At 36.5% G+C, this 72,089-nt stretch overlaps 3 protein-coding genes and 1 long non-coding RNA gene across 5 annotated transcripts; 1 reads left to right on the forward strand and 3 right to left on the reverse strand.

Moving 5' to 3' along the window:
* The first annotated feature begins 29,390 nt into the window (after positions 1–29,390).
* On the forward strand, positions 29,391–42,304 carry LOC130738556 (uncharacterized). Its single transcript, XR_009019448.1, has 3 exons — positions 29,391–29,534; positions 30,115–30,231; positions 42,040–42,304. It is a non-coding gene; the product is annotated as an uncharacterized LOC130738556 (long non-coding RNA).
* Positions 34,234–37,409, reverse strand: LOC130738553 (F-box/FBD/LRR-repeat protein At4g00160-like). Of its 2 annotated transcripts, XM_057590576.1 has the most exons (4): positions 36,432–37,409; positions 36,174–36,347; positions 35,964–36,093; positions 34,234–34,557 (listed from the first exon to the last, which is right to left on the reverse strand). In XM_057590576.1, the coding sequence occupies exons 1-4, from the start codon at positions 37,131–37,133 to the stop codon at positions 34,547–34,549; spliced, it is 1,017 nt and encodes a 338-aa protein (XP_057446559.1). In that variant the 5' UTR covers positions 37,134–37,409; the 3' UTR covers positions 34,234–34,546. The 2 variants fall into 2 exon arrangements, with proteins under 2 accessions (XP_057446559.1, XP_057446558.1); XM_057590575.1 differs by lacking the exon at positions 34,234–34,557 and having other exon boundaries at positions 35,652–36,093; positions 36,432–37,407.
* Positions 42,305–44,395: 2,091 nt separating the features above from the next.
* Positions 44,396–46,341, reverse strand: LOC130738554 (putative F-box/FBD/LRR-repeat protein At5g62970). Its single transcript, XM_057590577.1, has 3 exons — positions 45,408–46,341; positions 45,147–45,317; positions 44,396–45,057 (listed from the first exon to the last, which is right to left on the reverse strand). The coding sequence occupies exons 1-3, from the start codon at positions 45,708–45,710 to the stop codon at positions 44,779–44,781; spliced, it is 753 nt and encodes a 250-aa protein (XP_057446560.1). The 5' UTR covers positions 45,711–46,341; the 3' UTR covers positions 44,396–44,778.
* Positions 46,342–50,752: 4,411 nt separating this feature from the next.
* On the reverse strand, positions 50,753–52,515 carry LOC130735499 (putative F-box/FBD/LRR-repeat protein At5g56810). Its single transcript, XM_057587458.1, has 3 exons — positions 51,569–52,515; positions 51,317–51,490; positions 50,753–51,232 (listed from the first exon to the last, which is right to left on the reverse strand). Exons 1-3 carry the CDS (start codon positions 52,355–52,357, stop codon positions 50,948–50,950), a joined length of 1,248 nt encoding a protein of 415 aa, XP_057443441.1. The 5' UTR covers positions 52,358–52,515; the 3' UTR covers positions 50,753–50,947.
* Positions 52,516–72,089: the final 19,574 nt, after the last annotated feature.

The raw sequence follows: 72,089 nt of genomic DNA on the forward strand, positions 1-72,089 counted from the left end.
CTTTTTCCTTTTTGGCCGAGAGCTTGTAGTGATGGGGGGGAGTTTTCGTTTTTGAAAACTTGTCTTTTCGCATTCGATTGATGTATTCTGAAGCTTTAATGCTTTGTCTATCGTTTATGTGTTGTATTGCGATCGAACTAATCAATTTTGTTTGGATTCTGCTTTGTTTTCTCCGAGGTTCAGTTGACGGAACTTTGGGATCTTCAGAGCATTTGATTGAAGGAACCTTTGATTACGAGGCTGGAGCAGCTCGAGGTTAGGGCAACTTACTATTAGCTATGACTGCATGATAGGCGTCGATAAATTCGACTTATGCTTTGTTTGATGTTGCTTATGATGATGAGTTGATGTTATGATGTTTTTCCATAACTTGTGATATTGTGATATTGTTGGATTGTGCGTTTTGACGCGACTTCGGAGTGGGGATTCATTGATCTGGTGATCTTTGATATTTCGGGTTGGATGAACAACCCTAGGCAAGTCCAAATGTGGGGTTTGGGCTTAGCCATTTGTTCGTATCCTTAGACTTTCCCCGGGAAATTTCTTTTGGTGGGTTTTTGGAAAACTTATAATGAATAGAATTTCGAAAACTAGAGACTTTGGGAGACTTAGACTTTGAGAAATAAACTCATAACTTGACTAGTTCAATTCGAAATGTTTTTACTAAACGAATAAATATAGGGAACCTAAAGGAGAAAATAATTGCGAAAGACGGGGAAAAGTCGACTCTTGTTGTGGGTTTTGGAATTGGGGAAAGCCACTGAGGTGAGCTACGGTGATGATTGAAAGTCACCGAGTACTTTAAGTACTCTTTTTGTTGGGGTTGTATTGTATTGACCGACACTAAACCCTTGGGTTCTATTGTTGTTGGAGTTGTGTTGTATTGACCGACACTAACTCCGAGTCGTGTTGTATTGACCGACACTGACTCTGGCTTTGATTTTGGGTTTTGTTATTGGAGTCGTGTTGTATTGACCGACACTAAACTCCGAGTTGTGTTGTATTGACCGACACTAACTCTTGGGTTTGTTTTGAGATTGGGTTGAGCTAAACGCTTGTGTGGTGAGGACGATTCGATGTTTGGCTAACCATATTGCATCAATCGGGTGAATAACGGGAATGGTTCACCTGTGCATCTTTTGGTGAATAACGGGAATGGTTCACCAATGCATTAATGATGAATAACGGGAATGGTTCTTCATACGGTGAATAACGGGAATGGTTCACCAAGGATGAATAACGGGAATGGTTCATCCATAGTGAAGAACGGAAATGCTTCACTTGTGGCGAACGGGAACGCGTCACAAATATCCAGATCATACTGATTGCATTTCACGCATACATTCATTCTGACTGGAATTGTGTGCTGTTTGATTTATTGAAGCATTGTTAGAGCCAATAACATGCTAGGACTATTCATATATATATAATGACATATATATATATCCCCTTATCACATGTTGGTTGTATATCTACTCTATTCCGTGAGTTGACCCTAGCGCCTTGGCTTTGGTTTCATGTTTGTGTTTGGGCGGTCGGCCTGCTGCCAGATGTCGACGGTGGATTGGGTTTCGACGGTATCTCCCTCGGGGGGGATCAGGTTTGAGTTGGTGGATCGACATGCCCCCACCGCTTGGGTGATCGATGTTGTGGGTCATCGAGCGACGTACCGGGGAAGGGTCATGGAGGACCGGACTGACGAGCGTGGACATCTGACGAAAGGAGTTCTACGATGCATGGAGCTGAGCTTCAACTTGCCAACTTCAGTTCGCTGTGGACTTGGTACTGGGAGGGTAGGTTTAGGCAGGCGTCATGTTTTGGGTAGAGCTCTGATTCGTTTTTCTTTTGGGACAGGGTAGGTTCCCGACGCATGACTTTTTGTGTGGTTCTCTTACTGAGGGATCACAGTGAGTCAGTCGGACTGTAGGGGTCTTTGCTTAGGCCATTTTGAGGCCGACTTTCTCCTAATGAATTGTAATTATAACTTTCTCACTCACACTTCGGGATCTGTATATATTTGCCTACGGGCACACTACTTTGGAGTCACTGCGAGTGCGCGTGACGTGGAAGTGCAGCTGAGGCTGTACATGTCTATATTCGATGTACAATGGTTAGTTTAGTGGTTGGGTTATGTCTTTATTTTCTATTGCTTTATTTAAAAGGAATCAATAGAAAAAAAAATTACCTGTTTTCCGCGTAAAGTTTATTTTTGGTTACTAAAGTGACACCCGGAAATCGGGGTGTTACATTACTAGTGGTCTAGTTAGTCTCTTAATACTAGTTCTGATTATAAAAGTAGGCAGATTCACACAAATACTCAAAACTCACCATGGACATCTACAAGTCTTAAGCATCAGGTGGCTACGAAGAGACTAAGAGTGTGTTGTTATTCTAACTTTTATGTTACTGTAATGTCATTTCTTTTGTCATTGTGATCTCATTTTGATTTTCGTTCTAATTTTTCCTTTCAATCTCCTACCTTTCTACTTTTGTTCATACTGTTCTTCATAAAAATCCAGAATTGACACTAAAAACGTTTTCACTAACGAACCCGAAGAGAACTCTGAATCCAGTCTTTAAACTTCTTTTGGATTTTGTTTGTTTACCAAAAATCAGAGTAAACACTCTCCCCACTGCCAAAAATATGCATATCACATAAAAATGGAATCTCACCAACTTGGGTAAGGTTTTGAAAAACATGCATATCTGCCAGAAACATCGTCTCTTATCAAGCCAGGTAAGGTTTTGAACACTTTGTTATTGACATAATTGCCAAAACATAAATCACTTGCTTTCACATCCAGAAAGAAGGTCGGAAAATTATTCAGGTGCTAAGAAAGACAAATGTTGTAGATGAAGGACTTTAAGGAATGGGAGATCCGCAATAACGGGAAACAATTCCAAAGTGATAAACTGACAAGGATTGGGGTTGTGCAAGTGAAAATGGAAAACAAGTTCGTTGGTTGTGTGAGACGCGAAAGAAAACAAAGGGAGAGATCGAGGTGTTGAACTTTGCGTTGCGCTAAAACATTTACCCAAACAGCAACATTGACGGAATCGTAATAACAAGAGACACACTTGAGGCAAAATTTCTGGAAAGGTTGGTAGAGATCGCGGGAGAGGATGACTGCATACACGGATTGAACAAAGCGATGATAGGAATCTTTGTTTCCCATATAGTTGACACCTTCGAAGTCGAGAGTGGGGATTGAACGCCATATTGGCTTCCATGTTTTTGAGATAACCCTTGTGGCAACTGCTTCCTTTGTTGCAAAAAAAATAGTATGTGACAGAGAGTAGAACTACTTCTGATAAGATGCTAATTCTGTCCTTCATGCAAATTCACAAATCATGAAACCCTAAACACAAAATAGCTGCTTCATCTTCTGCAAAACATATACATTATCTCTCTTATTATTTATATTTTTTCAATTTTTCTGCCACTATTAAGTTAAGGTATACTATTGATAAAACATTAATAACGTTCTCTTAAAATTATAAAGGCGACAAATAAATAGGAAAAAAAACTCAAAATGAGGATAGTTATATAAAAATGGATGAAGTATTATTTTAATTTAGAAAGAATATTAAATACTTTATTTTGTCAATGTAAAATTGCAATTTTTAACATTTGGAAAACTAAAGTTAAACCACACATTCAAGTAATGACTAAATAAGAGAAACTAGTGTTTTTTACCCGCGCGTTGCACGGGGAATACATCTATTATATTTGATAGGTCAATTAATACATTGATCATTAAAAATATAATAAACAACGAATGAAATAGAAGAGTGTGAAATGATGAGCAAAGTGGATAAAAAGTCTTAAATTAAAACCCTTGTTGCATAGATTGAACTTCGTACAATTGAATAACTAATAAAAAAATTGGTTAACCAAATCTCAAATTATGCAAAACATATCAGGGGATGTGGTTTAATGATGGCTAATAAACAATAGCTGATTTAATCTACAATGAAAAAAAGAGAAAAGATTCTTTATGTACGTGATTATGCGAATTCAATTTTTACACAATAAAATAAACTAAGTTTGACCCATATCAACATGAAGTCGTTTACATTCTTCATGAGCCTAAAGACAATAACACAAATTATGCATATGAAGAATCACCAATAAAGCATTCAGAACACATTTTAATCTTAGAAAAAAAAAGAATGTACCGCGAAATTTGTTATTGTATTTGATAAATTAATTAATACTTAATGAAGGTACTTTCTTGTTAAAATATATTTCTTCCCGTAGGAGAATTTAACTCCTATAATAATTTGTACAAAAAAATTAAAGTGGACTATATTATTATGTAGTAAAAAATTAACATCAAATTATATTATATTATGTTTTTCTTGTAACAAAAAAAAATTCCGATGAAATCTTATCAACATTTATTTTTATGTAGAAGTATTTTCATGTAAAATATTCTTCCTATATATAAAAGCTTTTAGGCTCTTTCTAATACATTTAGATCCAGCTTCTCCTTACTCTCAGGATGCCTGAAAGTCTTTTCTCAAGTCTATCTGGTGGGTAATATCGATGAAGATGATGACACCCACCATACCTTGCTTGCTTCAAGGTCGATCTCTTGTATCCTCCTCCTGCCGAAGACTTTAAGAGTAAACCTTGCCATTCCAACTTTCATCGATCGAGTTTCAGTTGCTTTTTCTGTTGATCCAGGTGAGAAAGCTTACTAAGGCAACCTCTGCTTTTGTCTATCTCCCAATATAAGAAGCATGTTGCTTTGCTCTTATAGTAGTACTAATGGGCGTACTTTAGAACAAATTTCTAGCGAAGGTCTTGACAGTTTGGAACTGAAAGGTTTGGTTCATTAATAATATCTAGTAGTTTCATCATGCTATTCTGCTTTTGAACTTGTTGTACTTACCGGAGCATTTCTGCGATAAAAAAAATTCAGAATAGTAAAGCAGTCGTAGTATGCTTCCTTTACTTGCTCTAGTGCTCAAGTGATAGCTGAGTGCATATTGTTTACATCTGAATTATATATAAAAGATTCTTAAAAACAACTACTTAATTCTCCATTACAAAGAATATACATTACATCATAACCTAATTATTATTTTTCACTGACATAAGTGTCGAAAATAATAGTATTAATAATGGAAATTTCGAATGGTGTGGATAAGCATTAAAAGTCCAATCTCATAAGAAAGAAAAATCTCCATTTACATCAAAATCTCTCTCAGATTTCTCTACCTCACTATCACCACCGCTTTTCTTATAAATTATCCACAAACACACTCACAAATTCCACACAGTACCTAACATCATATGCAAATTTGGTTTTCACTGCAATTAGAGTATGTTCTTTGGCATAAAAAAGCACTTCATAAAGTAAGAAGGTATCACATTTTGAATTTAAATCATTAAAATATTTATTTCTAATTAAAAAATTAAATGAAACTTGCTTCCAAATCAGCAGCAATCCTAGGTGCTATTCCTGATTGTTGTCCAACTTTAACATGAATTAATATGAACTCATGCTAATTCAAATGAAACTTGCTTCCAAATCAGCAGCTTCCAGCCGTATCTGCATTCTAAGTGACATAAAATCAATAACTCATGAAGTGAGATAGATAGACATGTTAGAGTAGGATAGACTAAAGACCACCAAACATAATAGCAATATGAGCAACATCAATCTAGCTATGATAATGCAAAGATAGCAATCAAATTTGCAGACAGATATGAAAGCCAAAGAATGAATTGAAGCCACTTTTTGGCTATGGCCTTCTAGTGGTTTTCATAACCAATCAGATCTATTTGTAAGGGGAAACTAATCACATGCTACTAAAGAAGATGAATGGAAGAAAACTCCCCTAGAAATTTTAGACTCATTATGTTTGTTGAACGGCTAAAACAACTCTTTGCTTTATGTAGAACTGTTGTTGAAAGTACAATAACCAAATCAAAAACATATGCTGATACTAAATCGTAATGTGATAATTACACACATGCAAGCAAGACTTTCAATCACACAAAAGTTTGATTAATTGAACCATAGTAGAACAATGATTAATTATAAAATCTAATATTGCCTTCGAAAAGTGACTTTTAATATATGTAATGATGATAGATAGATGTAGAATTGATGAACTAAGTCAGTAAAACTATATATGCATCACAGTAGTGCAACACCAAACACACATCTTTATCTCTTATCTGGTGAATATATACATATGCATCAAAGTAGTGCAACACCAAACACACATCTCTATCTCTTATCTGGTGAATATATATATATATATATATATATAATGGACTGAGAAAAACCTCCATGAGTACTGGTCTCACATGTTTCGTGGCTTACTTGAAATGAGAGCAAGATAAGATCTTGAGTCATCAATCATGTTTCATCGTCAGCTAGCTGAGAATCAGAGAGTATAGTCAGAAAGAGGTATGCACCTCATTGCCGTTCTGTACCTACGGATAAATTCATGTCAAATGTTTCCAGGGAAGCCAAGGAAATCAATTTATTGTTAGAACATTGGTTTAGGCGTTTCGCATATTAGAAAGGATAGCACCAGTTTTAAAAGCCTAACCTCAATAGTATAGCTTGAGCGAACAAAGATAAGCAGTAAAATCTCATCCATGATATGTAGTTCTGTAGTTGTAACGGCAAGCACCAACAATAATAATTAATTTCCTCGGTGCAAGAAGCAGGCAAAAAGAAAAAATTACCAAATAAAAAAGTTGCAAGGAAAAAAATCTACCACTTCTCCTTTATCTCCTCTCAATTCTTTCACTCCCTCAATCCACTTCACTGACAATGATTAGGTTAATCAAAACATACACAGATCAATGTTTCACCTCCTATAACATAGGACACAAATTTTAGATGCAAATTAAGAAAAACGAATAAAATAGAATCACATACAAAGGAGAATCAGAAAAAATAAAAAACAAATTAAAATATTGCAAAATTTCATATAGAATATAAAATGGACTCACCATCCATGGCTTCCAAAGAATCTCTTTTGGTGGAATATCTATAAAAAAAACCTGAAGAAAAGAATTTGAAATTAGCATGGCAAGTGATGAACGAAATTGACCTTGAAGTCAAACATGAGTGAATGAAAGTTAAAGGTAAAGTAAAATAAAATTGAAAAAAACTATAACATATTATGCAAGCAAAGGAAGAAAATAATTTGAAACCTCCACCTGCAACCTTCCCAATCAGTCCAAGGCAGCAAATCGGAGGGATGCGATTGCAAGTCGATGGCAAAGTGGTTCCGTGGAGAGATGAGACGATTTTGTGGGGGTGGTTCCGTTCAGTGGAGAGATGGGATGAGAATTGCATGGAGGAGATGAATTCCATGGAGGAGATGGTGGAGGTAGGCAGGGTTTTTGGTGATGGGATGTATTATTGATTTAAATCACTTATCACAGATTTTATATTAAGATAAAATCATGAAATAAAAAATATAAATCCTAATCAAATCTAAAATTTAAAAATGTACTAAATAAATATAGATAAAAACTATCAAAATCTAGCAAATCACAATAAAAACTCATAAAATTCGGAATTAATTAAAAATCTGAAAATTCAATAAAAATACCATAAAAATTAATTAATACTCTAAAAATAAATAATAATATAAATTAAGATAAAATCCAGAAATAAACAACATAAATCCTAATCAAATCTAAAATTTAAAAATGTACTAAATAAATATAGATAAAAACTATCAAAATCTAGCAAATCACAATAAAAACTCATAAGATCCGAAATTAATTAAAAATCCGAAAATTCAATAAAAATACCATAAAAATTAATTATTACTCTAAAAATAAATCAAAAATAAATTAAGATAAAATCAAGAAATAAAAAACCTAAATCCTAATCAAATCTAAAATTTAAAAATGTATTATTTTTATTAAGGAGAAATAAGGTAAGGAAAAATCAGTGCACATGTGGCAAGTGGGGCCAAGGAGAAAGAGCTTACATGTAAAATATTAGGTGAGAATTAATCTGGGAGCGACACGTCACTAAGTTGGCCTGTGAGAGCGACACGTCATGTTAGAAGTTGTTCTTTTCTAATATATATTGATTGATATTGATTTGGAAGGAGGAAAGTTTCAAACACATCGGAGTGTTCGTTGTCTGTCGACATAGCATTCGCAGTTATATTGCAGTTTCTAGTAATATGAGATAAAAAAAAATAGACGCTCCAATTCAACATACTTTTGACTTATGAGAATCACATCCATCACACTCGCATAAGGATATGAGAAAAAGTTTGATGCACCGACGGTGTAAAGTTTTTTTACACCGTCAACCAATCAGATTTCAAGGATGTGAGAAAATCTCTTTTTTCATTTAATTTCTTTAATTGACATGTCACATCCTTGAAATCTGATTGGTTGACGGTGAAAAAAAACTTTACACCGTCGGTGCATCAAAATTAAACTCTAGAGATATTGGCAATCTCGAAACAATAGTTCTCAGTTAAATTTTTTTTAAGTTGTAATCCCAAACATGTTGTAAGCTAACCTTCACCGCGAGTTTTTTTTTTTATAAGCCAAATTATCATTGAAATGCACAAGGGGTGCCACCCAACCTTCACCGCGAGTAACTCGGCATGGAAAACATCTCTATTATTAGAACTGCAAGAGGTACTTGATACCCATCTCTCATCTGATCACGCATAACAGCTTCACACCCCATTCAACTTCAGTTAGAAATCCAAGTGCCATCTGTCATTACTAAAATTGCTCATTGTTTTCTTTCAAAAACAAGAGAATTTATTCATGAAAAGGAAGGTTCACAATCTACAAAAGAGCCCCCAATATTTACTCGGATTTAAACACCCAAGTCCAAACATATTGAGACCCCACGAGTCTTCATTTCTTTCTGCAGACCACATCAAATGATATATGAATTTTCTATTATCTCTTCATTTCTTCCTCCTTCTAATTTCAACTGGATTGTATATTGGAAAAAAAAATGTTGTTTTTGCTGACCTTGATCATTCACTTGCTCCTCTTATTGATTGGCTTTGAATTTCTCATTCCAAAAGTTACTCTTTAAGGAATGTGTAGTTATCGCATTAGCTTGAGGATATGAAAATTGGGTCAAGCTTGCCAATTATTAAGACTTCACCTAGTTTTTGTTGGATATGTTGATGAGGAACCCAAACGAATGAAGAAGGATTAGAATAACAAGCTGAGTCGTGAATTAGATTCACTGTCCTTGAGAGTTTTATTTAGATGTAGGGATGACAATTTTGCCCAAACACATGGGTACCGGTCCGAACCCAATCCGATTTAACAGACAAAATCCGAGTTGGCTGGATTTGGGTTTGGGTTTTACCCGTTACTATAGCAGTTTATGAGTTTGAGTTTGGTATTAGTTAAATCCGTGCACATACCCGCCTGAACCCGAACCCAAAGATACCTGAAACATAAAATTACAAGAAAGCCCTCATACAAATATATAAACTTTGTTCCTAGTGTTTGATGATTAATTGTACTTTTGTATGTTTGAGAAAGTAAACTCTAAACTATCGTTGTCTCACTTTGGTGATGAATGAAGATGATGAATAGTATTTATTTATTTTTTCTTTCTATGAATTTACTTTTTTAATGAAAGTAGGATCTAGATCGGGTTCCGGGACGGGTTGCTATTTAACTTAAGTAATGGGTTTGAGTTTGGATTTTATGTAAACATGGGTTTGGGGATTTCATTTTATCGTCCATAAGAGTTTGTGTTTGAGTTTGGTAATTGTAAAACCCGTTTCCGATCCTACCCGTTGTCATCCCTATTTGGGTGACATCTCAAACACTCTCCCAAAATTAAATAGCTCCTTCTGAGCCCATGTGACATGTGCGCAAAGGGTCAGGGGTCAAATCCTCTGTTTTGCACTATGTTGGGCCAAGGCCCAATCTCATGTGCATGAGGGCCTACACCTTACTAAGTTCTTTAACACTTTCAAGTTAACTTCTGTATTAGCCTTTGAAATGTTCCCTACATGAACAATGTGGGACTTTTGAAATACACAATTTTCCAACAGTTTTAAGTCAAGATTGCATCAAGTGTCTCAATTACCATGACTCCTCTCTGGCATTATATCTATATACTATTAAAAAGAACATTATCCAAAACAATTATACACATGACATTTCAAGAATCAATTTCATCTCATCCCTCTCTCTGACTGACAAGTGTCACAGCCAGAGCAACTCACACAAATTAATTATTTGCACAGAATTCCCTATAATTTTGTTTGTTTGTCCCCCATTAAATGAAGAAATTATAAATAAAGTTAATAACGTAATGTTTGAAATTTTGTTTGTTTAAATTAAAATATACAGGGATCCGAAAATGTTAATAACGTTATATTTTAATTTAAGTTAATATACACAACCTCAATATATATATAAGGTTTATTATATTATGGTTCAAGGTTTATTTTAATAGTAGTCAAGGTTTTTTATATTGAAGGTTTATTAATAAATTACGGTTTAATTGAAATGCAAGATATATATTGAGGTTGTGTAATTTTATATACTTACAAACATTTTTTACTAGTCAATTTAAAAAGAAAATTGAAGACATCGTACAAAGATCAGGTAATGCACGTATTTCAAAAGCCACGTAATTAAGGAAATTATAAAATAAATTTTATTTTTAATTTCCTTCAATTTCCTTACCTAAACAATTTAACCATAGTAATTTGTAGTCAACTTATAAAAGATCTAATACATGTTGTATGGAATAAAAGCTGTATTCGTTTTTCTTTTTAAAAAACTCATTTAAAACAAATAATTACATTTTAATGCAGGAATTATTTCGTTTTTCCAGTCAATTATTGCTATATACGTTTTTTATAAAATAAAACCCATGTTAAATAATTAATTAGATTTTAATGCATTGATTATTTATTTTAAAAAATTAATATTCAAAATTAATTCATTAATTCCTTCAATTTCCTTATATAAACTAATTAATGACGTAAATCAGTGCAAATATGTTTTGAAATAATTTCCTTTTTTAAAATGAAGAAAAAAATGTTTTAAATAACACATTACTTATTAAATTCATTAGCTATCTATTTAAGGAAATTACTATTCGAAAGTAATTATTTATTTCCTTCAAATTCCTTATATAACCCACTTAATGGCATATTCGTTTTAATATTTAAAAAACCTCATTTGAAATAATTTATTACATTCTAATGCAATGACAATTTGTTTAAGGAAATTCTTTTTCGAATCTCATTGATTAATTCTAAACAGTTTAATTATAATCGTTGATTACCATCACTTAATTTAAATATGTATCATTGACAATTTTCAACATTTAATTCGAAAATATATTTAAAAAAATCATAATACAACATTTAATACTAATTACTATTTAAAAAAGAGAAAACGATGATTTCCTTATTTAAACCAAATTGAATTGAATTAAAAGAATTTTACTACACATCAATCCTAGGCCAAATTTCAAATAATAATGCAATTAATTCTGAGGCAAAATTACGTTATTAATTTTATTTATAATTAATGGTTTCCAATTTTAAAGCAATAATTTAGGTGATTAATGATTCTAAAATAGTAATTAGTCCAAGTAAGTTTTATTTCCCTAATTAAAAAGTCATTAATTTTCGAAAAAGTCAAAATAATTAAATATAATATGCGTGTCTTGTTACTTTATAAAGTTGAATATATGTTTGTATAATCATTAAATAGAAATACGGTTGTATGTACTATACACTTTGATTTTTTGGGTGCCAAATAAAACTGTTTTTGAATTAAAAATACATATTCTATTTGGGAATGAAATATTCTTGACAACTTTAGTCATCATTAACCCTAATTTGAACTGTACATACCCCCTTATGTTACATTTCTCCTCCATCATTCCATCCATTTTCCAGCACTTGATATATATGAAATTAACCTTTCTTCTGATGGCTTCAAGAATCGACGATCTTGCCAAAATCGATGCCTCCAAAGAGACCTGGACAACTGTTGCGAAAGTCAATCGTCTATGGCTAAGTCCGAGCTTATATGGCTCAAAGCTACCCTTTTCAATGGACATGATTCTTATGGATGACAAGGTATATTCTCTGTTATACAGCTATTTTACAGATATATCTACACAATAAACTTAATCGTCGTGCAACGCACGAGTGAAAAACACTAGTATCATTTAATGCATTCATTGTGTTTCTGTTTCCCGTCATTGTCTTAACTATTGTATTGTAGATTGTGTAGGCTTGCAACCGCTCATTAAGAAACTGGTGTAAGTATCTTCTTAGAAGCTCCATGTATCCCTCCCAATTCCCAAACATCATAATAAGCTTGGAAGGTGAAAAGTATTTATTCACAAAATTATGTTTGAATAAGAGGTCTCACAAATCACTACGATACCCAATAAAAAGTACGGGTAGGTAGGGCGTATCCAGGATTTTTTTGTTGGGGCGAGATATAAGACCAAGAAAATTTTTATTGAATATTATATAAACTTTAAATACAACTCTTCGTTTTTTCATAGTACTAAATTTATCTATTATGGTATCAACAGCGATTTTTTTCAGCAATTTTTCTCTCGATATATACAATTAATAAATTTCTGAGAAGATCATCTTCAATTTTGTTTCGAAGCCGAGTCGTAACAACTTTCATTGCAGAAAAAGATCGCTTTGTAGGTGCTGTTGAAACATGGAGTGTTTTAAATAATGAAGTTTTGTAATAACTGAGGGAGTTCACTAAAATTCTACAACATCAACAGTTTTTTTGGGGGCAGGACTATGACTACAAAAAAATTCTATATACGAATACCTATAATGGTGAAAAAAAAATAAAAATTCTTGGGGAAAATGACCCCTGCCAGCCCCTCTCTAGATACGCCTCTGTAGGTAGGCGTAGAATGAGTGGAAGAAACGATTTGCTGCATGTGTTAGATGGCTAAAGGGTGTGGGATTTTGAATTAAAAAAAAACATCGCATATAAGTTTTATTTGGTTACAATTAGGCTGCCATTGTTAAAAGTTTAGGCTTCTTTGTACCAAAGTTTAGGCAGCCATTGTTCATGGTTATGCTTCAATCTCTTTTGTTATAGTTTGATTTTTTTTTAGTAATTTTATGATGGAGTAGAAGGTTTTTTTTTTTTTTTTTTTGAAATGGATGGAGTAGATGTTAACCGTTCTGGACTTAATTCTCCATTCCTTAATGAATCAATTTTCTCTGTTAAAATCAGAACATTTAGAGGTCATTTCCTGAAATGTGAATGAGACACCATACAAATTTTAACCATACATCAATGTGCCAAGAAACATAAATCTAAACCAGAGTGGTATTAGAAATCCATTTTTCCTTCCTATAGATTGATGTAGATTGTGTAATTACTGGATCATTGAAATCTAACTTGCTCAACTATGTTGGAAAGTTAGTAATAAATTTATACTAGTACATAAGAATAAACGAAGTGTTGATTCAACATGCATCAGGAATACTTAATTGCTGCAAACATAGCAAATTAGCAAGTTCAAATTTTGCACCAATGAAACAATTTGGCCCTTCTAATAGAAATAGAAAAAAAAAAGGATAGAACAAAGTACTGCATAAAGAAAAATCAAGCATGATGATAAATTAATAAGGTTGTGCAAAAACAAATCACATTGCATATGCAAAAGCCAGACTATCTCAATGAAATCACTTTTACCTGTTTCAAATTTGCTAAGAAGAAACTAATTAACCTTGTATCAACTCTCATAAGCCTTGATCCCAACTATATATTCAAGCAAGGGGATCTTAAAAAAATTGAGAAAATTATAGAAACTACAAATTAACCACCTTCAAATCATAGAAAATGGAGATGAAACTATAGAATATAGGCTTAAATAAGTTTTTCGTCCCTAACCTTTCCATAATACCTGGTTTTCGTCCCTTGCCGGAGCAAAGGTGGGGTTTAGTCCCTAACCTTTGCCAAAACGTTTGGTTTTGGTCCCTCCGGAGCTCTGGGTCAACGCCGGAGCTCCGGTGGCCCATGTGGCATGGCCACGTCACTTTAATGAGCCCAGCTGGAATTTATTTTTATTTTTCATTTAAATTATAATTTTTATAATTTCATAACTTAATTAAATAAAAACATTAAACAGGGAAATTCATAAGCATAAAAATCTTTGCAGATCCAAACCACCTCCATCTTCATTGCTTCTGTTGTTACCTTTCCCTGTCAAAATCAAACCCATTCCCTTTGAATATTCACATTACCTAGAATCCAATCCCACAAACCAAGATGACAGCAACCCAAACAAAACACAAACACGCACATGATGTCCAGTAAGGCAAAGAGGAAAAGAAAAAGAAAAAAATGCACACGCAGGTGCCTTTGAGAAAACTGCAACAAATCCCCATCTTCTGCAGCTTAATTGCTGCCCCATCGAAGAAGCTAAGTGAAAAAGGATCGATAGAGGGAGAACGAAGAAAAGGACGGTGGAGGAAGACATGTATTGGATCCGGCGAATCATCAAGTTGGAGCCACGAAGCACCGCTCCACTTCGCCGTCACACGACCTCTGCAACCAAGTTCACACCAATCGTTCTCCTTGTTGTGCATCTATGACCCTTTCCCCTCTCCATCTATGACCCAAACCAAAAAAGGATCGAGAAAGGGGGTGTGGGTTTGGTTTTGTTTTGTAGTTGTGTGGGAAACAACAAAGTTGAATCAACCAAACTTGAATCAATCCATGGAGGTGTGGGGTTTTTGTTTTCTGGGTTTATGCCTCTGGGATTTGAAAAGCTAAATGTGTTTCTGCCTTTCTGGGTTTGAGATTTTGTATTCTAGGGTTGAGGATGATATGATGTTGATAAGATGAAGATTTAATTTAGGATTTAATTTAGAAAAAAGGTTTTAATTATGTGTTTTTTTTATATTTTAAATAAAAATAAATTCCAGCTGGGCTCATTAAAGTGACGTGGCCATGCCACATGGGCCACCTGAGCTCCGGCGTTGACCCAGAGCACCGGAGGGACCAAAACCAAACGTTTTGACAAAGGTTAGGGACTAAACCCCACCTTTGCTCCGGCGAGGGACGAAAACCAGGTATTATGGAAAGGTTAGGGACGAAAAACTTATTTAAGCCTAGAATATATACCAATTCGAAGATCTTAATTAGTTGTGTCTGTAAACAAAATTACTCTAATAAAAAAGTACCAAAACCATTGTTCTCCTAATTGAAGTATCAGATTAGCTAAATCAAAATTTCGCACTCTGTAAAAGTTGAACTAATACCATATATATTGCATGTTCAAACAAACATCTTCCTACACTCTTAGAACAAGCTCTAGGCCAAGGTGTGTGTGTGCTACGTTATGTATAGGTTGCTAACGTAATCACTTATTTTTAAGGAGTAGGTTAGCAAATTAAATCAAGAAATTTGTTAATCTACTCACAAATGTATAGAGAGCACCCAAAGGGGGCCAATTACCATGGTAAAATGTAGTTGTTTTAATCCCTCATCGAGAGTTCGATTCAACTAAATGTTATATTTTTGTGCATGTGCTGCTTCTTTTTTAGAGAGAACTTAGACCTACCGATCATGGAGGTTCAAATTAATCACCATTTAAAGTACTATATATCAAATTTACAATAAACCATCCTCAATAAAGAACAAGTTCAACTAATTTGAAAATTAAGACAAGGTTCATATTCTTGAACCTGTACTAGGAAGAAATTAAGAAACTACTTGTAATAGGGGAAGGATAGCTCACTTGGAGAGTTTAAGGGAAATGAAGGGATTTGCAGAGTGAAGGGTCAGAGTTCAAACTCTGGTGAAAAAACTAATTTACTAACAGATAACAACTAACATTTGCCTAAAAAAAACATTGCTTGTATTGTATCTACCAAATCTAGTTTGTTATCATTTAATGGAAAACTTACAAGTTGCAGATCTCCTGGTGCATGAGGATAGTTTTCTATCATCTTAAACTTTTCCTGATCATTTAGATCGATACCAATGCATATTGTCATACTCTCTAAAGATCTTCCATTTTGCATAATATATCTTGCAAATAGAGACTTGCCTTTGGCGCCGCTATAGTGATTAATTGATATAACATCTTTTTAGGCATAAAAGAGTACATCGGGGAACATATGGCAGATATTGCCAATGTCCTACTTCTTTTTCTGTGAGCCCACTTGTTATATCATTTCATGGGATTTTAGTTTTATTAATGTAAGTGTCACTAGACAGTCAATTCATATCATATGAAGCACCATTGACAAAAAAAATGAAAAGCTTTAACCCTAGGTTACTAAGTGTGTTTGCAAACACTTTTATCCAAGTTCGTTCACTTTCCAATGTCACATTTGTGAGACACAACAAATTGACGAATTAAACAGCATAGGTTGAAAAATAGTATTCTGTGAATTACCCTATGTCAACAAAAATTAAGATAAACAAGAAAAAAAGGTTGGCTGTGGGAAATGTTTGTTTTTTGTTCTTACAGTAAAAGTTGGCACTTAATGGGCTTTCCCCTATTATCCAACGTGCCAGACCCAGTGTTATTTTGAAATAAAACCCCTAGCTTTTCACAATCATTTTCCTTTATAAAAAAATAAATTCCTCGGTTAATGATATTGGCCAGACCCAGAGGAACTTATTTTTTTATAAAAGAAAATGATTGTGAAAAACTAAGAGTTTTATTTCAAAATAACACAGGGTTTGGCACATTGGATAATGGGGGAAAGTCCATTAACTGCTAACTTTTACTGTAAGAACAAAAAATGTCTTTCCTAAGTGTTTATCAGCCAACCTTTTTTTTCTTGTTTATCTTAGTTTTTTGTTGACGTAGGGTAATTCACAGAATACTTATTTTTCAACTTATGCCTTTTAATTCATCAATTTGTTCTATCTCACAATCGTAACATTGGAAAGTGAACCAACTTGAATAAAAGTGTTTGCAAACACGCTCAGTAACCTAGGTTTTAAGTTTTTTATTTTTTGTCAATGGTGCTTCAATTGATATGAAATGACTATCCAATGACACTTACCTTTTTTGTTTTTTGTTTTTTGGTCAAAATGACACTTACCTTGATAAAACTAAAATCCCAAGAAATGATATAACACTGCAAATTAGATTCCATCATTGACATAGTCTGGCTTTTGCTGATACGAGTAGAATCACCATCATCACTAGAGATGAATGTGAGGCAGAATTTATGAATGGGTTGGTGGAGATCTGATCATGAGTGGATTAAAGCATTCCATCTTTTTTTCTTCTAAAATTACCACTCTCGACATATTCGAAGTCCAGGTAAGGGTGGGGACTAAACGCCACAATGATTTCCAATTATTTGAGAGAACGCTCGTTGTAATCGCTTGCTTCGTTGGGAGAAAAGAGAGCATGTGACAAATGAGTTCCTCCGGTAAACTTAATCTTATCATCCATGTAATTATCATTCTATTTATCAAGAATTCAGTTTCTTAAAATAGAACAGTGACTCACTGATCGACCAAATTATCCCTTTGAAACTCCGGGTCTTTGGGGAAATTTGAGGGAGAACGAGTTTTGGACTTTTGACCAATTGTTTTTAGAAAACAATATCTGGTTAATTATATTATATGAACTTTTTTAGGCCTAATCTAATTTAATTTTCTTAAAAGAATAATTGTTTGATTTCTTATTGAATATTAATTGGTTCACACACTTCACTTTGTCTTCAATCTCATTCTTATTTATCTCCTTCTTCGTATCTTTTGCTATTTATATCACATTATCTATCATATTTCTTTTTTTTTAACTTTCTTAATAGGTGGATGTGCATTTAGTATGTGAATGAAACATTATTCTTTCCTATTTAAAGATATAATTCTAGATTTTGAGGCATCTATGCCGGTTTCAGTTTAATATATTTTGCAGGCATATTTAAAAAGAAGAAGGTATGATTCCAGTTTAGTGATCTTACCGTACATGAGAATTTTATTTTAAGTTAGAAGATAGATATTAATATAGAAAAAATTTAGAAATATCAAATAATTTATCTCAACATGTACAGTAAGTGAGCCACCAAAAAACTAGCAAACACCTTTAAAAGCTCATTCACTAACAACAAGTACCCTCCAAAACCCCACAAGCAAACAACCCCTAACGTTTACACCACTAAAAGAGGTCCCTATTGAAGTTGAAAGCAAATGACACGTACAAATCCTATCAATCGCACGACACCTACAATATAGAGCCACCCAAGTCGAGCAAACCAAAAGACCTGTCCTCAAAGATCAACGGCGTCATAGAGCTGAAACTCAAAACCTAAAGACCCAGAAGTAGAAAAAAGATTAAAACTAGGAAAAAATTAAAAGACCAGCACAAACAACAACTCCATCACTGCCTCTGGAACTTCACCAAGCTTAAGATACAACCATAAACCAAACCTGCAGGCAGCAAAACGCAAAGGTCGGAGACTGGAGAGTAACCATAGCCTCAGTGACCTTCAAGAGGAAAAGAGATCTACCACAAGAGACAAGCCACAACACTCAAGCAGCAATCACCCAAAGCGACAACCTCACCCTACGAACAACACCACAGAGAACCAAAACAACAGTAACCCACCAGCCAAAAGTCATGGGACATCAACCGCAATGGCGCACCAAGAAGACTCTCCCAACTACCAATCTAAGAGACCTGAAATGAATGCCGACTAAACAGATAAGAGAGAGTTGAGTCGCCGGATATAACGCCAAGCGCCATCACGTCGGGAAAGGAGGGGGCCGAGAGCGAAGTTGCTCTGGAATGGGGATACCATTAACGTCGTGCACCTGAAAAGAAGAAGATTGGAGGAGAAGAAGTATCTCCTTACTGCGGGCCAACGAACACAACCTCCTCACAAATCACGAAGGGCCCCTCACAGCCTTTCATGTCTACCACTGCTTCCACCTCCGACACCATTATTTGGAAACAAACCCAAAGAACCAATAGCCATAACCAGTCACAAATCTTGAAGTTTGGGGAAATGCTTGAGCAATAACCCTGTCTTATGTGTTCAAGGGATCTAATTCTTGGAGGTGGGTAGCGTGGACTTGCTTTGTTCTTTTCGTGGGCATGGGATGGTACTCTATTACTTTGTTGTTTGCTGCTTTGGACTTGTGCAGGAAGAGCTTTCTGTTTTCACAGCGGTTGGAAGTTTGTTCCTTTGATTGGTACCTTATTTTATTGTAATTGGTCATTTATATTGGGTTAAATTTTCGTTGGGGTAGCCCATGATTCTAGCACTTCTTTTCTGTGTAATATATGGTGGTTGGGTTCCATAGTATTAGCATGCTTTTTCCTTCTAGCATGTTTCTCTCTACTTTTTTTGGTTGTAGTCCTTTGGCTACTTCCCTTCTTTCTCTTGTATTTGGGTTTAGCACCCTTGTGCTGAAATTAAATACAGTTTGGCTTATCTAAAAAAAAACCTCCTGCAACCAGTCATAAATGTAACATTTGTAGACAAGTTCTATATGGGTCAAATTAATAAACTCGAGGAAAACGACCTTGTGCCTCCGCCATCATGTCGGTGGGGCATATGCTCCATCTGCATGAGTAACAATAACAAGAAATCAAACTATCACATCTCCATTAAAAATTTATATATATATGGACAAACCACAATATATACCTCATGTATACGCAAAAACTCGACATTTTTAACAACCTCTACGAGCAAAAAATTAGTATTGGACATTGAAATATCTGCTCTGACCATCTTGGGTAAATTTCTAAACTACCTATCTATGGATTGTTTATGAAAAACTATACCTGTTGCTTTGAAACCCTCAGGAACAGAACACCCAGAAAGAAGCCAGGTGAAACATCCGCATTCTACAAAAGGCATAATATCTAGATGCAGAACTTTAAGCAAGGGAAGATCAACAGTGGAAAAAGAATAGGGTTTCAAAAACAACCTCTGCAACTTGAGAACCACAACAGTTCTGCAAAAATGGCAGACAAGTTGGTTAATCGTTTAAGGTTCCAAGGATAGATGATGGAAAGTTTAAGGTTGTGAAGTTTGTGTTAGCCAAGTCATTAACCCATATGTAGATATAAGTAGCATCGATATCATCATGAGCGATAAATATGAGATGGAATTTATGGATGGATTGATGGTGATCTCTGCAGAGGATGACTGCATATACCGACTGAAAAAAACGATGATTGATATCTTTGCTTCCGGTATAGTTGATACCTTCGAAGTTGAGAGTGGGGACTGAACGCCACAGTGGTTTCCATGTTTTTGAGAGAGCGCTTGTGGCAAATGCTTCCTTTGTTGAGAGAGAAGAGAGAATGTTTTTTTTTTGGGTAAGCAAAATTTTATTAGATTGGAGCACTAGGAGTACTCCAAACCCAAATTACAAGAAGAAAAACAAAAATCAAGGAAAAGGGAAGAAATTCCCAGGGACCGTGCACATAAAACAGGGAACCTCTTAGAGCAAAGCAAAACTACACGGGCTGGCTCAATAACAAAACAATAACACATGTTCAATCAGAGAACCTTCAAATCCAATTATGTATTCTTACTATCAATCCCCAAAGCAGAGCATCTACCACTGGAAATTGGAGAGCAAACACGCAATGTTAGAACAGAGCAACCGACTGAATCAAAGATAGCCCATGCACAATCTTGGGTTCGCCAACCAGTCATAAATTGAACAGTCAAATAACCTGCTTCTTGCTCTCAACCAGTTCCATGATCTTAGTTGGCCATTTCAGAAAAAATCTCAATGTCATGTTGTCCATTTCGAAAAATCATGTTATTTCTTGAGGTTCAAAGAGTCCAAGCGATTGCTAACCACACTGTTTTGGCTCCCTTTCACTGATTGGTTGTGCCAAGCTTAGAACCAAACTGGATAAAATGCCCTTTACAAGCCTCTGGTGCTGCTGTAAGTATTCCCATCCATCTGTCGCACAACTTCCAGACCTAAGTTGAAACATGACAGTGGATGAAGAGGTGCTTTGGAGTTTCAATCTCAGCATAGCAAAAAGCACACGTCATTGGGTAAGTACTAGGCCAGATTCCTCTGCTACACAAGTTATCCTTCATTTGAATTTTCCTCCATAGTAACTTCCAACCAAAGGCTAGGATGTTTGAAGGGCAAGCAACTTGCCATAACATTTCAAATTCTGGAATCAGATCTTCCATTTCTAGCCCCTGAAGTAACATAAAGGCTGACTTCACAGTGTAGAAGCCTTCATCATTTGCCATCCAAACCCAACTGTCATTTTTTCCTTCAGTAAGAGGGGCAGGATTCAAGTAATTAATTAGAGTCGCCACTTGTTCTTCCTCGCGAGCAAGAAGCGGTCTTCTCTAGCTTAAGGACCAATGCCACCTGTTGTTGACCCAACTTCCCACCTCTGATATCAGTGAACTTTGCTGTGAGGATAAAATATACAGGCGGAAAAACTTGTCTTGGAGTGGTTCCTGTCCAAGCCAGCAATCTTGCCAAATTTTGATTCCTTTCCCATCACCCACCTTCCTCTTCACAGCCTGATCAAACTAATTTATCCCATTATCCTCAGCACAAGTATTCACAATATCCTTCCACCAAAGGGATTTATTTCCCCAGAATCGTCGTGGTCATGGTGTGATAGCATTGGGTACTTTACTCTAAGGACTCTTCCCTATAAACTTTCCGATTCCACTAGCATTCTCCAGCGCCACTTGCCAAGTAGTGCTTTATTAAAAGTTCCCAAGTCCTGCAACCCCAACCCACCTAGCTCTTTTGGCCTGCACACACTTCCTTACTTTAGCCAAGCCACCTTCTTGTTCCCTTCCGAGCCACCCCACAGGAAAGCTCTCATAATTTTGTTGCACTTGGTTAGAACCCCTGCCAGCATTCGATAGAATGAGAGGTAGAAGAGTGGTAATGAGGTTAATACGCTTGCTATCAAGGTTATGCGACCTCCAAAGGAAATTGATTTTTGTCTCCATCGAGAAAGTCTTCCTTTAAGCTTATTCACCACTTGATCCCAAAAAGCAATTCTTCTCGGGTTCCCTCCCACCGGAAAGCCAAGATAAACGAAAGGTATCTCCATCACCTTACAATTCAAGAAGCTTGCTAATCCCAACATAAGACCCTCATCAACTTCTACACCTGCTACTTTGCTTTTATGGAAGTTAATCTTTAGGCCCGAAACCAATTCAAAGCACCTTAGGACACTCTTAATTGTTAGAGCATTTTGCATACTTGCCTTCCCAATGAAGAGAGTATCATCTGCAAACTGTAGAAGGGAAACCTTCACCTCACTTAATGAACCCACACCATAACCTTGAAATTTCTCCAAATTCACTGCTTGTCTAAATAAACCATTTAGTCCCTCGGCCACCACAAGAAAGAGAAACAGAGCTAGTGGGTCTCCTTGCCTCAGGCCCCTACCCATGTACCGAATTCCTCTCCTGGGCTTCCATTAACAAGGAAGGAAATTCTTGCAGACTTTAGACAACTCTAAATCCATGCCACCCACTTACCATGGAAATTCATCCGCTTCATCATGTAGCTCAAAAACCCCCCATCCAACTGTGTCATAGGCTTTTTCAAAATCCACCTTGAAGATCATTGTTTGTTGCTTCCTGCATTTTGCGTCATGAATCACCTCATTTTCCACCACAATATTATCCAACATATTCCTACCAGCTAGGAATGCTGATTGCTCCTCCCCAGAGAAGAGAGAATGTGATAGAGGATTGAATTTGGTAAGATGTTAATCCTATCTTTCATCTTAGATCACTAACGTGAATCTTACAAGTTCGTTCTGCTCATGTTAGCACAATGTGGATGATCCCCCGGAGTTTTAAGCTTCTTGCGGTCCAACATGAAGTGTGAAAAAATAGACGAATGGAGATGAGTTTGCAAAAGCTCTGAAACAGAAATTTGTGCACCAAATAAATATTTCCGGCACCTCCCAGTTCCCAGGCTTCAACTCAATAAAATAGGGTATAAGGTATAACCCTTTTTAGGAAGACCTGTTGCCTATTGAGGATTGATAATAATCCTTTCTTTTCAATCAAGATGAACGAATTTGCGTGAAGAGGAGGATTGGCAGTAATTTGATTTAAAATTCATGTCAATAGCTTGAATCAGCGAATGTGAAATTAATTACTAGTTTAGTGCAATAAAATGGACAAATCGAAGATGGAATGACATAATATATTATGGAATGCAACTTTCAGATAAAGCACAATATGATTCTAAGTTCTAACTGTTAGTATTGACCATTTTCAAGAGCATTAGTATATTAGTAAACATAGTATTGCTTTTGGGAAGGTATAAACCAAACAAGGGAAATATTAGATATGCCAAATACACATCAGCATCCAGATATTCTGCAACACTTCTAGGTCTCTCTTTCTGCTTCAGGTTCTTCTCAGTTTCAATTGCCTTCACTTCTCCAATGCTCCTTTTGAAGAAACTTTCACAATTCTCGCAATTTCATATCAAGCTGTGTGTTCTATCTATTTACCTCTGAATGCTTAGCTTCTAATAGGTACCAGACATTTCAAAGAAAGAAATAGAACAGAAATGCTTAGGTATTGATTGATTTGGGAATCCTGAGATGAACTCAGATCCAGATTTAGGGAAAATACAAGGAAAGTAGAAGAAACTAAACAGAAAAGATAGCATAGACAAATTCGAGTGTCTCTATCTCTCCCAGCCTAAGGAAATAACTCCCTCCCTCTCCCTTCCTACCTTTCATTTCTTATACTGCCTACACACTCTTTACAACTCTACACATGTTAGAGATAAATAACCATAATATCCTACAGGATATTCCTTTATTATTATTTGTTATATTTTGTAATATGCCTTAGAATATTCCTTAGCATATTCTGTAATTTTCTATTATAAATAACATTGTCTACCTCACACACAATTTGTGGTGAGAGTATCCAGTCTTACATGGTACTCCCTCCGGTCCTATTTATAAGCATGAAAGAGAAGAAAAATCTTGGTCCTTTTTATAAGAACCAAATGAAAGTTTGAGCTATATTAATTAATTTTTTCCAATGATGCCCTTATTAATTCTAACTTGTAAAATGTGTCTCATTAATTATTCTCTCTCTTTTTCACTTTCCAACACTAATAACAAAGGGCAATTTTGGAAGTTCATTTTAATTTAAGACAAATTTAATGCATTTTATCTAGTTTAACTACATTTCTTAAACTATATGAATTTTTTTTTGTTGCTTATAAATAGGATCGGAGGGAGTATCAGGTTTAGGTTGAAACCCTAGCCCCAAACCCTCCCTGTGCCGCCACCTTACTTCTTTTTTTCTCTTCCCTCCTTTCCACGCGTCACACACGCTGCCGTGCTGTTGCCTTTTGGTGTTTTGTGCACAGCCTTGCTTTCCGTGCCGTGACACCTTAGCCTTTTTCTGCTCCAGCTTTTCCTCTTTGGACGTTTTCTACATACTTACTTATTTTCTTGGGCAGCAGCTGATTTATTTTCTTCCACTCTATAGACTTAATTATTTTATTGGGCAGGATTTATTTTTCTTCCACATGGCTTCCGATGCTACTCCTCCAACTTTTTCCTTCAATACTTTGGTGCATATGCTTACGGTGAAATTTAAACCAGATAATTTTCTTCTCTGGCGCAAACAAGTTACTGCTCTTCTTCAGAATCAGAACTTGTATGATATTGTGGACCCTACAGTCGATCCTCCGCCAGAATTTACTCAACAGACTTTTGCACAAACTGTCACTCAGCCGTTACGTAATGGTGCTCCTTCTCCCAATCCTCTTTATGCTGAGTGGCAGGCTCGAGATCGTAATGTCAACAGTCTGCTTCTTTCCTCCCTCACTGAGGAGGCCCTATCTGAGACTCTTAGCGCAACCACTGCTCGCGATGTTTGGGTTGCCTTACACTCTGCTTATGCCTCACGCAGCAAGGCACGTGAACTCCGTCTCCGTGATGAACTTCAACTCATGCGTCGTGGTTCTTTATCAGTTTCTGAGTATGGGCGGAAATTTCGCACTATCTGCGATCAGCTGGCTGCTATTGGTGCACCTGTGCCTAATGATGATAAAGTTCACTGGTTCCTTCGTGGTCTTGGCCCCTCATATGCAAATTTTTCCACGGGTCAGCTTGATCAGGTACCTCCACCTCTCTTTACTGACATTCTTTGTAAGGTCGAGAGTCATGCTATTTTTCAGGCTTCTCTTGAAGAATCAGTGACCTCTCCACCTGCTGCCTTCCATGCGAGCAATCAACCCCGCTCTTCTAGTACTCAGTCTTCCACTAGTGGCACCCGCGGAAATTTCGGTGGTGGTTCTCGTGGTGGAAATCGTGGAAACTCTAATGGTGGATCTTGTCAGCGTCGCAATAATGGTGGCTCTGGTCGCCGTGGTTCTTACACTCCTCGCTGTCAAATTTGTCGTGAGCAGGGTCACTATGCTGATAAGTGTCCGGTTCGCTGGGATCGTTCTTCCGAGTCTGCTAATTTGGCACAATCATTTACTGCGGGTTGTTCATTGGACAACTCAAACCGTTCTGACTGGTATATGGACACAGGTGCCACTTCTCATATGACTCCTTCTTTATCTCAGCTGACGAACTCTCAGGCCTATTCTGGTAATGATCGTGTTTTTGTTGGTAATGGGGCTGGTTTACATATTACTCATATTGGTTCTCGTTCTGCTTCACATTCTGTTCCTTTATCTAATGTTTTGGTTGTGCCTCAGTTAACTAAAAATCTTGTCTCTGTTAGCAAATTGACTCGTAATCATAATGCTAAAGCTATTTTTCTGGATGATTCTTTTGTTCTTCAGAACCGACAGACAGGAGCCGTTCTGGGAAGGGGCCGCTGTGATAAAGGACTTTATGTGCTTGATCAAGGATCGCAGGCTCTGCTTACAACCAGTTCTCCATTACCTCGTGCTTCTTTTGAATTGTGGCACTCCCGATTAGGACATGTTAATTTTGAAATTATTCAACAATTGCATAAACTTGGTTGTTTCAATGTTTCCTCAGTTTTGCCTAAGCCTATCTGTTGTACTTCTTGTCAGATGGCTAAGAGTAAACGTCTAGTCTTTTATGATAATAATAAAAGAGCTTCTGCAGTTTTAGACCTTATCCATTGTGATTTGTGGGGACCATCTCCTCTTGCTTCTGTTGATGATTTTTCGTACTTTGTTATTTTTGTGGATGATTTTTCCCGGTTTACTTGGTTTTATCCGTTGAAGCGCAAGTCTGATTTTTATGATGTTCTTGTTCGCTTCAAAGCGTTTGTGGAAAATCAATTTTCCCGGTCGATCAAAGTTTTCCAAAGTGATAATGGCACCGAGTTCACTAATAACAAAGTCCATACTCTATTTGCTTCCTCAGGTGTGCTTCATCGATTTTCATGTCCTCATACTCAGGCACAGAATGGAGGGGTTGAACGGAAACACCGACATGTTCTTGAGCTTGGTCTTGCTATGTTGTATCACTCACATGTTCCTACTCGCTATTGGGTTGATGCTTTCAGTACTGCGGTATATATTATTAACTGTGTCCCTTCTAAGGTGCTCTCTAATCAGATTCCATTTCAGCTCCTGTTTCATGTTGCACCTACGTATGCTAATTTTCATCCCTTTGGCTGTCGGGTGTTCCCGTGCTTGCGTCCATACATGAAAAATAAATTTAGCCCTCGGAGTACTCCTTGCATATTTTTGGGATATAGCAGTCACCACAAGGGATTCAAATGCTTCGATCCGGCTATTTCTCGGACTTATGTGTCTCGTCATGCTCAATTTGATGAATTTTGCTTCCCTTTTGCAGGTTCTCATTCTTCCCCTCATGACTTGGTGGTCTCTACGTTTTATGAACCGGCTTCCGAGTCTCCTCCATCTCCACAACCTGTTGTTCCTGTTGCTCCGGAGAGTTCCCTGCCTATTGGTTCTCTGTCTTGTCCATCTTGTGATGACTCAGATGTCCTACCTGCTCTGTCGGTTCCTCCTGCCGATGCACCACCTTCACCGGCTCCTCCTTCCCCAGCACAGACGGCCACCCCTCCTGTTGGGACTCAGGCTCCGCCTGCTTCACCACCGACTACTCCCCCTGCTGTGGCTCAGGTTCCCCTTGCTCCTATTGCTGCTCGTCCGCGGACTCGCTCTCAGAATGGTATTTTTAAGCCGAATCCGCGTTATGCCTTGGTTCATGCTCAACCTACTGGTCTTCTCACTGCTTTGCATACTGTTACTGAGCCTAAGGGATTCAAATCAGCTATGAAACATCCTCAGTGGTTGGCAGCCATGGAGGATGAACTTTCTGCCCTTCATAATAATTGTACTTGGACTTTGGTTCCTCGCCCTTCCACTACCAATGTGGTTGGAAGTAAATGGGTTTTTCGCACTAAATTCCATAGTGACGGCACTGTTGAGCGCTTAAAAGCGCGTTTGGTGGCTCAGGGTTTCACGCAGATTCCAGGGTTCGATTACTCTCTTACTTTCAGTCCTGTTGTCAAAGCTACTACTGTACGCCTTATTTTATCTCTTGCCGTGCTTAATGATTGGCAGCTTCATCAGTTGGATGTCAAAAATGCTTTCCTTCATGGTCATCTCACTGAAACTGTTTATATGGAACAACCTCCTGGATTTGTTGATCCTCGTTTCCCCACTCATGTGTGTCGGTTGAACAAGGCTCTCTACGGCCTCAAACAGGCGCCTCGTGCTTGGTTTCAGCGCTTAAGCTCTTTTTTGCTGCGTCATGGTTTTTCGTGTAGTCGGGCTGATCCATCCTTGTTCTTTTTCTACAAAGGACATACTACGCTTTATCTTCTTGTGTATGTGGATGACATCATTCTTACTGGTAGCGATCCCTCTCTTCTCACTCAGTTTATTGCTCGCCTTAATGCTGAGTTCGCCATTAAATATCTGGGTAAGCTTGGCTACTTCCTTGGTCTTGAGATCACTTATACTCCTGATGGTTTATTCTTGGGACAAGCAAAATATGCACATGATTTGCTTTCTCGTGCTATGATGCTTGAGGCCAGTCATGTTTCGACGCCCTTGGCTGCTGGTTCCCATCTTGTCAGTTCTGGTGAGGCTTACTCCGATCCTACGCATTATCGCTCTTTGGTTGGGGCCTTGCAGTACTTGACTATTACTCGTCCTGACTTGTCATACGCTGTTAACACGGTTAGTCAATTCCTTCAGGCTCCGACTATGGAACATTTTCAGGCTGTCAAACGCATTCTTCGTTATGTCTGTGGCACGCAACATTTTGGTCTTACGTTTCGTCGTACCTCTTCCCCCGCTGTTCTTGGTTATAGTGATGCTGATTGGGCTCGTTGCACGGACACTCGCCGCTCTACTTATGGCTACGCTATTTTTCTTGGTGATAATCTATTGTCTTGGAGTGCCAAGAAACAACCCACTGTTGCTCGCTCTAGTTGTGAATCTGAGTACCGCGCTATGGCTAATACTGCTTCCGAGCTCGTTTGGTTTCTTAATCTTCTCCATGAGCTTCGTGTTCGGTTATCCGCGACTCCTCTTCTACTCAGTGACAACCAAAGCGCCTTGTTTATGGCTCAGAATCCTGTTGCTCATAAACATGCCAAACACATTGACTTGGATTGTCATTTCGTTCGTGAGCTGGTTGCTTCTGGCCGTTTAGCTGTTCGCCATGTGCCTACTTCTCTCCAGCTTGCTGATATTTTCACTAAGGCATTGCCTCGTCCGTTATTTGAGATTTTTCGATCCAAGCTTCGAGTTGGTCTCAATCCAACGCTAAGCTTGAAGGGGGGTGTTAGAGATAAATAGCCATAATATCCTACAGGATATTCCTTTATTATTATTTGTTATATTTTGTAATATGCCTTAGAATATTCCTTAGCATATTCTGTAATTTTCTATTATAAATAACAATGTCTACCTCACACACAATTTGTGGTGAGAGTATCCAGTCTTACAACCCACATGAATCCCAGACCCTGTCACCTCAGCAGGTGGTTAATCCTTTCCTTTAGGTTTTTTTGATAAATGATAACTACTAAAGACTTATCTTCAATTCCATATTCACCAATGCATTTGCTTCAGCTAGCTTTGTAAGTGATGAGGAAAACTGGACTTGGGCATGCTCTTCTTGCATTTCACACAAAGTTCACATACAATGTCATAGCTAAGGCTCCTCCTAGCTCAAAGTATGACCATGGGAAATGACTTGAGTCTTTCATTTTTCAATAAGTAAAATCAATGTGATCTGGAAAATTCAATGCCACCACATGAAATTTACCTCGTCAAGTAGTATATTTGATGCGGCCATGATTTGCTCACACACATGGTTAGTAAGCCGGCCACGTAGAGAGGGAATTAGTCAAACAGGTGATGCTGAATTTGTGGATGGGGAGGGAAAAAAAACCGTTATTTCTTTATTTTTCTCAAAATAAATACACAACCATTGGGCATTGAGCATTTCATGCTGAGTTCATCCAAACAACAAACGGGCGATCAATTCCATGAAGGGGAACGAACGTTACTTTGGCCTTGAGAATTTGGGCAACATGCACTTGTTATTGCAACAGTGTCTTGCATGCAGGTCTTCAATCGATCGACACTTTTATTATATAACTTTTTACTGTCCAATCCGATTCTCGCTTAATTTTCTCGTTTTTCATTGTTTGTTTTTTTTCATCCAATCCTCGTATATGGAAAATCATAATTTTTTCATGTATTTATTCAATGGGGTGGTTGTCGATCTTTGCTTATTTTTATGGTTTGTTGATTATGGTGAATGTATCTTGTTGTTTTGGATGTTCTGTTCACCCGTTTTGCAGAATTCTGAAGTGCGTGATTAATGAATCTTTATATGGATTTAGCATCAATTTTTGTAAAAATAATTAGTATTCAAGTTTAAAGTTGAAATTAATTTATATTCATTCTTCTTTGTGGCATTCAACTGTATTATCAGTGTCTCTGTAGATGCACGTGTCAATTTGTTGCTAGTTATGAGTCATGACCTTGATGAAAAGATGTAGTACAAGCTACTACCCTGTGGATGATGGCAATGCATTAGGCCTCTCTAGTGACAGTGTTTGAGAATGGTTGTGTTTGTTATTTTCTGGGAATATTTTAAGGGTTGTTCACTAACAAGTTACTCAATTTGCCACCTTCTGCAGGCACTATACTTCTGTGTTCCATTTCGGGAACAACTGCTGAAGTATCATGGAAATAACAAAAGCATAGGGGGTCTGGAAGAAAATCTTTTGTCTTGCATAGCTGACTTATTTTCACAAGTAATCAATCTTTACTCTGTAGTTAGGAAATTCTTTGGCATTACATTTTGGTTCATTAAGCTTTGTCATATTTGACTGGCTCAAGCATGATTCACCATTGAAATGAATCAAAAGCAAAACATAAACCCTAAATACCCACTTACTGCTCATCCTCATATTAATGCTATGTTTGGTTGGGAAAGAAAGTAAGAGGAAAGAAAAGAGGAAGGATAGAGAATGGAAAGGAGATGATTTTTTGTGTTGTTTGGTATGAGTGAATGTGGAAGGAAATTGAGAGGAAAGAAAAGGAGTATAATGGATAATTACTATTTTATCCTTTACACAAATCTTTATAAATAATTTAAATATCATATTTTAAATGGATTTTAAAAATTAATTCTGAAAACTAATCTACAAATTTAATAAAAAATAAATAAAATTTAAAATTGTATGTTATATTTCAGAGTATAAAAAATAAAATTGTATGAAGAGATTTGCAGGGTAAAGGACTAGGGTTCATACCCTGGCGAATGAACTAATTTACTAACAAATAACAACCAACATTTGTCTATAAAAAAACTACTTGAAGTGTGTACAAAATCTAATTTGTTATCAATTAATGGAAAGCTTACAAGTTGCAGAGTTCCCTGTGCATGAGCATAGTTTTTCTATCATCTTAAACATTTCCTGATCATTTAGATTGATACCAATTCATATTGTCATACTCTCTAAAGATCTTTCATTTTGTATAATATATCTTGCAAATAGAAACTTGTCTTTGGTGTTTCTATGGTGATTGATATTTCATCTTTTTACGCATAGTAGAGTACATCGGGGAATATATGGCGAGTATTGCCAATCTCCTACTTCTTTTTCCCTGAACCCACTTGTTATATCATTTCATGGGATTTTAGTTTTATTAATGTAAGTGTCGCTGGACAGTCATTTCGTATCATCTGAAGCACTATTGACAAAAAATAAAAAGCTTTAACCCTAAGTTACTGAGTGTGTTTGCAAACATTTTTATTCAAGTTGGTTCACTTTCAAATGTTATATTTATGAGACAAAACAAATTGATGAATTAAAAGGAATAGGTTGAAAAATAAGTATTTTGTGTACCCTACGCCAACAAAAATGAAGATAAAAAAGAAAAAAAAAAAGTTTAGCAAATAAACACTTAGGAAATGCTTTTTTTTCACATCAAAATTTAGCAGTTAACGGGCTTGCCCCCATTACCCAACATGTCAGTCCCAGTGTTACTCTGAAACACAACCTTCAACTTTTCACATGTCACAAGCAACAACGTGTTTCTAGTGAAAAGGGAGCTATACTTAAACGTCGTTGTTGTAGCCACCCTCACTGAAAACATGATTGACCCGCTTTCTCAGTCCTTGGCAATTGAGTTCAGGTCCCCCTTTTGAAATGGCATGTAGTTTCAGAAGTGGAACCTGAATTTGATTGCTAAGGAGCGAAAAAACGGGTCTGTAATGTTTTAGTTGAGGGTGTCTTCAACGATGGCATTTAACTCTACCTCGCTTTCCACTAGAAACGCGTTGTTCCTTGCGCTTGTGAAGGGTTGCAGGTTATGTTTCAAAATGACACTAGGTCTGGCACACTAGATTTGTAAGGTGAAGGGTAAGGGTTCAAACTGTGGTGAAGAAACTAATTTACTAACAAATTACAACTAACATTTGTCTATAAAAAAACTATTCTACCAAATCTAGTTTGTTATCAATTAATGGAAAGCTTACATTTCTTGATCATTTAGATTGATACCAATTCATATTGTCATGCCCTCTAAAGATCTTCCATTTTGCATGATATATCTTGCAAATAGAAACTTGCCTTTGGTGCCGCTATAGTGATTGGTAATAACATCTTTTTAGGCATAGCAGAGTACATCGGGGAACATATGGCGGATATTGCCAATCTCCTACTTCTTTTCCATGAACCCACTTGTTATATCATTTGATGGGATTTTAATTATATTAATGTGAGTGTCGCTGGACAGTTATTTCGTATCATCTGAAGCACCATTGACAAAAAATAAAAAGTTTTAACCCTAAGTTACTGAGTGTGTTTGCAAACATTTTTATTCAAGTTGGTTCACTTTCTAATGTTACATTTGTGAGACAGAATAAATTGATGAATTAAAAGTAATAGGTTGAAAAATAAGTATTCTGTGAATTACCCTACTCCAACAAAAATAAAGATAAACAAGAAAAAAAGTTTAGCAAATAAACACTTAGGAATTTTTTCTCGCATCAAATTTAGCAGTTAACGGGCTTGCCCCCATTACCCAACATGCGAGACCTAGTGTTACTCTGGAACACAACCTTCAACTTTTCACATGCCACAAGCAACAATGTGTTTCTAGTGGAAAGGGAGCTAGACTTAAACGACATTCTCGTAGCCACCCTCAATCAAAGCACGACAGACCCGCTTTCTCGGTCCTTGACCATCGAATTTAGGTGCCCCTTCTGAAATGGCATGTAGTTTCAGAAGTGGGACCTGAATTTGATTTCCAGCACCTCCCAGTTCCCAGACTTCAACTCAATAAGATAGGGTATAAGGTATAACCCTTTTAAGGAAGACCTGTTGCCTATTGAAGATTGATAATTATCCTTTCTTTTCAATCAAGATGAACGAATTTGGGTGAAGAGGAGGATCAGCAGTAATTTGATTCAAAATTCATGTCAATAGCTTGAATCAGCCAATGTGAAATGAATTACTAGTTTAATCCAATAAAATGGACTAATCGAAGATAGAATGACATAATATATGATGGAATGCAACATCCAGATAAAGCGCAATATGATTCCATGTTTTAACTGTTAGTATTGACCATTTTCAAGAGCATCAGTAATAGTATTGCTTTTGGGAAGGTATAAAGTATAAACCAAACAAGGGAAATATTAGATATGCCAAATCCACATCAGCATCAAGATATTCTGCAATACTTCTAGCCTTCTAGGTCTCTCTTTCTGCTTCAGGTTCTTCTCAGTTTCAATTGCCTTCACTTCTCCAATGCTCCTTTTGAAGAAACTTTCACAATTCTCGCAATTTCATATCAAGCTGTGTGTTCTATCTATTTACCTCAGCATGCTTAGCTTCTAATAGGTACCAGACATTTCAAAGAAAGAAATAGAACAGAAATGCTAAGGTATTGATTGATTTGGGAATCCTGAGATGAACTCAGATCCAGATTTAGGGAAAATACAAGGAAAGTAGAAGAAACTAAACAGAAAAGACAGTATAGACAAATTCGAGTGTCTCTATCTCTCCCAGCCTAAGGAAATAACTCCCTCCCTCTCCCTTCCTACCTTTCATTTCTTATACTGTCTACACACTCTTTACAACTCTACCCACATGAATCCCAGACCCCTGTCACCTCAGCAGGTGGTTATTCCTCTCACAGGGACTGATCTGGTGCATCACACCTCTTCCTTTTGCTTTCACTAACTAGGTCCGCATCATCTTTTGCATCATGCAAGTTTTTGTAAACTACTAAAGACTTATCTTCAATTCCATTTACCAATGCATTTGCTTCAGCTAGCTTTTTATGGGAGGAAAACTGGACTTGGGCATGCTCTTCCTGCATTTCACGCAAAGCTCAAGTTCACATACAATGTCATGGCTCAAGTTCCTCCTAGCTCAAAGTATGATCATGGGAAATGACTTGTGTCTTTCATTTTTCAATAAGGAAAATCAATGTGATCATGGGAAATTCAATGCCCAACTAAATGAAATTTACCTCGTCAAGTAGTATATTTGAGGCTTTAAATCTCTGTATGACTGTATCTAAGTTTCTTCTCCAAGACACTTAGAATGTAGCCTTATATCAAAAAAGAGATCCAGTGCCTCTTGATGCCTCTCACACTGATTGTAAGCATTTATCATAATGTTCTGAGCAACTATGTTTTTCTGAGGCATTTTGTTGAACAAGTGTCTTGCAGTCTTCAAGCAACCACATCTACCATATATTTCAACAATGGCACTTGCAAGAATGATGTTACTATCAAATTATGGACACAAAGGGATCATAACCAGCCTTGCAAATGCGGTGGTAGATCCATATTAATGTCTCTACTATGAGCACATACAATCAAAACATTCACCATGCTAACTTCATTGGGCTCCACATCCCAATAGCCCATAGAACTAAAAATTACTGATTTAAGATGACGCAAGTCATCGACAAAAAAAAGATGATCCAGGGCTTCGCAAATTGTGAAAAGAAGAGAAGAAAGATCTAAAGTCTGGTTGTCGTGAATATTTCCATCACCAACGTCATGAACATTGACCATCATCTTCTGATTGCTGTGTTCTTGTGCATTCATAATGCATCTGTGATATACAAAAGGGAAGAATTCACACAATTTATGCAAAAAGTCTTCAACACAATTCAATCTCGATTGGAATCAAACACCTTAATCAATTGTGAAAGAACAGAGCCCATATCCTCACAGATCAAGATTATAAGGGCAGTAATCCATAAAATTTGAAAATGGAAAACAAACAAATCGGCAACATCACAAAGGAAAAGACAAGAAGGACAAGGAGGTGATGCTGGTGGAGGCTGAGCACCCCTGCTGACGGCTGATCGTGCCTCAGTGTTGCAGTAATCCTCGTTCACTCGGATTCCCCCCTACAACAGGCCAGCCAAGAGAGACTCCACCCTCTCTCCTTCCACTACCACGGGTGCAACAAGGCCTTTATTTTACTCAGATCTCTTTTTCTCCCACAATGGACTTTGCCTCTCCCAACAAAGTCTTTCAATGTTCCAATTACTCAAACAAGGAGAAAGGAACTTACCTAGCCTAAGATCTCATGAACCAAGACAGTTGATACCCTACCAAAACTAAATAGAAAAAAATAGCTTCTTTAACATTAACAAAAAAAATTAGTTCAAGATACCACTAAGAGTGAAATACAGACTATTTCCTTAGCCCTTAAAGTGAAGGCCAGACTATCACTGTTTTTTATCTCCCAAAAAATGCAATAGCTGCATAACCATCACTATATCCTTCTGTACACTTGGCTGTTCATTAACCAAGAAGCATAAAAGCTGGTTGCAGAAATGTCAATTGCATGCTTGATAAGCTGTTAGGGTTTAGGCTTGCTATGAAACTTATGCTTCATAATACTAATTATAGATTTCAGTGATCCACATACTGCATATTGGTGTAAGTCATAAACTTTTCTTCTTGAAATGATACAATCATCTTATGTAAACATTTAATTTATGACCAAATTCTGCTACTACATTGATTTACAAAATGGAAAATTCATACTATCAAAAAGACAAAAGAGAGTTCTTTAAAAAAACAGCTAATGTCATATTTTTGTGCATGTGCTGCTCATTTTCGAGAGAGAATTTTGCACCTGCTTACCATGGAAGTTCAGATTAGATCACAATGTAAAGTACAATTGCCTCACACTTGAGCACTATATCTCCGATTTACAATTAACCATCAATAAAGAACAAGTTCAACTAATTTGAAAACTAAGACAAGATTCATATCCTTGAACCTAGGTACTAGGAAGAAATTAACTACTTGGAGTGTATCTACCAAATCTAATTTGTTATCATTTAATGGAAAGTTTACAAGAGGCAGAGCTCCTCGTGCATGAGGATAGTTTTTCTAACATCTTAACCTTTGCCTGTTCATTTACATCGATACTACTGCATATTGTCATACTCTCTAAAGATCTTCCATTCTGCATAATATATCTTGCTAATTGAAACTCACCTTTGGTGCCTCTATAGTCATTTAGATAGCATCTTTTAAGGAATAATAGAGTGTTGTCAGGAACAAATGGCGGGTATTGCCAATCTCCTACTTCTTCAAATCCATCACGCATACATCCAAGAAAATGTTCCTGTCAATAAATAAATGAAAACATGTGAAGAAGTTTCAAAATAAAAAAAAATAGAAATCAATCTTAGCCTCTAAACAAACCTGATTAATAACAAGAACATGAAGCTTAGGGCAATGCTTCAGCAATTCCACTACCACCTGTAACCAATCATTAGCAGAGCTGGTATAGACAAGTTCAATATGGGTCAAATTGTGAAACATGGGGAGAACGTAGGGGCCTGCGCCTTCACCATAATGTTGGTGTATAAAATCCATCTGCATGAGTTACAAAAACAATACATCAAACATCCCATTTTCCTTAAGAATGATCGATATATCCAACTACAATAGTAACAATACCTGAGATATTCGCAAAAACTCAACATTATTAACCACTTCCATGAGCAAAAAATGCGGATTCCGCATCGAAATATCTGCTCTAACCAACTTGGGCAAAGTTCTAAACTCCCTATCAGTAAAATAGTTTTTAAAAACCGTACACCTTGCTTTGAAATCCTCAAGAACCGGACACGCGGAAAGAAGCTGAGCAAGACACCCGCATTTCGAGAAAGACACGAGCTGCAGATGCAGAACTTTAAGGAAGGGAAGATTAACAGAGTAAAACAAAAACGGTTTGAACACTAAACCCTGCAACTTGAGAACCACAAGAGTAGTGCAAGTAAAGATGGAAGACAAGTTAATGGGATGTAAACCGAGGGAAAGATCAAGATGCTGAAGTTTTCGTTCAACCGCAACGTTAACCCATTCAGTGATACTAGTAGGATCATAATGACGAGCGTTGAATGTGAGGCGTAAGTTTTGGATAGGTTGGTGTTGATCTCGGGAGTTGATGAATGCATAAACAGATTGAACAATGCGAGCACAGTCCTCTTTGGTTCTGGTAGAAGAGTTGGTATCATCGAAATACAGAGTGGGGACAGAACGCCAGAGTGGTTTCCACTTTTTTGAGAGAACGCTTGTTGCTATGGTTTGCTTTGTTGGGAGAAAAGAGAGTATGTGACAGATGAGTTCCTCTGGTAAACTGCTAAGCCTATCTTCCATGGTAGATTTTGAATGCAAATTGAGAAATCAGAGATAGGATTGAATATGATCTTACAGGTTTGTTGTTCTGTTTTCTGATCACCTGCGATTTCAGGTTCTTTATTGAAACGATGACTCGCTGATGAACTGAACTCTTCAGGTTTGACACCGAGACGGAGTTGAAGAAGTGATTGGTAGGAGTAGGGGGAGATAAACCCTAAGCCGTTAAGCGTGTTCCTCGGTTGAGTGAAATTTCAGCACTCTCACAAGGTGAATGCACTAATCTCTCTTTTTCATTTCAGAATGCTCGAAAAGGTGTTGTCTTTTTTGAAAGCTGAAAACGTGTCGTCCGTCTAAATTGTTAAGTGTATAATATAAACGAGTAAAGTCTACGGAAGATTACTTACTAGGGAAGATTACTTGACAATACAAGAAAAATACAATGAGTTTACTCTAGTGAAGGTTATGAGCTCAAGCACCTGTTGAATGTTTAGGCACTAGAAAGCTTTGATAGATATTTGGGCCTTTCAACTTTGGTAAGTCTAAAAATCAGATTTTCTCATTTGTTAAGGACCGTGTTTGGAAAAAATTTAAGGGGTGGAAAGAATAAACTCTCTCCCGGGCGGGGCGTGAGGTGTTGATAAAGGTTGTGACTCAGGTCATACCCTCTTATGTTATGTCATGTTTTATGTTACCTAATGACCTTTGTGAAGATACTGAGACTATGATTTCTAGGTTTTATTGGGGTGGTGACGTCGAAAGACAGAACCTCCATTGGGCTAGTTGGAGCAAACTTTGCAGGCCAAAATATGATGGCGGGTTGGGTTTTAGGGATTTCAAATCTTTTAATACAACCCTGGTTTCTAAAAATTGGTGGAGAATTTACTCTCATCCGGAGTCTTTGTTGGTTCAGGTCTTTAAAGGGGTATACTTCCCTTATAGCTCTATCTTGGATGCTAGGCGAGGTGCTCGGCCAAGCTATGCTTGGTCTAGCATTTGGAGCACTCGCTGGGTGTTCGAGAGAGGTGGCCAATGGAGGGTTCGTAATGGCACGAGCCTTTATGTCCGACATGCTAATTGGTTGCCAAATGGTTGTCCAGTTGTTTTTAGTGAGGACCTCATGCAAGAGCTAAGGATCCGACATGTTTGTGACTTGATGAGAGGCCCAGGTATGTGTCTATTCCGCTGTCGTTGCATGGAGGGGATGATACTCTTTATTGGCCCGGTTCGGTGGATGGTTTGTACTCTTCTAAACAGGGGTACGCCTTCATTCGAAGCACGGTTATGTCATCTCAGGCTGGACCATCCACCACTGTGACTCCTTTGCAGCCCAAACAGTAGAAGAAATTCTAGAGCATCTCGGGTCTACCTCGGTGCAAAGAGCTTGCTTGGCGCGCATCTTCTGGATATCTTCCCGTGAGGACAGTGTAGGTGCATCATGGTATGGATGTAGAGGTTGATTGCCCCTGTGCCGTATGGAACCGGAAACGGTTGATCATTTGTGGATTCGGTGTGCGGTTACCCGAGCTTTCTGGTTTGGTAGCCCTCTTGCGCTACGGCTTGACAGGTTTGGCACTTTGCATGATTTCCTGAGTTATTTTATTGATTCAGCAGAGGAGGATGCCATCTCTTTGTGGCAAGCGGCTTCCTATGCTTTATGGGAGGCCCGAAATCGTGTTGTCTTTGAGGGACGGGTGTTCTCGGTCCCCTTGGTGGTGCAACGTGCGCAGGACCTTTGTCAGTTGTTGCCCGCGTGTGTGACGGAGGCGCGGAATGCTCTTCCATGGTGGCAGTTTGGCAGCGACCTTCGCGAGGGGTGATCAAAATAAATTTTGATGCTTCTTTCAGGTCTGCTTCAGATATAGGGGCAAGTATGGTGGCCAGGGATCATGAGGGTTTTGTTTTGGCATCAACAGTTGTGTTTCCTTTGGCGGCCTCTTCTCCCTTGTTGGCCGAAGTTGCTGCTTTGCGGTGGGCTATGGTTCTAGTCATTCAGCTTGGTTTTCGTCGTGTTTGTTTTGAAACAGATTGCTTGCAACTGTTTCAACAATAGACCAAGCCTCCGGATGGTGCTTCTTATTTAGTTTCTATTATTAATGATTGTTTTGTTCTTTCCCGTTCTTTTGATGTAATAGACCTTTCTTTTGTCCGTCGTTCTGGCAATGCGGTGGCGGATTTACTTGCTAGGAAGGCTTCATCGTTCGCCGGTTTAGTGTGGATTGAGGAAGTCCCTTCTGAAGCGAACTCATTTGTTTCTGCGGACCTTTTGGCCTCTGTGTCAGTCCAAGTTTAATGTTATTCAGGCATCTTTCAAAAAAAAAAGTGAAGTTGGTGTTTTTTTAAAAAAAAAAAGATAGCTTAAATTGCATTCAACAACATAAGCTGAGAATCCATTACATTAGGGGTAACTAAAGAGATAGCCAATTTAAAATTTAAGTAAGTGGCAGTGACCTTTGCTAAGATATCGGCTACACAATTTCCACTGCTATGAACAAAAGACAAAGACATAAAATCAAAAGTTAAAGGAACGACAATGTTTTACTACCGTAGCCAGTTAAGAATCGCTCGGATCTCACTTCTTCCAACTCTGAAACAAAGGGAGGCAATCTATTTCCATTCAAATATAGCAAAATCTCAACTCCGTCGCCAACGCCAAGGCCTACCGGAGCCCCAGCCCCTTGCCACCATCGGGGACACAGCGAGCACCGGAAAAGATGATGTTGTCGCCAAGACTTCATCAACATTGTCACAAGCGACCATGCCCACTCCAACCGCGTTTTCCATCTTCCATGAAGCATCCACATGTATCTTTATAGCATATGAGTACTGACGTCTGCACACTGTCGCGAGCACCTGCTCTGATGCTCTCTCTACAGGTGTATATATATATATATATATATATATATGCATTCTCGGCATTGCTCTAATGGGTTCTTTCGTCATGCTATGCTCAGATCCAAGGCTGGTATGACTGGTGGGTTTTATGGTTTTTTTGGTTTGAGTTTTTTATTGGGAACGCTGCTTCCGATTGAGGTTTTGGTGAGCGAAGACGAGGCCTGGTGTTGGATGGTAGACGGTGGATGCAGTGCGGCTGCTCTATTTTGTCTCGTTTCGCTGTTTTGTGTCTCTATGTTGGATGTTAGGGCTGCGGTTCCCTTCCGACCCCAATGTCTTTCCCTTAGCGGGTGATGTTGTAGGACTGATGGTCTTTTGGGTGTTGAGGCTACGATTTTCAACATCTTCTCCTTGGCGGATGCTGCTGTAGGACCGGTGGTCTGAGGTCTGTGTGGATGTTGTTGTTGCTGGTTTTATGTTCGGTTTCTTGTCTTTTGTTAGTTTTTCTTGTTTGTTTTTGTTGTCTTTAAGGTGTTGTGTCTCAGCTATATGGCGCTCTGGTTGGTTTTGGCTGTTGGGTCTTTTGTTTTGCTCGGCTGGGTTAGGTCTCTATTTTGCAGGTGTTGTGCGGTTGATAGGATTAGTTCTTGTCGTTGTTTTTTGGACTTCAAATGGGGCATTTCCTGGTTGTGCAGACATAGGGGTTTTGGTTTGGCTTTATAGTTTCTTATGGGGTTTTTTAGAGGTCTTTGGGAGGGTTTTTGCTGTTTGATGAGCTTTTGCCAGTTTTCTGTTGGCTTGGTTACTGTACCCATGTTGAGAGGGGTTGTTTCTCAACTTTATATATTAATATATATATCTTTTATTTTCGAAAAAAAAAGTGTGTCTCTTAATAGAGCAGTGGTGGATCTACACTGTGATGAGGGGGTTCATTTGAACCCCATGGAAAAAAAAAAGATTACACTTACCCCCTATATAAATTTTTTTTGAACCCCCTGAAAATTTTAAATTGTACTAGTAGTTTAAATTTTGCACCTATTTGCACCAAAGAGTCAAACTCCCTTACCCCACTCTCGCACACACGCATGTGTCTCAGTGTCTTTATTGGAGGAAGTGTGTTTGTTAGTACTGGGCAATCACGACGTCAAACTCATAGCATTACAACAGAGCATCATTTTTGTGTTGAGTTATTTTATATCGTGATAGACATGCAACTTCAAGAACTTAATGACCGTCTTTGTGAGATTAATACTTAATTGCTCCTTTGTTTGGCTTCTTTGGATCCATCTAATCTGTTCTCTATTTTTGATAAGGCAAAGGTGTTGAAATTTGTAAGTTTTTATTCAAATGAGTTCACTCCATTTAATTTAGTGATGCTTGGTGTGTGGTGATGCACTAGATTCTTACATCATCATTATGCGTAGGAATGATGAATTTACCTCTTTGAAAGGACTCCAACAACTTTCGGAGAAATTGGTTGAAAAAGGAAAACATGTTGTTTATCCATAAGTTTATCTTCTTTTGAAATTTGTACTGATTTTGCTTGTTGTTATGAATATTGTGAAGAATAGGCTACGTAACCGAATGAGAGATACATGGATGAACGACTATTTAGTTACTTACATTGAGAGGGATGTATTCAATAACATTGACTCTGAGCTTAGTATTCAACGATTTCAGAATATGAAATCACGTAAAGGATAACTATGACTTGTATAATTTATTAGTATAAACATATTAAAGTTATTTTTAATTATATTTTTACCGATGTGTTCGTTTGAAAAAATTGAACCCCCTAACCCCGAGTTTTGGATCCACCACTGTAATAGAGTGCCCTAATTCTAGTTTTCTTCAATCCAATCTTTGGTTTTTTTTCATTTCAAATGTGAAACTTCGAAGTTGCATAGTAAGATGGATTTTCTGTGCCCAAACAACTTCTCCACACTTGCAACTAGAGAATTAGCATCATTCTTATGAGAATCAAAATGTATATTCGAATGTGCCAATGAAACTAGGATTCTCTTCCTGATATTTTGTGATTGTCCCTTTCCTGTTGAAGACACTGAATAGAGTAATTATCTCTTGATCTCAGTGCCTCGGGAAGAGGGTTGGGTGAAGCTTAATGCTGATGGAACCTCCTATTCCTCTGCTGATATTGCTGGTTGTGGGGGTGTGGTCGAGTACCACTTTGGTGCCTTCATGGTGGCTTTCTCAAAGAGGATTCGAACGTATTCTGCGCTACACACAGAGCTGTGGGGTTTACTACATGGAACTCGTCTTTTAATTTAGAGGGATATTAGTCGTGTTGTAATGGAGTTAATCTTATGATTTAGACTCATCTTATGATATACATAATGCTTATTATTATTATTATTTTTTCTATAGCTTCTGCTCATCTGATTCATGTAAAATGATGTGTGCTTCACTCACTGGTTTGTGGCTTTGAGCAGAGTGAATAACAGTACGGTTGAAACTAAAACATGAAATTAGATGAGAAAAACTAACCCTGTCTTCAAATCTTAAAGGCCTTACTTCCAACTAGTCAAGTAAGTGGATCTTAGAACATTTTGAGGAAATTATAGAACCTAGTCAAGCAAATGGAGATGAAACTCAATATCACACCATTTAAATATCTTATTTAGTTGTGCCTCTAAGCAAAATCACTACATAAAAGGGTCAAAATCATTGTTCAACTCAATGAAATATCAGATGTTGGTCCTTAAGGGATTGTTTGGTTGGAGGAGAACGGAGGGGAGGGGAGAGATTTTTAAAATCTGATTTTGTTTGGTTCAAACTTTAGGAGGGGAGGGGAGGGAATTGGAGGGGAGCAAAATCCCTCCAACCTCAATTTTTTGTTCCTCCCAAAAGTGGGGGAATTAGGAGGGGAAATAAATTTCAGACAAAAATAACCCTGCACAAATTTTAAAATTCCAATTTTTTATCCTAGGGTTTCCCTTCTTTTTGTTAATATTCCACCGTCACACTCACTATTGGATCTTCTGCTGGCTTTCCTTCCTCAGTTACTCTAGTTCCACATTTTTTGAATCCGTTGTTCTCTGTTCCATTTCCTTCTTCCAGGTGGGTTTTTCATCTTTCTTACAAATTTCCCTTTTTTCTTTTTCCTTTTCCATTTGTTCAATGTTATCAAATTCACACCATTTCGCAATAACCTAGATCATTGATTTTCGCAATAGGCTATATACCGTGCAGGCCTTGAGATTTTATATAACTCCTTTGAACTTTTTCTGATATTTTCTCCTTGCTTTTGCACTGGAACGAGTAGTGCTGTTGATTGAGGTTTATGGTAATTTTAATTATAAAATCTCTCCCCTCCCCTCATGAACCAAATAAAAATAAGTTATTTTTCCTCCCCTCCCCTCCTATGAACCAAACATAATAAGTATTAAAATCACTCCCCTCCCTTCCCCTCCCCTCCCCTCCCCTCCATTAAAATCCCTCCCCTCTCCTCCCCTCCTTTGAACCAAACAGTATGTAAGAAAAATTACTACATATAAAAGGGCCGAAATCATTGTTCATCTCAATGAAATATCAGATTAGGTTAATCAGTAAAAGTTGAACAAAGACCAAAAAGAACTCGGTACAAAAATGGGAGGAAGACTTTTGCGTGTTCAAACAAACATCAAGTATTGAAAGCGCATTTTCATGGTCCTAAACTCCTATGGGCTGTGTGTTGTGCATAGGGGATACACTCACTAGTTTTTCACTTTTCAGAAGGAGTTTGTAAGTTAAAAGTAGAAATTTGTTCATGTTCCGAAGGTCTACACTGCTAACATCTTATTGTAAAATATTTCACTCATATCAGCTTCATCTGCTTCTCATCTATAGCACCAGAAAAGAATCTAAGCAGTTTCAGTATTCCAATTACTCAAAATATATTGTGTAGCAAGGGCATCCCTCAGCCTACAACCACATACTAATCCATCCATTACGAGGCATGAAGACTGCTGAAGTGGACTTCCCCACAAAGCCTTCCAATAATCCAATTACTCAAATTAGGCAAAAAGAAACATACCTAGATCTCATAAACCATTAACCAAGCAAGTTGATATCCTATAAAAACTGAAAGAAAGAATACAAAAAAGCACTGCTTGAACACAAAAACTAAATGAAATTCAAGATACCACAAAGAGTGAAAACAGACTTTTTTCCTTAGCCAATCAAGTGAAAGACAGGCTAACACCATTTTTATTTCTCAAAATAAAAATGCAATAGCTACACAACCATTAGTCCATTACTTCTTCATTCTATACACTTGGCTGTTCAGTGACCAAGCAGCATAAATGTTTGTTGCACAATTGTCAATTTTGTGTTTGATAAGCTAATGGAATTCAGCCTTTCTAGTTGCTATGAAACTTCTGCTTCATAATGCTAATTATCAATTTCAGTGATTCACCTACTGCATATTGGTACAATTCATAACCCTTCCATATTGAAATGATACAATCATCTTATGTAAAAATGTGATTTCCGACCAAATTTTGGTACGACATTGATACACTAATAAAAATCATAAAATTATCAAAAGACAAAACAGTTGTTTTTGAGCAAACAACTAAATGTTTGATTTTGGTGTGGCTGCACTTGTTCAAGAGACAATTTACACCTACTTACCATGGAGGTTCGCATAAGATCAGAATATAACCTACAATTGCCTCACACTTGAGAACAATAGATCAAACTAACAATTAACCATCAGTAAAGAACAAGTTTGACTAATTAGAAAATTAAGGCAAGGTCCATATCCCTGCTAACTACTAGCAAAAGGAAAGAAATGAAGAAACTTCTTGCAGCTAATATATCTAGGTTGTTATCATTTAAAGGAAAGCTTACAAGTTTCAGACTGCCTCGCGCATGAGGATAATTCTTTTAACATCTTACGTTTTCTCTGTGGATTTCTGGCAATGCCACTTGATATTGTCATCCTCTTTAAAAATCTTCCATTCTCCATTATATATTTTGCAAATCGAAACTCACCTTTGGTGCCTCTATAACAATTAATATAGCATCTTTGAAGGTGTGATAGAATGCATTCAGGAACAGACGATGGGTATTGCAAAGGTTCTTCAAATAGATCAGACTCAACATTTGGCTGTTAAAATCAAACACAAAATGAATAAACAAATAAATAATGTGATGAAGTGATAAAAAATAAAAATCATCCTAAGCCTCTAAGAAAACCTGGTCAATGACAAGATCTTGAAGCTTGGGGCAATGATTGAGCAATTCCACCACCTCAGAACAATCACTATTAAATTTGCAATAGTCAAGCTCAATACGGGTTAAATTGTGAAACATGGGGATAAAGTCAGGGTATTGGCGCGCACTCTCATTGAGGACTACATCATAAATCTGCATGAGTTACAATAACAAGAAATCAAGTTTCTCCCACATTTTCCTTAAAAATGAAAATGAATGAACAAGTAAACAACAAATTATCACCTCATCTAAGCGCAAGAACTTGACATTCTCAACCACATCTCTGAACAAAACATATGTACTTTCCAATGAAACATCTGCTCTGACCAACTTAGGCAAGGTTTTAATCTCTCTGTAAGACTCATAACAAGTAATAAACAAACCCATTGTTTTGAGGTCCTCGAGATTCGGACATCCCGAAAGAAGCTCAGCGAGAGACTTGAATTCTGAGATAGTCAAATCTTCTAAATGCAGGACTTTAAGCAAGGGAAGATCAACCGCCGAGGGAAGACCTTCCAATTTCATCCCCTGCAACTTGAGAACCATAAGAGTACTGCAAGTGAAGATGGAGGACAAGTTGGGAGATGGTTGAAGACACGGCGGATAGACGCAGAGTTCGATGTGCTGAACTCTGCGTTGCACGGCAGCATTCACCCAAATGGTGACATTGTAAGGATCGTAAAAATTATCAGAGAGACAAGAGAGTCGGAATCTATGGATAGGTTGGTGGAGATCTAGGGAGACGATGACTGCATAAACCGATTGAACAAATAGGAAATAGGTTCCGATATCATCGGGTTCTTCGTCATCGAAGTCGAGAACGGGAACTGAACGCCACAGTGGCTTCCACCTCTTGGAGAGAACACTTGTGGCAACGGTTTGCTTGGTTGGGAGAAAGGAGAGTATGTGACAGAGGATTGGGTCTGGTAAGGTGCTGATCCTATCGCCCGTGTTATCTTAGATGAATGCAAATTCACAAATCAATGAATTGAATCTTACAGGTTCGTTGTTCTGGTTTCCATTGAAGAGAAACTCAGGTTGTTCTCTCTCAACCGCTGAGTGTTGGGGAAGTTTGAGGGTTTCGTAGCGGTTGCTAGGAGTGGAGGAGATAAACCCTAACGTGTTTGAGGGACTACTCAATTGAGGGAAGTTTGAGTGCTCTTCCCTCCCTCTCACAAATAGGCTGAGTAATGGGCCCTTTTTGTTTCTGGTTAAACAAAATGGTTTTATCTTTTTTGGTAGATAAACAAAATGGTTTTATCTCTGAATAAAAACAAATAATTTTATTTTTAAGTAATTTTTTAAAATACAGAAATTCATTTTTGTTTGTTTATAAATATAATAATTGTGTCCTCGTAGGATAGCTCAAGTGGTAGGAGCTGGGGCATATGAATTAGGTAGGGGGAGGTCCATGGGTCAATTCCTGGCGGTGCAATTTATCTTTGTACCAAAATAAATATAATAATTGTTTTTCATTTTAAAAAGTGAGTTGGACAATAAAGCAATTATAGTCTCTCCCTTAGAATGAATCACAACCTTTAAATATAGAGATCAAGTTGTGAGATTTGGCTCGAGGAAAGCTTGGAGAGGATTCATTGAAGAGATCCAAACTCTACGTTTATGGTATGGTCTAGGATTGTAGAGTATTATTTACTTCTTTTGCTTCATTTCATTTATCTCATGTGGGAAGTATTAGAATTTTGGAGGCTTATACTCAACCACAAAAGCTAGCTCGAGAGTTGAGGTTACCGCTACTCTTATAAAGACTATTTATGTTTTATCTCTAGCCAATGTGAGACTTCTAACAAGAAGAAATTGTAACAAAGTTGCAGGTTGCTTGCCTATGTAAACACCTACTCTATTTGGATTGAGGAGGACCCTATTGGCTTTGAACCCCTTTTGGTTTCTGATTTATGTATTTATGTTATTTCTCATTAGTGCAACTTTATCTTAACCTTCCTAACCGATATTGGTCGCAGTGGTTAAAGGTGACTGTTTGAACTTATAGGTTAATGGTTCCATTCCTTGAAATCGGACTTTTGGAGAGACATTTGACCTTCACCACACTCAGATCGAAATTAAGATTGCAATTTAACAAAAAAAAATTATCTTAACATTAAAAGAAAAGAAACAAAAACAAAGCAGAACTAAAACAAAAACTACAAGAGCCCCTAAACATGGGAGTTAAAAAATCAGGAGGACGATCCCACACCTTAATCATGTGCGCCTTCTCTCTTTGACCTAGTTTTGTCAATTCATCTGCAACCTCATTAACGGGGCAACTAGCATGAACAATACAACATAAACAACTTATTTGAGCTTGAACTGTGAATAATAGATAGACTCACTATCATACACTTAAATTTTACTTTTTATATTAGAAAAATGGGAGCAATAAAAACTGAAACTCTAGTCTACTTAATCATAGAGGTTCTAATACTATGTTATGAACCAATTATCATAAAAGTTTAATCTGTTGGCTAAATAATTCTAAATAATTTTATGATATATTTGTAACATATTGTCGGTCAGATAAAATCCAAGGTCAGATCATATTTGAAGATTAATGCTTTGTTTGGTAGCGAAGATGGAGATAGGGAAGAGAGAGTAGAGAAGAGAGAAGTTGAGTAGAGAGAAATAGATGAGAAATAGAGTGGATTTAGAGGTTGTTTGGTATGGTAGAGATAAAGAAGAGAGAGATGAAAAATAATGAGGTGGAAGAGAGAGAGAAAAATTAACTTTTGAATAAAAAAACATTTTTAAAAACAAACAAGTCAAAAAGCATATAGTGGCGGTTCTAAACCGCCACAAAAATGTAAAAAAAATGCAAAAAAAATAAAGTGGCGGTTTAAAACCGCCACTAAACATGACGGAATTGAAAAAAAATTATAAAAACTGGCACATGTTCTCCCCCCTTTACTGTTCATTTCCTCTCTTTAAATTGGAGAGACCAAATAAAGGTGTGGGACCCATCAATTAAACTCTCTCTTCCCTCCTCTCTCCGATAACCAAACACACATGACACCTCCTTCCTCCCTCTATCTCTCTCTCTCCCCCTCCATCTCTTCTCTATCTCTCTACAAACAAACACAGTGTAAAGGTTGGAGTTAATCTTATGAGTTTAGAGCAATCTTATGATCTACAGATAAAATCTTGTCAGAGGCGTTTGCTAGCTCTGGCCTCATTACGGCTCCGTCCTTGGATGCTGGTGACGCTAGTTTTGCTGAAGATGGAGGGTCGTGGGTGGTGGTTAGCAAAGCGGCGCAATCCTTAGGGTGGGTGTGGGACCAGTTTGTCTCACCTTTGATTAATTATGATAATTTATTTATCATTAATTCTCTGAGCTTTCCAAGGACTGAATTCAGGGGCTGGTTGGTGTCTTTTAAGTTGGGAAATTTGAAATTCAATTTATCATTAGCTTCCCCCCTTGGAACTAGGAGAAATTTTTGGCCATGGATTAATGATTTTTTGCTGCGCCAATCTGGAATTTTCTCGGCGGCTTTTACGTTTCATAACACCTCTGATTATGTGACTGGCGGTTTTTTGGCCTCTAGGGAGGTTGATGGGGATCAGAGTACCTCTGCTTATGATGTTGGTTTTTTGAATTGCGATGGTCACTCCATTTATCGTCCATCGAATTCTTGTTTTGAGGTTGGCGCTTGTTCTGGCATTGGCTCCGATCCTGTCATGGGTGATCAAGACGGCTCGGAAGCTTTTTCAGCTTCAGCTTTTGCGAGGGAGGAGGATGCCCTTGAGGAGGATTCTGATGCTTTTGTTGATGTCCCCGCTTCTGTTTTGTCCCCTCCGAGGCCTCGTCCTCGTGGTAGGCCTAAGAAATTGAAAGGGGCGAAGAACTTGGGGTGCTCTTGACCTAGGGGTCGGCCTCGCAAATCTGAAAGTGTGATTTCCGCCATCGAGGCGGCGCCGCCTAGTCCTCCTTCTCCTTCGGGTCTCTATTTTACGCGAACAACGAAGGCTTGGTGTCTTGCTAAGCTTGCAGGCATGTCTTTCCCTGGTAGCGATGAAGAAGTCGTTCGTGGGTTGGCCGCAGTTATTAAAGAGAATTTTCCTACTAGGTGTTAGGAAGGCTGTACCTTTACTTCTATTGTGGGTGGTTGTTTTTTTTTGCTTCTAGTTTGGCTTGGTGTCTTTTCTTTTACCCTCGATTTTGGGTTGTTACCTCTTTTGACTATTGATGAATAATCTCTCTTTTTGCTCTAAAAAAAATAATAACAGTGCTGTTGAAACTAAAACATGAAACTTGATGACAAGAAACTAACCCTCTATCAAATCTCAAAGGAACTTCCAACTAAGTAAGTGGATCGTAGAAAATTTTGAGGAAATTATAGAACCTAGTCACCTACAAAGTACCTGCTTCAAATCAAAGCAAATGGAGATGAAACTTTAGATCACACCATGTAAATATCTTATTTAGTTGTGTCTCTAAGAAAAATTACTACATAAAAGGGCCAAAGTGATTGTTCTACTCAATGAAATATCAGATGTTGTGCCTCTAAGCAAAATTACTAGCCAAAATTATTGTTCTAATCAATGAAATATAAGATTAGCTTAATTAGTAAGAGTTGAACAAAGACCAAAACAAACTTGGTAAAAAATGGTAGGAAGACATTTGCGTGTTCAAACAAACATATGGAAAGCACATTTGCATGGTCCTAGACTCCTAGAACAAGCTATGGGGTGTTTGGGTGTTATGTATAGGGGATCCGCCCACTAGTTTTCTACATTGAAGCCTTTGAGATTTGATACAGGGTTGGTTTCTTATCTAAGATGTTCTACTTACTTGACTAGTTGGAACAAAGCTCTACACTGCTAACATCTTATAATAAAATATTTCATTCAAACCAGCTTCATTTGCTTCTCAGTTCTCATCAATAGCACCAGCAAACAAACTAAGCACTTTCAATATTCCAATTTCCAATTACTCAAAATAAGAGGTGTAGCAAAGGGTCTTAGCCATCCATTACAAGGCAGAAGAGACAGCTGAAGTGGACTTCCCAACAAAGCCTTCCAATAATCCAATTACTCAAATTAGGGGAAGAGAAACTTATCTAGCCTAAGTTCTCATGAACCATTAACAAGCAAGTTGATATCCCTATAAAAACTCAAAGAAACAATAGAAACAAAAAGCACTGCTTTAACACAAAATATAATATAAAATTCAAGATACCACTAATAGTGAAAACATACCTTTTCCTTAGTCATTCAAGTGAAAGACAGAATAACACCATTTTTATTTCCCAATAAAATGCAATAGCTACACAACCATTACTTCTTCCCTCTATACACTTGGCTGTTCAGTGACCAAGCAACATAAAAGTTTGTTGCACTAGAGTCAACTATGTGTTTGATAAGCTGTTAGGATTCAGCCTTTCAACAAAACTTCTGCTTCATAATGCTAATTATCTATTTCAGTGACTCACCTACTGCATAATCATACTGGCAGCATTTCAATGCCGGATAGCAGCGCTGCTGCCAACCCCAAAAATGCTATATAGTGCATATCGGGATGACTGCTATACTGAACTTTTTATACAATTTATACTATACACGTATATAATGCTAAAAAATACTCAGCTCATAACATTCATCATTAACATTGAAAAAGTGTAGGTTCTTAAATAAAACATACAAAATAAAACCAACTAAACAAAGAAAAAGAGGAATAACAAGAACTAGAAGAGAATAGTTATTGTGTCTAGCTTCTAACTAGTTAAAAGGAAGAAATGAAGAAACTACTTGTAGCTACCAACTCTAGTTTGTTATCATTCAAAGGAAAGTTTACAAGTTTCAGACTTCCTTGTGCATAAGGATAATTCTTTTAGATTCTCAAGCTTTCCCTCTTGACTTACCTCATAGCTACAGCGTATTGCCATGTTCTCTAAAAATATTCCATTCTGCATAATATATCTTGCAAATTGAAACTCAGCTCTGGTGCCGCTATACTCATTTAGATAGCATCTTTTAAGCCGTAATAGAATGCACTCAGGAACAGATTGTGGGCATTGCCAATCTCTTAATTGGCCTTCAATTTTACCAATTATATATGGCTGTTAACAATAAACATAAAATAAATAAATAAAGGAAAACAAGTGCAGAAATCACCAAAAAAAAACCTAAGCCTCTAAGCAAACCTGGTTTATGACGAGAACTTGAAGCTGGGGGCAATTCTTGAGCAACTCCAGTGCCTGAAGCCAATCCTTACGCATTGTACAGCAGAAGGAGAGTTCAATATGGGTTAAATTGTGAAACATGGGGAAAACTGATAGGTTTGTGCTTTTGAAATTATGCAGGTTTCCATCATCAATCTGCATGAGTTACAATAACATTACCATGATATGAAACAACCTATTTTCCTTAAGACAATGAAGGATAAATCACAATACCTCAGTAATGTGCAGAAATTGCACATTTTTAACAGCTTTAAGCAAAAAAACATATCGCCCAGAAACATTGGCTCTGACCAACTTGGGTAATGTATTAAACTCTATGTCACCACAAGAACACATTTGCGGCAATATACAAACTTCTTTGAAATCCTCAAGAACTGGGCATCCAGAAAGGAGTTTGGCAAGACATTCACGTTTTTCGAAAAGCACAATTTGCAGATGCAGGGTTTTAAGGAAGGGAAAATCAACAGAGGAAAAATGCTTGAATCTTATCGCCTCCAGCTTGAGAACCATAAGATTTGTGAAAGTGAATATGAGAGGCCAGAAATTGAGTTTTGGCGGTTGTAGCCCCCCTCCTTCTGATTCTGGGCAAAACATCCAGGGGTAGGGGAGGGCGATATCAATGTGCTCAATTTGGACATGGTGAAGTAGGAGTTGCAGGGCAGATTCAACACAGTCAGTATCATTGGTGAAGTCCTCACGCGGGTTAGAGAATCTGAGGCGGAATTTCTGAAGAGGTTGGTGGTGGTTACGGGAGTTGATATATGCAGAGATAGACTCAACGAAGCGAGCATGGTTGTCTTCGCTTATATTGTCGTCATCGATGTCGAGAGTGGGGAGTGAACGCCACAGTGATTTCCACTTCTTCGCGAGAACGCTGGTGGCGACGGCGTTCTTTGTTGGGAGAAAAGAGAGTATGCGGCAGAGAAGTTCCTCCGGTAAAATGCTAATCCTATCGTCGTCCATAGTAGATGAATGCAGAAGCTTACGGTTCCTGCTTTCCATTGAAACGCAACTTCAGCTTCTTCAAACAATAATTCACACGATTATGCCTGTGGAAATCGTGGTCTCCAAGCGCGCGCAATGGGGAATTTTGAGGGCGGGCATGGAGTTTCGCGGTTGCAGTTGGGGATTTGGGGATATAAACCCTAAACTTTTATCTGTGTTGCGCGCGGAAAATACCAAATAAACTAGATATTATACCCGTTAGGGGTGTCCACCGGACGGGTTCGGTCGGATACGGGCCAAAACGTCGGTTTTGGTCGGTTGAAATTACGCCAAACCAAAGCCCGCCGCCGTCCGCCCATCACCATCGGATTTGTCGGGTTCGGCTTCATCGGTTAAACGGTTAGATCTGTCGGGTACAACAGTTGTTGATCCAAGAAAAAAATCACAAAAAAGAGAGAGGAGATGAGGAGTTCGAGGCAAAAATTCATAAAATCACATCTAATATACATAAATCCTGACTTCCTTGATAAATCAACATAAATGATAGTACAAAATTCCAGATCTATATATCTCAGACACGAAAGAAATACAAAATACAAAATCAATCAAGATCTTCACCACTATGGTGCTGCATGCAATCCCTCCGACAACGTCTTCACCATTGACGAAACCATGGCAACCGACAACGAAACCCCTCAACCGCGATGAGATCGCTTTTGCTGCGATGAAATCTCTCCGTTGACGATCGGGATCGCTTCCTCCACCTCAGAAGGAGAAGGAGGTGGAGCCATGGAGGTGTGGACTTGCTGTGATACACGATGGTTGGACTTGGAGGCTAGGGTTGAGGCTTGAGAGGTGATGGAGTGGCGGCTGAGGCTTGAGTGAGAGAGGTGGAGGCTTAGTGAGAGAAATACAGAGGTGGTGGAGGCTAGGGTTGAGGCATGAGAGGTGGTGGAGTGGCGGCTGATGCTTGAGAGTGGTGGAGGTTTAGTGAGAGAATCAGAGAGTGGAGGCTTGAGTGAGGCTAGGGTTTCTGAGAGAGTACATATCTGAATATATATGGTAGGGTTAGTGAATGTGGGTTGGGTTGTGGGATTGGGCTGGCCGGCTGGGCTTGTAACTTTTTTTTTTTAAGAGTTGGTTCGGTCGGTTCGGTCGGGCTTGAGCCCAAACCGTGACCGACCGACTTAAACCACTGCAAACCGTTTTTTTTCACCCGGTCCACCCGAACCCCGACCCGGACCGCCCGGTTTTGCCAAAAAGGCCTCGGTTTGGGCGGTTTCGATTCGGGCCAAGCCCGTTTGGACAGGCCTAATACCCGTGAACGCACGGGCTTACTTGTAATATTTTTTAAAATTATATAAAAATTGTTAATGTTTAACTTAATAAAAATTAAATTTTTTGTAATTATAAATAAAAAAAATTGTGTTAAGACATTTAAATAAATATTATTATAGTTCTTTTTGTATAAATAATTAATATTTACTCAAATTTAATTATTAGCATAGAAATCATTTTAACAATTAAATTTATTTATTTATTTAATAATATGAAAAATGATTAATTCAATTTGAAATATTTAAATTTGGTAACAAATGTTAAGTAATAAATGTTTAATGTTATGTTGAGAGGGGTTGTTTCTCAACATTTCATATATATTATATATATTTTGCTTTTAAAAAAATGTTTAATGTCATAAAATAAGTTTTAATATCACTTTTTATATTTTTTACCTGGAAAATCATTTACTCTGACATGTCAATACCAAGAAGGGATAACTTAAATAGCCTTTTGATAAGTTTTGCTTATGTATTTATAGAAGATAAATATAGATAGATAGATAGATAGATAGATAGATAGATAGATAGATAGATAGATAGATAGATAGATAGATAGATAGATAGATAGATAGATAGATAGATATATGGAAGATAGATAGATTTAAAAGTATTTTATATAAATTATTGTTTAATAAATATTTATTTATTATTAATTTTAATTTTTAATATTTGTCAAATGCAAAGCTCAAGTTAACTTTAAGTTTATGAATGTAGTTATTTAATATAAGTAGTTGAATAGTTTTTTATTATATAAATGTTTTTCAGTTTTTAATATATTTATTATTTATTATTTATTTTTTAATGTATTTAATATAAATGTATGAGAGCTCTATGGTTTAATGCATTTAATACATGCAAAAACTCAAGTCTCATTTACATATATAAATAGATAGATTGAAGATAGATATAGATAGATAGATAGATAGATAGATAGATAGATAGATAGATAGATAGATATATAGAAGATAGATAGATTTAAAAGTATTTTATATAAATTATTTATTATTAATTTTAATTGTTAATATTTGTCAAATGCAAAACTCAAGTCAATTTTAAGTTTATGAATATTGTTATTTAATATAAGTAGTTGAATAGTTTTTTATTATATATTTTTTTTTCAGTTTTTAATACATTTAATATTTTTTGTTATTTTTTAATGTATTTAATATAAATGTATGAGGGCTTTATTGTCTAATGCATTTAATACATGCAAAAACTCAAGTCTCCTTTACATATATATATAGCCACAAGGGGATGTGATTGGTAAATATCTGGAATGCCCTATCAATTTCTTTATTTTTTTTAAACATGGCTGAAAATATTATTAAGAAACAGGAAGCCAATAAGTCAACCAGGAGTAGAGGTTTCAATTTCATTTATATAAGCATTTTCACTAGAATATCATGAGCCTATTATTTTTTTGGGCTATCATCCCTCGTTTTGTCAGTCCCAATATAGCTTAGGTGATAAGAGCTAGATGCATATGGATTGAGGTAGGAGAGGTACAAGATCAATTTCTGAATGATGTAATTTATATTTCCAATGTAAAAAGAACTCACTTTGTCATTCTCTTTTTAATTGTTTAAAATTATTGAAAGTTAATATGTTTGGACTTAAAAAAATTGAAAGTAATTGTTGTTTGCATTTATTTTCTTTTTAATGCATGAAGCTCAGTTTTAAGAAATAAAATAAAATTTGATTCTTTTTTTTATTAGATTAAATAAAATCTGATTTATTCACACTTTTTATCATTTTTATGTCATTTTCTCTTCTTATTTTTCTCTTTTTTTCCTATTCAATTATTTATCATATTTCTCTATTTTCCTTTTTTGTGAGTGTCATTAAAGTGTAAATCAAAACATATAGATTTCATAACTCGGTGTGCTAGAGCTATAGTTGAGTAACCAAGGTTCACTCTCCCAATAAATTTAATACTTGAAAATCTTTGTTAAAAGGTCTCCGAAGATTGGGAGAAGATTTTGATTTAGTTTTGTTCATTTTTCTCTCTAAAATTGTAAGAACCGTGATTAATTCAGGGTAATTTCCCTCTCTCGATCTCAATTAGAGGTGTACAAAACCCTGCCCTACCCGCCAACCCGTCCCAGCCCAAGCATTTAGGGTCGGGTCCAGCCCACCCCAATCTTGAAAAGAAGACAAAAGAAATCGTCTAACTTCTAACCCGACTTCGAGTAGGGACGAGTTTGAGTTGGTCCTTGAGTCACCCGGCCGGCCCAACATGGCAACATATAGATTTTTTAAAGTTTCCTTTAATATATTAATACTTTACTACTTATAGTACCTATTCCCTTGGTGTTTCACTTGTTACATTTTTTCATATTCAACCTCTTTGTGCGACTGCACTACTTTTCCTTCTCCCACACACTTGCATCGTCCCATCCATTGATGACATGTATATGAATTCTGAATGATGTATATATATGAGCTAGAGTGTCTTTTAGAAATTCCCATAAGATGGATTATGTAAGAAAGTATTGGATTTTGAGTAGCCATTATCTTAATCTATTTCCTGTCAATAAGTTAATATTAAATGGGCGAACCTAGTTATTAAGCTACATGATGTCATGTATATGATGATGAATACATTTCTGTTAGCAAGCTTAAGCAGTTTCTATTTAGGATGGATATAGATCAACCTTTTCATTTATTTAATTATCAGTTTACTCAAATTGGTACGATTAAATTTAGATACAGAGAATTAAACATTTTATTTTCCTGTTATATGGTATATTTTCATGATTGTTAAGAGGCTAGCATTCTCTCTATTTTCGCTGTTATTGGTATTACAAAATTTGGTTCATTGAAATTATCTCAAATTTCATCGATAAATATACGAACTTCTTTGAAATCCTCAAGAACTGGGCATCCAGAAAGGACTTTGGCGAGACATTGAGGTTTTTCGAAAAACAAAGCTTGGAGATGCAGGGTTTTTCATAAAATATTCAATCTTGACCTTGATTTAAATCTGAGAATTTTTTTCATAAAATATTAAAATTTTAAAGATTTTTCCTAATTATCTAAGATTTACCTAGATTAAATAAAAAACTAAAAATACCATGAAAATCGATTAATAAAAACTACAAAATCACAATAAAAACTCATAAAATCCTTAATTAAATAAAAATCCGAAAGTTCAATAAAAATAACATAAAATTTAATTAATACTCTAAAGATAATTAATAAAAACTATCAAAATCTACCAAATCACAATGAAAACTCATAAAATTCTGAATTAAATAAAAATTCGAAAATTCAATAAAAATTCAAAAATTCAATAAAAATACCATAAAATGTAATTCATACTCCAAAAACAAACATTTTCTTCACCTAAATTTATTTTCATAACAAATCTTGAAACCGATTTTTTAAAGGTAATTTTAAATCTGAGAAACTTTTTCATAAAATATTAAAAATTTAAAAGATTTGCCCTAATTATCTAAGATTGTGCCTTCCTCCATCGAAGATTTTTGTGCATATTGTGATTACGTTTCTTTGATTTCAAATAGTGATTATGTTTTTTTTAGAGAACAAGCGATTTATTAAGATAGAAAGAAAATACAACCCCTCAAAGAAGGGACGAAGCAAAACAACCCAAAAAACACAAACCCTAGCCAAGGAAAGGAAATTGATTCAGTTTTTTTTCCTTTAAAACTTCCTTAGGGTCTGAAACGTAGCCAATATTTCTGATTCGGTTCTAGCTTTGATTCTTACGAAGAAGCAAGGTTGATGATTTTTTTTTATGATGCCCGGGTCACTCAAATTGATGAAAGCATATGAAGAGGTCATATTTAATCTTCATGAGCATGTCTAGCCCATTCTTAATGTTGGTTCATCTTTCCCTGAAACTCATCAACTTTACATATAATCAATCATGTTTTAGTACGCCAATTGGGTGACATATCTTACTTGCTCTATATATTTCCTTAAGTTCAATTTAAATTGATTTTTAGTATAAGTTCATTGGTGAAGTAACCACAATTACTTTTGGCATTACATAACTTATGAATTAAGCTGTCTTGATACTTGATAGTATATCCTATGGATAGAATTATTTTCGATGGGGGAATTATGAGTTTGGATGGGAGAATTATTTTGTTCTTTTCTCACATATATGGATAATTATTTGGGGTGTTCACATAAGGGGTATTACATCATTTTTTTGTTTCACTTCACTGAAATGTGCCTTTGATTTTTGCAACTTATGATGTGAATCCGATTCACTCGATTTGATTAGTGGCACAATTGTACTCCAGTGCTGATTATCACACATCAGAGCAAATATCATAAGTGTTTTATGCTGATGACCCCGTCAAAATTTGGTGCCAAATGTTGTCTTCGCTTATATTGTCGTCATCGATGTCGAGAGTGATTTCCACTTCTTCGCGAGAACGTTGGTGGCGACGACATTCTTTGTTGGGAGAAAAGAGAGTATGCGGCAGAGAAGTTCCTCCGGTAAACTGTTAATCCTATCGTCGTCCATAGTAGATGAATGCAGAAGCTTACAGGCCCTGCTTTCCATTGAAATGGAACATCATCTTTCGTGGTTGCACGAGAGTTTCTGCACTTGCTATCGGGGATTTGGGGGAAGATAAACCCTAACTGTGTTTGATTGTGTCTATTGGGTGAATTTTCAGCGCTACTGCTACTGCTGCTGAGTAACCAAAGGCACACTTTCTACCTTTTTCCATTTCATATTAAACCATTCATCATTATTCTTCTTCTTTTTTTTTCTCACTCAGCAGTCAGCACTTCATCATAGTTAATGAATATTTTTTTATTCACAAAAGTTAAAAATTTAATTTCCACCAACTTACTTAAGAGATCAACTTACTTAAGAGATGTAGTGTTAAACCGCAACATCCACTTCACCAGGTTATTTTTTTGGTTACTTGAAATTAGATGATATAATGTAAAGATTGTAGTCTCATAAATGAGAATACATGGGAAAAAAATTCTAAACATGATATGAGTGCTCAAATAAATAGAGGCAGTCAGTACTTTTTATTTAAAAAAATAATAAAGAAAAAAAATATTTTAATGAACATTGATATTGCTCTGGTACCCTTGAAACTAAGGTAGCGTTTGGTGACGGAACGAAAAAGGACAGAACAGAACGGGACAGAACAGGATGGAACAGGACAATAATGTTCTATGTGTTGTGTTTGGTAACTCCAAGTCAATAGAACAGAACCATGATTTTAATTACATATATAACCCTACATGTTGAATAAGTTGAATTAAACGCATTCTAATTTGCTCGTTTATCATTTCTTACAAAAACTGATTTTACTTTTGAAAAAATAATTGATTTTATTTTAATTAAGTTGATTTGTGTTAGATTACTCTAATTAAAATCACTTTTTTATCTCCTCTCATCTATCATCATAGGTTTTCATGATAAGCTAAAGTAACTGTTTCAAATTGGAACATCCGTCTAAGTTGGACTCATAGGGATAGCAATTGTGCAGCGGATTGGCTCGCTAAGAGACGAGCTCTTGGCCCTAATCCTGGTGTCAGTTTGTTGGACAGGCCCCCTGCAGCTTTGGAGTTAATCTTAATGAAAGACTCCCTAGCTGTACCTTAGTGGCCTGAGTTTTCTGTTTTTTCTTTTTCTTGTTGTATTAATTTTCCGAAGCATCAATGGATAACAAAAAAAGCATGAGTCCCACTGGCTCTGCTAGGGTTTCATCGCATAATCAGAGAAAGAGAGTAGGAGGAGATGATGATCCGGAAGAAGGTATCAGACTATTCATTGATGGATTGGATAAGCTATCGGATCACAGACAACTAAGGACAATCTGTGAAAGATATGGTGAGGTAGTAAGCGTTTTTGTTCCAAAACATCTGAAGAAAGGTAGAAGGTGCAGGTTTGGGTTTGTGCTATTCAAATTCAGGAAGAATGGGCTGGAAGCTGTGAAGGCACTACATGGCAAAAGATTGAACAATACATTCCTCACAGTGAATCCTGCTAGATTTGTGGAAAAAAGATTCAATTGGAACCCGCCCATCCAAAGAAGCAAGTGGAAGCGCAAGACGAAACAAGTCTGGAGAAAAAAGGAGGTAGAGAAAAAAATTCGTCAAGTCTGGAGAGTTAAGGAAAAGCCAACGAGGAGCGTATCGAAGTCCTATGAGACCGGTATGCATAAACAGATGATTCCAGAAGTAGTGGCCTCAAATAAAAGCTTGGCTAGGCTTGCGGTAGTCACTTGCCTAGAGGTGATGTGCTGTGATGACATTAAACATTGGCTAGCTGAGAGGGGGGTCCCAAACTGCATGGTAAAGCATTATGGAGCAAAGGAGAAAATTATAGAATTTGCTTCGACAGAGGAGCGTCAGACTTTCATAGAGAAAATGGTGGCTTTCAAGAGGAGCATATTCCAGGAGGTGAAAACAGCTGAGGTAGCCCAGCAACCTAAAGATTATCTAATCTGGATAAAAATATGGAAAATCCCATTGGGTTTCTGGTCAACTGATTTCATATCAAGGGTTGCTTCTAGGTTGGGATCAGTAGTGTGTATTGATGAAGCAACGTCAAAAGGGATGAGATATGATGTTGCGAGAGTGTTAATTGTGGCCCCAGATCCTATCCTTGAAAACCAGATAATACCAATCACAATAGGAGCATTAGAAACAAACGTGCTTATGGAAGTTGATTATATTTACAACGAAACCATCAATGACTATGGTGACGACGAGTGCAGACAGAGTTTTGATTCTTGCTTTGTTAAGGAGGTGAACCCGGAGCTCTCTTTGGTGGAAGATACTGAGAATAGTAATCATCCAGAGTGCTTGTCACATGGTTCCGGCGAGGACGATGATGCCGGGGGAGACCGAAACGACGCCGGTGGCGAAATTAATGATAATGATGAGAAGGTTCTTGATAATTGTGAGATGGCCGACAATAAATTTGAATTGATTAGATGTGATAGGCCCAATGTGCTGGTATGGACTTTGGCTAATGTACCAGCAGAAAGTTTTAATTGGGTTGTAAGTGGGAGTGATATTCATCATATTGTACAAATGAGGATTAGAATCCCAACAGAATCATTTAATATCTTATTATATGGATGTAATTTCCCAATATGTCCCTGGGAGCTCTTGGGCCTACACCCAAATTGGATTGGGCTGCGAATTTTGAAGGAACTCCAACATATGGTATATCCCACACAAGGAAATGGTGTTGTTATGAACCTGATAGAAGATTCACCAAACTTAACTCGATGCATTCTCGAAGAAGTAGAAGGCAATCCAAATCGCTCTGTGGACGAACGGGGCCAGCCTGGTGATTTCTCAACTCAAGGGAGTGAGGAGATACTTTTGAAGAAAGTGAAACAGGGAGTAAGTCGAACGTCCAAGCTTAAATCCCTTGAGAGTTTGGAGCTCGACTGTGCTCGACCTGGGAAGGTTAAGCAAAAGAGGGGAAGAAAACCAAAGTCGCTTGTTGGACCTTCGATCTTGCGAGAGATTAAAGGCTCCGGTGGAATTGATTCTGACTTTGTCGAACTTCACGAGTCTGCGGCTAGGAACGGAGGTGGAACCTACTTCACTAGGGCGACAAAGGTATGGATGCTTGGGAAATCAATGGGTTTATCCTACCCAGGCAGCGATGAACAAGCCATCAGAGGGTTAGCAGAAGAACTTGAAGAGGATCATCAGACTCCTCGCGCAACCTGCTAAATGGGTCGTCCTAGAAGATGGAGCTCCTGGAATGTTAGGGGGCTAGGTAGTGCGGAGAAAAGAAGAGAAGTGAGGGATGTGGTGAAAAGAGCTAGAGTGGAGCTATTACTGTTACAGGAAACCAAATTGAGGGATAGTAGATACAGAACAGGGGACATCTTTGCTAAATCTCTCAACCTTAGTCACGTTGAGGTAGCTGCAAATGGGTCGGCAGGAGGTCTATTGTCGTGCTGGGATCCAAACATTTTTTCTGTGGAGGATGTTATCCTAGATCAGAGATTCATTCTGCTAATTGCTAAAGTTCCCTTTCTGTCCTATAATGTGGTGATTGGAAACATCTATTGCCCTAATTCTGAATCACAAAGACGGGATACCTTTCTCAAGTTGTCTGATGAAATTGGTAGGCTCGGCTTTGGTTGTTTCCTGGGTGGAGATTTCAATGGTACACTCAATACGGGAGAACGGAGAGGAGGAGTTGATGAGACTGATAATAATTTCTGTGATTTTGTTATGCGACTAAATTTGATAGATTTACCTCTAGCAAATGCAGATTACACCTGGTTCAGCTCTCGTAATGGGGGAATTTGGAGCCGGATTGATCGTTGGTTGATCAGCGAGGAAATCCTGAGGGATTTAGAGGGTGTCAATCAATCTGCGGAGTGCTGGGGTTTGTCTGATCACAGAGCTATAACCTTGGCTATGGGTGCAGTAGACTTTGGCCCCAAACCGTTTCGATTTTATAACTATTGGATGTTAGAGGATGATTTCAAATGCCTGGTGAATTCATGGTGGTGCTCTCCCTTGGTGGCGGGATGGGCTGGAGCGTCTTTACATGAGAAATTGAAATCCCTGAAGAATGAGATCAAGAAGTGGAAAGGTAGTAAAGTATCAGGTGTATCGGAAAGAATTTCTGCTCTGGAAGGAGAATTACAAGTAGCAATGGATCAGATGTTAATTGATGGTGCATCATCTCCACTGAGGTTGAAGAGGATGAAGATACTGGATGATCTTTGGAAAATGTACAGGCTGGAGGAATGCAGATGGAGGCAGAAATCACGATCTAGATGGGCCAAGGAAGGAGACATGAATTATGCCTACTTCCACAGGCAGTACAAGGTAAGGATATCTAAACATAATATTTGTAGACTAATGGTGAATGATTCTGTGTTGGAGGATGCAGGTGAAATTAAACATGCTATTTTCCACCATTTCAAGTCATTCTTCACTAGTCAAAATAAGATAAGACCAAGAATTGTTTTCCAGAACATTTCAAAGCTCTCTCGGCTGGATCAAGAGGAGCTTGAACAGGCCTTCACGGAGGAGGAAATATGGTCTGTGATCAAGGAAGCAGACGGGAATAAAGCACCGGGTCCCGATGGATTCAATATGAGGTTTTTCCAGGAATACTGGAATTTAGTGAGAGGGGATGTCTGCAAATTATTTGAGGACTTTCATAGCTCCGGGAAGATCTCAAGGGGCATGAATGCAGCTTTTATAACTTTGATTCCTAAGAAGGAGAATGCCCAAGAACTTTCCCACTATAGGCCGATAAGCCTAATTGGAAGTACTTACAAACTGATATCAAAAGTCCTGGCATCAAGGCTGCAAAAGGTAATGCCAAAGCTGATTTCAAACACTCAATTTGCATTCACCAGAGGAAGACAGATCTCAGACTGTATATTAATTGCTAATGAAATTGTAGATGTACTATCCAAGAGAAGAGAGGGGGGCCTGCTATTAAAAGTTGATTTAGCAAAAGCATATGACCAAGTAGATTGGAATTATCTGATTAGCATTCTTCAAGAAATGAATTTTGGCAGCAAGTGGGTGACTTGGATGAAGAATTGCATCTCCTCTGCGTCGCTTGCAGTCCTTGTTAACGGCTCCCCCACAGAGTTCTTCTCCATAGAAAAAGGCTTGCGCCAAGGGGATCCATTATCGCCACTCTTGTTCAATTTGTGTATTAATGGGCTCTCTTGTCTCTTGAATCAATTACTGTGTGAAGATAATTATTGTGGGGTGAGAATAAGTAGGAATCTTATTGTAAATCATTTACTCTTTGCTGATGATACCCTGTTAGTATGTGAAAATAATGAGTTGCAACTGGAAACCTTATGTAATGTGCTGACCTCCTTTTTATATGCGTCGGGACTGAAGATAAACTATCAGAAATCAGATCTGATTGGTATTAATGTCCAAGTAGAGGAGGTTTTGAGGCTCGCTAATTTATTGGGGTGGAGTGTCGGTGTCTTACCGATCACTTATTTGGGTGCACCTCTTGGTGGAGATCCAAGGCGGCTTGAGTTCTGGAAACCAATGTTGGAGAAATTGAAATGTAAGGCAAGATCCTACAATTCTAAGTTCATGTCTCTTAGTGGAAGATTGGTGATAACTAAATCAGTCCTCTTTTCTATTCCACTGTTTCTGATGGCTGTTTTTAAAGCCCCGAAAGGGGTGATTGCGGAAGTGGAAAAAATATGTAGAGCTTTCGTTTGGGGGCATGATCAGGGGCGAAGGAAGATAAATTGGATTGGGTGGGATCAAATATGCCTAAACAAGGATGCGGGAGGCCTAGGACTTGGTTTTATTGAATGGAAGAATCGAGCTCTCCTTCTGAAATGGGCGTGGAGATATGGTAGGGAAGTCCATAGTTTATGGAGGTACTTTATTGTTGAGAAATATAATCATGTTTCAAACTCTTTGCTTTGGCACAATGAAACTGCCAATTCCTCTACGTGGTCCAGGTTCATTCAAGACATTATGCGCTATGTGTTGGATGACCATGTGATGTCCACTGGTTTCAGAGAAAATTTAATGATTGCAGTTGGAGATGGAAGAAGAGTTAAATTCTGGAATGATCCGTGGGCAACAGGGGATTCACTACATAATCTATTTCCGAGACTATATGCCATGAGTGAAAATAAAGAAGTAAAAATAGCAGATGTGGGAACTTTCTCAGCTGGAAAATGGTGTTGTTCTCTATCTTTCCGCAGGCAATTTTTCTGCTGGGAAGATGAACTTTACTCACAAATGCGTGCAATTATTAATGGGATCATTCCAGCAATTGACAAGGAAGACTCTTTGGTCTGGTGTTTGAACCAAAATGGTGTATTCTCAGTCAATGATTTGTGCTATTGGTTTGAAGGCCAGATATTCCCTCAAGTAAGCTGCCTCGCCCCTAAGGCAGTGTCAAAACTTCTCCCTCCAAAGGTCTCTTTATTTGTCTGGCAAGCCAAGAGGAATAAAATCGCAACAAGGTCCAATCTTCTTTCAAGAGGGATTGATCTCAACGGTGCAAGTCATTGTGTTATCTGCAGTCAGGTTAGTGAGACTTGTCCCCATCTTTTATTACATTGTTATCCAATCTGGAAATTGTGGTGTGAGGTTTTGGACCGTGAAGGTATCTCATGGGCCATACCCGATTCATTATCTGGTCTTTTCTTGGAATGGGAAAATCTCCCTCACATATCTGATGGTATACTGTGGAGCTTGACCTCGTTTGCTCTTTTTTGGTCAATTTGGACTGAAAGAAACAACACATGCTTCAATCAGAAAGTGTTTAGCAGCATTGAAGTCTGGGACTCTCATCTTATGCATGTTGGGTGGTGGAGCCATGATCTTCTAAAGCAAAATGCTTATAGTATTGACCAACTCGCTCGAAACTTTGTTCACATCAGATTTGCCCCCAAACCACAGAAGTTTCGTTTGTCATGTTGGCTTCCTCCTGAGGCAGGTATAATCAAAGCTAATGTTGATGGGGCTGCCAGAGGATCCCCGGGGCGCTGTGGAATTGGAGGAATACTAAGAAATAGTGAGAAGGAAATTATGGGTTTCTTTTCCAAAAATATGGGGGAAGGCTTTGCTTTTGAAGCAGAGGTTTGGGCTATTCATGAAGTTCTACATCTCTGTTCAGTGAGGCAAATCAAATTCCTAATTATTGAAAGTGATTCTTCACTAGCAGTAGGTTGGGTGAATAACAGAAGTAATAGACCGTGGAAACTGATTAATACTCTAAATCAAATTGAGCTATGGATGGAAGAAGTGAAATGTCTGAAGGTAAATCATATCTATAGGGAGGCAAATTCTGAAGCAGATAGATTGGCCAAAAGAGGTGCTGATTTTACAAGAGACCTTATCTATTTTAGAGAATCCCTATAATTGTGACAGAATCCGTATCTTATGTACTATACTTTATCTGTTTTTGCTGGTTTTGTCTGTTTTTGGGCTCATGTCGCTGTTAGACTTTAGTCCGGCACTCTTTTTCCTCTCTTGGGTTTTTTCCAATGGGTTTTCCCTTGAGAGGTTTTAATGAGGCTGGCCATGAGGTGCTTTATAGTTATAATTGTATGCCCTTTTTTAACTATTCTACCCACTATGAGAGGGTTGTTCTCATAGAATCTCCTTCTAATAATAACTACCTTTTGTTCTCAAAAAAATTATTTGTTTTCAGCTTCAGCTGAAACAAACACAAAAAGTGATATTTGATTAAAAAAGTTATTTTTTGATTTTAAAAGTGATTTTTTTATTAAAAAAGTAATTTTTTATTTTAAAAGTGATTTTTCGATTAAAAAGTGATTTTTCCAAAATAAGTTGAATCAAACGCACTCTAATTGGCTCGTTTATCATTGCTTACAAAAAGTGATTTTACTTTTGCAAAAAATAATTGATTTTATTTTAAGTGATTTTTTTGAAAAAGTTGATTTTTATTTAACTTTGTCTACAAATATAATAAGTGCTTTCAGTTTTATAGGCTTAATACATCAGAAGGCCCTTGTAATTGTAAAGGGAATCAAATCCAGGGCCTGAAAAATTTTTGCATCAAATTGGGTCCCTAGAAATATTTTTTTAATTCAATTAAGGCCAAAGTGTGCCAGCCTTCAATTTTATCCCAGTCATCAATTCCACGTGGCTTTTATAATTTTTTTTATTAAAAAATAAAATAAAAATTATTTTTAATTCCAACTCATTAAAAAAATTATTTTTTTAAGGCCAAATAAATTTTTAATTGAATTAAAAGCCAAAATTTTAAATTTATTTTTAGGGCAAATATTTTTAATTTATTTTTAAGGCCAAATTTAATTTTTAAAGAAATAATTTTTAGTTTTTTTTAATTAAAAAAATTATAAAAGCCACGTGTAATTGATGACTAGGACAAAATTGAGATTTTGCCTTAATTGAATTAAAAAAAATTTCTTAGGGACCCAATTTGATGCGAAATTTTTTCAAGCCCTGAAACTGATTCCCTTTACAATTTCAGGGGTCTTCTGATGTATTAAGCCAGTTTTATAAGTGATTTTTTTTAAAGTTTTAAACTTTAACTTTTAAAACTTTTGCAAGTTCAAAAATATCCCTAATTCTGTTCCGTCCTTTTTCAGGGAACCAAAGTGTTCTGTTCCTAGAGCCTTTTGTCTCGTTCCGTTCCATCTTAAAAACACGACAAACACAGAACGGAACTCATGTGTCCTGTTCCGTTCCCTTCCCACCTATGTACCAAACGCTACCTAAGAAGATATGGTATCCTTTAATTCAACTTTTAAGATACAAAAGACTAGATTGTAAATTTTTAAAAAAATTATAATGAAGAAAACATGACAAATTAAAACAATAGATATGAAATCCCTTCACTTTTACATGAGTGCCAGAGAAATCTCCCCATAATTGATTATAAAGACAAGCATTTTATCATAGTTTTCATAATATAATATCAATCAATCATCAAAATATATATATATATATATAAACTTGAATTAAACTTTTACATTAAATACATTTGTCATCACTAAATTATTTTTATTAATTTTTTTAAAAAGGTATTTTTTTAAATACTTTTTAATTTGATTTGAACTTTAAATTAAATACATACTAGTGTTTTTTACCCGTGCATTGTACGGGGAATATGCTCATTGTATTTGATACATCAATTAATACTTTGATTGTTAAAAATATAATAAACAACAAATAAAATAGAAGAGTCTAAAATGATGGGCAAAGTGAATAAAGATTCTTAAATTGAAAATTTTGTTGCATAGATTGAAATTCGTATCCACGTATGATAGCTCAAGTGGTAGGAGCTGTGAGGCATATGAGTTGGGTCAGGGAGGTCTAGGGATCGATTCCTAACAGGTGCAATTATCTTTCCGATGTATAAAAAAAATAGATTGAAATTCGTACAATTGAATAATTAACAAAAAAAATGCTTAACCAAATCTCAAATTATGCAAAACATATCAGGGGATTATTTAATGATGACTAATAAACAATAGTTGATTTAATCTACAGTGAAAAAAAAAAGATTATTTATGAACGTGATTATGCGAGTTCATTTTCACACAGTAAAATAAACTAAGCTTGATTCTGATCAATAGAAAATCGTTTCACATTCTTCATGAACATGAAGACAATGACACGAAATCACCAATAAAGCATTCAGAACACATATTAATCTTAGAAAAAAATGATGTGATAGTAGCACAAATCAGTATTGTGAAAGATAAATCATAAAGTATGACAATATTTTGTGTTTATACCAAGTCATCCAAGTTTGAGCCAATATTGCAAGGTACCTAAAACTAAAAGAATATATGAAATATATCAGACTTTTATATTAGTAGTTTGTTAGTACTACTTTAGTTGCATATAATAATAAAATGTATAAGAGATATATATTGATTAGTCTACTTGAAGTTTTTCTTATAAGGGAGAAGAGCCGAAATATATAAATTAAAGTTTTTTATCTTTTATAGTATATCAAGTAACAATTTTGTGTCTAAGGGTGGCGACCGTCCCTATTACTACAACGTGATTCCACCCCTTAATACATATATAAAAAAATTATTCTTTTTTTTAAAATGGATAACAAATTTTGAATAAAAATGTATTCTACCTCTTGTTCCTTTGAAGTAATAATGTACATAAGTAGCAAACTTTGAATAAACACACCTTTAAAAAAAGGCTTAATACATCAGAAGGCCCCTGTAATTGTAAAGGGAATCAAATCCAGGGCCTAGAAAATTTTTGCATCAAATTGGGTCCCTAGAAATTTTTTTTTTAATTCAATTAAGGCCAAAGTGTGTCTGATGCTAAAGTGGCTTCAATTTTAGCATACTCAGTTTTTCCACGTGACATTTTAATTTTTTTTAATTGAAAAAATTCTAAAACTTAATTTTTTAAATCCAACTCATATATTAAAGCATAAATAAAAAATAAAAACTTAATAAAATCTCTAATGTAAATAAAAACCTAATCTAATCTTAATATGTATCTTCATCCTCTAATACAAAAAAAACTTTAATTACTAAATTAAATTAAATCACTAATAACCTAATTCCTAATTAAATCCTTCACCCATCTTCTTCATCTCCAGATCTGTAGGTTACCCTTTCAGTCCTCAGAAATTTCATCTTCTCCATCAACCTCCATCGTACCACTATCTTCTTTCCTCTCACCACCACCGCCGCAGCCACAACCACCACCAACGTCAAACCTACATCATCCTCCCCCTACCGCACCTTCTTCACCATACCCAAACCACCAGATACAGATCTAAATCCTCCTCCCCTCCCTCACCTCATACTCCTCCTCAACTACTCTAGGTCCCTCTCCGTCTCCGCTGGCCTTTGTATCCCTCTCGATCTGGATCTCGTTTTGATGGTCCCTTCATCTTCATCTTTCAGATCGGGGGTGGGGGTTGATTTGCGGTTGTGGGTTGCAGTGGGGATTGGTTAAGGTTGGTGTGGTTTGCTGGTGTGAGTTCGGTGGGGGTGGTTCTGGGCTGCGCAAAAAGGAAGGATTTTGAGAAGTGGGTTGAGGTTGGTGTGGTTTGCTTCAAGCTTTCACTTTTCTCAACTTTCTAGAAAACTCTATGTGGTCCTTCTTCCCACTTTTACCGGAAACTTAGATCTGAAAAAAGCTTCAAGGTTTTGGGTTTTGAAGGTGGGGGTTGCGATGGGTATAGTGGGTGGGGGTTCTGGAGTTTTTGTTTCTTTCTATATTTCTGGGTGTGAGAGTGAGAAGAAGAACTATATTTCTGGGTTTGGGAATTCTTTATGTTGGCAGCTGGTTTCTTCTTGGAAGGGAAGAAGAAAATGTTGAATCACATCATAAGGAAAGGAATAAGAAGATGAAGGTTGACTAAGAATCTGAGTTGTTTAGTCTTTTTCATTTCTAGTTCCTAGTTTTGTTTTGTTTTGCAAGGTTAGATTATTAGATAAGTTTATTAGTTAGATTATTAGATTGTTTAGTTAAGGATTATTAGATTAGGTAATTATTAAGTTTTTAAATTTTGTTTTCTGATTAAATTATTGAGTTGGAATTAAAATAAATTTTTATTATATTTTTAATTAAAAAATAATAATAAAAGCCACGTGGAATTGATGACTGAGACAAAATTGAGGGCTGGCACACTTTGGCCTTAATTGAATTAAAAAAAAAATTCTAGGGACCCAATTTGATGCAAAAATTTTCTAGGCACTGGATTTGATTCCCTTTACAATTACAGGGGCCTTCTGATGTATTAAGCCTTAAAAACTTATACATAGATAATTCAGAATAGTAAATATTAATCTATTTCCAAATGAAAAATTAAAACCATCATTAAAAAAGTAGAGTTACATGATACAAATGGAAAGAGATTAAATTAAATGTTAAAGTATCATTATATTATTCTCCTTAACACCATCGTCTACACAAAATTGTCTGCATCCCCATACCAAATCTTTCTACTGCCTTTGAGATTTTTGGAGTAGGTTCACGATAGAAAATCTTATTCTCATAAGGAAAACAAAATTTCCTAGATGACCCTTTAGAAGGATAAGCAGTAGATAATTGTGTGCATTCTCATAACAAATCTTTCTAGTGTTTTTACGGTGAAATTTGGTCTTGTGTTTGAGGCATGAATCAATACCTTGGTTTATACAAATTTGACATGCTAAAAACACTATTTGTTGAGATTCTTACCTGATGGAATTAAGAAACTAACAAAGATAACCATTCAATAAAACAACTCCATAACACAAATGAAATACCACATACCTCATAAAATCTCACATAATTTTTATGTATATTTACTCAAAAAATGAGTAGAAAAACTATAAACAGTGTACTTAAATCATTTATGAAATGTTATTTTCTTATTATGTTTGACATTAAAGCATTTTCATGCTAAAATGTTCTTTCCCGTAGGAGTTTTTTGCCCTGTAATTTGAACAAAATAAAATAAAAATAGACTATATTGTTATGTAGAACATGTTTAACATGAAGTTACACAGTAAAATAGTGACATCTTATCAAAATTTATTTTTCTGTTAATTTTACATGAATTTTCATGTAAAATGTTCCTCCCCATGGAAACTCTTAATCCTATAGTTTAACTTAAACAAAAATACACTATATATGTATTAATGTTTTCTAATCTCAGCACAACACATTTTAATCATCAAACTATCATGCATTTATATTTATTTTCTTTTAAAACTTTCAAAAAGTTATGAAAAAAGCAATGACTTTATAATGATTTTTTTATTTACAATTCATAGGAATTAGATTTTCAACCTATGAGTTCACACAATCACTTTTTATCCGTGCGTTGCACGAAGAAGTTTTTCTTGTGCTTAAGACATGTTCAATATCATACTTTATCGATATTTTCAAATACTAAAAGACATACTTAATGAGAGATATATAATGCTACATAATGCATCCCTCTAATTTAATTTCCCTCTATTTATAGCTCATCTCGTCCTAGTACTAAGTAACTACTATTATAACATCTAACTAACCTCTCTGTGTGTCCATGGTAGCTCTGTGGACCCTCAGCACCAGATCAACTCCATTTTCCTGTAATTAACATTAAATAAAAATAAGATAAATTAAGAAAAATATAAGAAATAAACAACCTAAATCTCAATCAAATCTAAAATTTAAAAAGGTACTAATTAAAGACAGATAAAACTACCAAAATCTAGCAAATCACAATAAAAATTCATTAAATCATGAATTAAATAAAAATCCAAAAAATTAATAAAAATACAATAAAATTGAATTAATAATCTCAAAATAAATCAAAAATAAATAAAAGACCCAAGATAAAATCAAGAAATAAACAACATAAATCCTAATGAAATCTAAAATTTAAAAATGTACTGAGTAAAGATAGATAAAAACTACCAAAATCTAGCAAATCACAATAAAAACTCATAAAATCCTGAATTAAATAAAAATCTGAAAAATCAATAAAATACCATAAAAATGAATTAATAATCTAAAAATAAATAAAAAATAAAATAAAAGACCTACAGATAAAATCAAGAAATAAACAACATAAATCCTAATGAAATCTAAAATTTAAAAAAGCTATTGATTAAAGATAGATAAAAACTACCAAAATCTAGCAAATCACAATAAAAACTCATAAAATCCTGAATTAAATAAAATACGAAAAATCAATAAAATACCATAAAAATTAATTAATACTCTCAAAATAAATCTAAACTATCTTTCTGATGTACTGAAAAAAATAAATCTAAACTATATCTCAATGAGATAAGTCTAATAATAAACTATTCTGAAAATTTTAACAAAATTATAACAAGTTGACACGTGGAATTCTGTTCGATACTAATTAAAAATAGATAAAAACTACCAAAATCTAACAAATAACAATAAAAACAAAACAAAATCTTTAAAAAATATTTTTTTTATATATGCTTTTTTTCCACGGTTTTTATTTAAATGTACATATATGCTTTTTTAAAATA

This window comes from Lotus japonicus, chromosome 2, assembly GCF_012489685.1.
Source record: "Lotus japonicus ecotype B-129 chromosome 2, LjGifu_v1.2".
Taxonomy (NCBI): Eukaryota; Viridiplantae; Streptophyta; class Magnoliopsida; order Fabales; family Fabaceae; genus Lotus; species Lotus japonicus.

What these genes read in the sequence shown, in the direction of transcription:
- LOC130738553 (XM_057590575.1), bottom strand. Translation starts at nt 37,133, where the DNA reads ATGGAAGATAGGCTTAGCAGTTTACCAGAGGAACTCATCTGTCACATA. An exon ending in AGTTTTTGCGAATATCTCAG is followed by an intron (nt 36,348 to 36,431) that starts GTATTGTTACTA and finishes TAACTCATGCAG; the next exon opens with ATGGATTTTATACACCAACA. An exon ending in ATGTTCTTGTTATTAATCAG is followed by an intron (nt 36,094 to 36,173) that starts GTTTGTTTAGAG and finishes ATTTATTGACAG; the next exon opens with GAACATTTTCTTGGATGTAT.
- LOC130738554 (XM_057590577.1), bottom strand. Translation starts at nt 45,710, where the DNA reads ATGGTTCTCAAGTTGCAGGGGATGAAATTGGAAGGTCTTCCCTCGGCG. An exon ending in AGTTCTTGCGCTTAGATGAG is followed by an intron (nt 45,318 to 45,407) that starts GTGATAATTTGT and finishes TAACTCATGCAG; the next exon opens with ATTTATGATGTAGTCCTCAA. An exon ending in AAGATCTTGTCATTGACCAG is followed by an intron (nt 45,058 to 45,146) that starts GTTTTCTTAGAG and finishes TGATTTTAACAG; the next exon opens with CCAAATGTTGAGTCTGATCT.
- LOC130735499 (XM_057587458.1), bottom strand. Translation starts at nt 52,357, where the DNA reads ATGGAAAGCAGGAACCGTAAGCTTCTGCATTCATCTACTATGGACGAC. An exon ending in AATTTCTGCACATTACTGAG is followed by an intron (nt 51,491 to 51,568) that starts GTATTGTGATTT and finishes TAACTCATGCAG; the next exon opens with ATTGATGATGGAAACCTGCA. An exon ending in AAGTTCTCGTCATAAACCAG is followed by an intron (nt 51,233 to 51,316) that starts GTTTGCTTAGAG and finishes TATTGTTAACAG; the next exon opens with CCATATATAATTGGTAAAAT.